The sequence below is a fragment of the Polyodon spathula genome, chromosome 4 (assembly GCF_017654505.1).
Source record: "Polyodon spathula isolate WHYD16114869_AA chromosome 4, ASM1765450v1, whole genome shotgun sequence".
NCBI classification, from domain to species: domain Eukaryota; kingdom Metazoa; phylum Chordata; class Actinopteri; order Acipenseriformes; family Polyodontidae; genus Polyodon; species Polyodon spathula.
In genome coordinates this window covers 55,363,827-55,424,089 of record NC_054537.1, presented here as the reverse complement: position 1 = coordinate 55,424,089, position 60,263 = coordinate 55,363,827, and the positions used below count along the sequence as shown (strand labels likewise).

Below are 60,263 nucleotides of genomic sequence, written 5' to 3'. Positions count from 1 at the left end.
TGAAGATGCAAAATATTTTGTATTGTGAAACAAAAACAAGAAATAAGACAAAAAAACAGAAAACTTGAGCATGCATAAGTATTCACCCCCCCAAAGTCAATACTTTGTAGAGCCACCTTTTGCAGCAATTACAGCTGCAAGTCTCTTGGGGTATGTATATATAAACTTGGCACATCTAGCCACTGGGATTTTTGCCCATTCTTCAAGGCAAAACTGCTCCAGCTCCTTCAAGTTGGATGGGTTCCGCTGGTGTTCAGCAATCTTTAAGTCATACCACAGATTCTCAATTGGATTGAGGTCTGGGCTTTGACTAGGCCATTCCAAGACATTTAAATGTTTCCCCTTAAACCACTGGAGTGTTGCTTTAGCAGTATGCTTAGGGTCATTGTCCTGCTGGAAGGTGAACCTCCGTCCCAGTCTCAAATCTCTGGAAGACTGAAACAGATTTCCCTCAAGAATTTCCATGTATTTAGCGCCATCCATCATTCCTTCAATTTTGACCAGTTTCCCAGTCCCTGCTGATGAAAAACATCCCCACAGCATGATGCTGCCACCACCTTGCTTCACTGTGGGGATGGTGTTCTCGGGGTGATGAGATGTGTTGGATTTGCGCCAGACATAGCGTTTTCCTTGATGGCCAAAAAGCTCAATTTTAGTCTCATCTGACCAGAGTACCTTCTTCCATATGTTTGGGGAGTCTCCCACATGCCTTTTGCCGAACACCAAACGTGTTTGCTTATCTTTTTCTTTAAGCAATGGCTTTTTTTTCTGGCCACTCTTCCGTAAAGCCCAGCTCTGTGGAGTGTACGGCTTAAAGTGGTCCTATGGACTCCCCTGGAGCTCCTTGGTGGTGCCCCTTGCTTAGTGGTGTTGCAGACTCTGGGGCCTTTCAGAACAGGTGTATATATACTGAGATCATGTGACACTTAGATTGCACACAGGTGGACTTTATTTAACTAATTATGTGACTTCGGAAGGTAACTAGTTGCACCAGATCTTATTTAGAGGCTTAATAGCAAAGAGGGTGAATACATATGCACTCACCACTTTTCCGTTATTTATTTTTTAGAATTTTTTGAAACAAGTTAGTTTTTTCATTTCACTTCACCAATTTGGACTATTTTATGTATGTCCATTACATGAAATCCAAATAAAAATCCATTTTAATTCTAGGTTGTAAGGCAACAAAATAGGAAAAATGCCAAGGGGGGTCAGTACTTTTGCAAGCCACTGTAGTTCTAGTGGGTCACTTAATTCTACATTACAGTGCCTATAGGAAGTATTCACCCCCTTGGACGTTTTCACAGTTTGTTGTGTTACAACCTGAAATCTTGATGCATTTAAATGTTTTTTTTTTTTATCCTTTTGATTTGCACAACCTACTCAACACTTTCAATGTGTGATAAAAACCTGAAAAGTCTTCATTAGATAAGTAAAAAAGATTTGACACAAGAATTCAGAAAGGATGGGTGAGAAATTCACGAGCAAAAATTCAGCGATACCTTAACAAGATGAATGTCCATGGGCAAAAACCGAGATGCAAGCCTTTGTTAAAAACAATACGCAACTGGAGTTTTCTACTGAATACTTGAAGAAGCCTAATGATTTATTTAACCAGAATCCAAAATAGAACTTTTAAAGATAGAACAAAGGAAAAGAACAATATGTTTGGAGGAAGAGAGGAGAAGAATTTAAAGAAAAGTTCATGCCCAGTGTTAAACATTGTGGAGGTTGTGTGATGGTATGGGCTTGTTTTTCAATGAATGAATGCTGCATAATATCAATACATTTTGCAACTGGATAATGGCCCTAAGCATTCTGCAAAGTCTACAAAGGAATTTCTGAAATAAAGGAAGATCACATGGATTGACCATCAGTCCCCAGACTTGAATCCCATCGAGATGTTGTGGATTGACTTGAAGGCTGCTGTTGCAAAAAGGAAACCAAAGTCGATCGCAGAACTCAAAGCTGTATGTGTTGAAGAACAGGCAAAAAATATATTTTTTGGAGGGGGGGGGGGGAATGTCAGGAACAAAAGACTGCAAGCTGTAAAGGAAGCAAAGGGTAGGCACATAAAATTTTAATATAAGGGTGCCCAAATACTTTTGTCAAAGTTTGTACACGTTATTTTTCATTTTATGTATTTTATGTAATAGTTATGTAATAGTTTGTTGTTTTATCATAAAGCTGAATCGCTTTCAATAGAACAATTAGAAATTTATAGAAATCTTTATGGTTTTTCTCATTTTTTACTGCCCAAATCCTTTTGTCTGCGACTGTAAGTTTTGTGAAATATACATTGTGTTATATTGTTATATCTGTCCTTATTATTCTTTTTAAATATACCTGAATACATAGTTTAGCAAGGGTGGGTAGCCACACCAAAGGAGGGGTATATCAGGTGTGGCAGGGCAGAAGAAAAGACCTGCACATAATTAGAGGGTGCAGGGCAAGCCCAGCATGTAAATAAATGTGTTATGTTTGTTTAGCACGGGTGAATGCATTGTTTTGGTTATTTAAACAGGTGTTTTAATGTATTGTATGATTTGGATGTATGGTGTGTTGTTTAAAAATACAATGTTTTTTCTTTGTTATTGTTTGGCAGATGCGATGTATCAGCTTGTCTCTCTCAGACAGCTCATGAGAATGGGACTGGTGCCGTTTATTGAATTATTGTTAGATGGGGGTAGGTGTTCAAGAGGTGGAACGTGTGTGAGAGAGAGAGTGAAGTAAAGACAAAGACACTGGAAATCACCAGCACTGTACTTGTTATTTTGTTTTGTGTTGTGCGAGACTATTTTTGCTCTGTGACAGTGTTTTTCTAAAAGTATTTATTTTATTTTTGTTTTATTAAAAACGTGCTACAGCGCACTTTTCACCTACAGTACCTGCCTGTGTGTCTCTGTCAACTTTCTAGTCTGGGAACATCATCACTGCTCAGCTATCCTGTCACATATGGACTGGGGAATTCAGAGAGCTGGAGAGAGAGCCTGCCAGTCAGCTTTTGGCATGGCTATTAGTGGGAGATTGCTGTTGCTTGTTTATTGACGCTAGCAACTTCTTTAATGCATTTAAGCATTTTACTTCTTTTTGTTATTTTTGTTCTGTAAATGTTCCTGCATCTGTCATTTTCTGAAGATCGTATATGATCTGATTTCTTTTTTTTGATTTGCACAACCAAAAATAAATAACTATTTTTTGGACTTTGGTTTTTTGGCTTTCTGCCATTGTCTTTTCCATACCTGCTTATCCTACAAACACTACCATAATCTATCAGAGCAAGCCAAGACAACAATGACGCCATGGGAACCACTGCTTTAAGAGATTTGTCCAGAGGTGGTGATGGAAGTGTTCCAGAGATGATGGCCCTTAAGAATATGTTTCAAGCCTACCTCGAAATACAGGCTAGGGAAGAGCGCCTTGAGAGAGAAGCTAACAGGCAGTTAACCCAGGTTCAGCAGGAGTTGGATGCTGGAAGCAGTCAAGCCTCTGTGACAAAAGGGAGAGGTGCAAAGACTAAAGTTGCAGTACCAAAGCTGGAGGAACAGGACAATGTGGAACAATATCTGACATCCTTTGAAAGGTTAGCAGCCAGATATAAATGGCCAAGAGAAGATTATGCAGTGCACCTCATCCCATATCTTATGAGTAAAGCCAGAAGTGCCTATGTTGCCATGGACATAATTTACTCTCTAAATTATAATATAGTTAAAAATGCAATCCTAACTAAACATGAGATCAAAACTGAAGTCTATTGGCAGAGATTTCAAAGCCCTGATATGAGAGAAGGAAAGATGCCCAAAGAACTGTACAACCAGTTAAATGAGTCATTCCGGAAATGGATCAAGTCTGAAACTAAGACAGTATAGGAAGTCGGGGGGTTAATCATTCTGGAGCAATTTTTTCACCTGCTACCACCAGAGATCAGAGTCTGGGTGAAGAAGCATAAACCAGGCACTGTCCTTAAAGCTGGCGAGTTGATGGATACCTTTGTTGCTGCCAGGAGGACAGGGTCTAGAGCAGGGCTGTTTGAGTAGGCAGGCGAGAAATATTTTACTCTGCACATTTTTAAGCAATATAATAACTATGATATAACGTAATGTTAGTATATTGAACAAGACTTACAATTTTTTCCATATGAATAGTACTTTAATAATAGAACAGTGTGAACATTTAACAGAGTATCATTGCAAACATTTTTAAATGTATGTGACATATTAATAGTATAACTTTTAGTTATAATATATACTATTATATACTATAATATACAGTCTGACAGCAGGAACTGTGCAACAATGTGGTTGTAAGAAAAGTAATGATGTGCACACAAAAAACTTTCATCGCACAATATGTGAGTGAGCCTCTTAAAACAAATAAACTTGAGTCTTTGTTTCTATTCCATCTCTGACACACAAATGACAATTCGAAGTTAAAAACAGACAGATTAGTCTCATGGAAAGACATAACAGTAGCACATGAGAAATCGATGTAATTGTGTTTCTATGGAAAGGCATAACAGTAGCACATGAGAAATCAATGTAATCGTGTTTCTACGTTTTGGTTAAATTTCCAATAATGGCATTTGATGTTTCTGACCAAACTGTTAATCTCCTTTGTATGGTATACTTTTTAATGAATCTCTAAAAACAATCAATGAGTTGCACAAGCACGTTGGTAGGAAGAGATCAGCGCCTCTACTTTCCATCTTCTAACTGCTGAGCCCCCTGGGTATGTATTTCCAAAAGCTCAGTATTTTCCCATTGTATTCCTTAACTACTGACACACATTCATTGCACAAGAAACACACTGGCTCTGCGTTCGGTACAGTTGGTAAAATAAATACCGGTAAGTATTTATTGGTCCACTCGTGAATCTACGATTTTCAACATTGTATTCTCTTCTTGCTAGCTATAGAGACAGTCATGTTTATATCACTTTAAAAAAAAAAGACCGAAAAAATAAACTTAATAGCAACACCAGTAAAAAACTAAAATTGCCCAGAGTACGCAACATGGAGCTCAGTGGAAGTGGCTTGCGTGAGTTGGAGATGGAGATGGAGGTAATAATAATAATAATAATAATAATAATAATAATAATAATAATAATAATAATATTAAAATATCAGCTCACCGTGTTTGTCTGTGTAGTCCGTTTTGTTTGTCTTTTTAATTTGCGAAAGTGCCATGTCCTGTGTTTTTGTTTGTTACAACCTTTTTATTTACTGTTCTGTTCATTCATTACATGCTGAGTGCAAGCAAGCGCTCAGCTTCCCCAAAACTCCACCTCTCTGTTGTTTATTTCCTGGTTCCTGTTTCTGGTCTGACATCATCCACTACAGCCATCTTTGTGACATGTGGTGTCATCGTGGGATTACCAGCGCCTCCTAGATGCAGACTAGAGCAGGAACCGCAGTTTTTTTTTGAAAAAAAAAAAACAAAAAACAACCCAACAAAAAACTTCCGAAGGCCCTACGGGACTCACTCGAGGAGTCACTAGACTCCTGGTCCGACCAGGAACGGACCACCATAGGCTGGTGCCTTGCCTGGGGGGTAGTATAGACGGATGATGGTATCTGCCTCTACTCCTCCTTGACGGGTCCTCTCCTTCCACCCTCTTCCTAGCGTCCTTTCTCTTTACTACGCCTCGAGCGGGCTCCCTAGAAGGTGGTGCACTATGTGCATTACTTATAGGCATGAGGACGAACTGCCCAGAACGAGCCAGAGGATGAGGATCCCAGTTGCCCTACGCCTGAGGGGGAGGAGCCCGAGTATCCAGCGCCAGGAACACAGGTGTCTACAGCCCACAAAGGGGGAGTCGGTGTGTCCACAGCCCCAGAAGAGGAAGGCAGAGCGTCCACAGCCTGTCTCCACCAGCAGAGGGAGAGTGCCTGCTGGTTCCATCTCCAGCGTCGGTGGGGGAAGCCCTGCTTGCTCAAGGGCCACCATCAAGGGAGATCTGGGACTGGCTGATGGACCCTGACTGTGGCCTGGAAGGAGACCTCCCGAAGGTGATCAGCTTGCTGTGGGCTCGAGATGGGGAGCGTTGGGAAACTTGGGAACAGCAACACCACCCAGTGTCCCTCCGAGACATCGCAGCCATGGTGTTCAACTACCTGGCTGCCGATATGGAAGGGATCCCGCCTCTGATCTCAGGAGAAGCCCTGACACTGTCTCCAGGACCAGAGGGAGAGGAGCCAACGCACCAGTCCCCTGCGAGTGAGGGAGAGCCGTACCAGTCCCCTACAAGTGAGGGAAAGCCGCACCAGTCCCTAGCAAGTGAGGGAGAGCCTCCGTCACCAGGAGACTACACTCCGCTCCCAACTCCGTCACCAGGAGACTACACTCCGCTCCTAACTCCGTCGCCAGGAGACTACACGCCGCTCCCACCTCCGTCGCCAGGAGACTACACGCCGCTCCCACCTGCCTCTGCCTCCGCCACCTCCACCAGCAGAGGGTGAATGCCTGCTGGGTCACCGTCTACCAGCAGAGGGTGAATGCCTGCTGGGTCCCCATCCACCAACAGAGGGTGGGGTTGCCAGCCACTCCGCATCAACTGGGATGAGGACTTTGAGCGAGACTTTGGGGATTTTAAAGGGGGATGTGACCATTGAGGCCATGTGTGCTTTACACAAGGTGGGGTATATGTGGCAAAGTGCCCCGCTCCTGTGCGTATTTTGTGTTGTATGTTGTGTGTTAATGTTGGTGTGTAGTCATTGGCACAAGGTATATAAACGGGTCTGTGTAGCATGAGTGTTTAAAATGTGTATTTGTATTTAGGCACAAGGATTGCACAGCGCTCACGTGCAATTAAAATGTAATAATATGTGAGCATGGGGAATTGCACTTTATTAATTCACGTGCAGTTGTACCGCGACTCCAATTGTATGATTGATTAGCAATCTAGTCTCGGTACAGCTGCATAAAAGCAGCATGTTTTCACTCACTCAGGGATGTGTGTTTGGTGAGTGGAGAATGGGATTGGAGACGGAGGTAATAATAATAATAATAATAATAATAATAATAATAATAATAATAATAATAGTTAAAATATCAGCTCACTGTGTTTTTCTGTGTAGTCCGTTTTGTTTGTCTCTTTAATTTGGCAAAAGTGCCGTGTCCTGTGTTTTTGTTTGTTACAACCTTTTTATTTACTGTTCTGTTCATTCATTAAATGCTGAGTGCAAGCAAGCACTCAGCTTCCCCAAAACTCCACCTCTCTGTTGATTATTTCCTGGTTTCTGGTCTGACGTCACCCACTACAGCCGTCTTTGTGACAGGGTGTTAAAGGGAAACCAGAGAAAGGGAAGATAGTGTGTTTTTATTGTGGACAGGAAGGCCAAATAAAAATAGGATGCCCTTTAAGAAAAACAGAAACTGCTAATCTGTGCTATGTGCCAAGACCCAGGGATGTAGGAGGACAGGGTAAAGAGCAGACTCCCATGGTGATTTTAAATAAGAAACCAGAAATTGCTTTGCTTAGATATCGGCAGCTCTCAAGTCCTCGTGCAGTTTGGTCTTGTTCAGAGAGAATGGCATAATAGGAGTGAAAGACTTAAGATTAAGTGCATTCATGGAGACGAGAGGGAATATCCAACTTAGAGGTAAAGTGACATACATTTTTTATTCCGGTGGGTCAGGTGGAAGAGTCGCCTTAGTCTGTTATCGTAGGACAGTATATGCCTATTTTACCTATTCTAGTTCAAAACTGTAAGTCAGTGAATGTAGTAGTCACTAGGGCCCAAGCTAGAGCTCAGTCTGAAGACAATGTGATGGAAGACATGCCTTTTAGTTACTGTGAGTTGGAGATAAACCTGTAAAAAGAAGGACAAGTAAGGGGCAAGAGACAAAGGGAGAAGATACAATGGTCAATACAATGCAATTCACATTTCTATAGCGCCTTACATCCCAAGGATCTCAAAGTGCTTCACAAAAAAAAAAAAAAAAAAAATTAAAACAAACAGTCCAATACTACATTTTATAATATTGAACTAAAAATGTAATTAGAAAATTAGAAAAAAAAAACTATGATAAAAAGCTAGTTTGTAAAAATAGAACAATGAAAAAAGCAAGATTCGTAGAACTAATCAATCAATAGATCAACGGGTGACATCACAGAGATCTTTTAAATAAAGAAAATCATGATGCCGGACTGATTGTTACATTATTAGAAATATATCATCCAGGTAACAAGCTTTGTGATCTATGTAGGAATTAGAAGTCCAGTTCAGTGATCATGTACAATCTTGATTTTTAATACAGTACATAATTACAGAAGCAAATTTTGCTTTTGAGTTTCAAGCTCTGCTTGTGTTTGGGTATTTTGTGCAGTGGTTAAAGCACTTGCTTCGTTGGAGTTTTGTCTCGTATTATTGTTCTGTGATTAACAGAGACCAACAGCCAGACCAAGCCTCCCCTACACAGTTCAGGCTAGATCACTGAAGGCATTGTAACAATATCCCTCACAACACAATTTCTCACCTGGTGTGATGTAATGAGTGACCCTGCTTCTGAGGCCCAGATGGCAAATCATTTTCAACTAGATCAGAAAACTGGTAAAGAAAACAAAAAAACAAGATTACCTTGTTTACCAAGAAGCTTTCATTTAATATGTTCTCAATATATATTTCAAACTTCCATATGGGTTATGGTCTATTAATACAATTCTAAAACATTTGGTAACCCTATAAAACAATACTGTAGCAGTGTAACAAAAAAAACAAACAATTAAGATATCATTGCAAGTGCATTTACAGTCGCAGACAAAAGTATTGGTACCCTACATTTAATATAATAAAATTCAATAAAACACATTAAATAGAAGTATTTAGTTAACATTAGCCAGTAATTAATATGACTAAAATACACAATTTCTGGCAGCTTAAGATCTTGATATAAAAAATTAAAAAGCACTTAAGCAATTCTGTTTATTTCTTCATGACAAAGGTATTGGTGCCTTTACATTAAAAGTCTGTAAATATGTAATAGAACCAATTAGAAATATATATTTAACTGGTTGAAACCCATTAAACACTAACTAAGCTGCATTATAAAGCCAATAGCCAGAAAAAGACTTTCCAACATCTGTTGAAGAATGTTTTGGCAACACTGCAGATGATGGTCAAGACAAAGGAGTTGGAGTCACGTTTGAGAATAGCACGCCTAGAAAACTACAAAAAAGGAAGCACCACAGAACAAATTCAACTGAAACACTTGAAAGAAGTTGCAGTCCTAAGAAAGTTATGGGTACGACAGGTAGGCGAACCGAGCAGCTAAAAGAAATCCAAGATTAACAGGCAAGATTTAGAAGCATCTTTGTAAGAACTGTACTGTACAAAGGCACCTGAACACAGAGGTATGCACGTAGACCTCACTTTTAATGAAAATTCATAAAACAAACTAAAATTTGCCAAGAAATAAGAACAGTATGTTTGGAGAAAAAATGGGAAAGTCTTCAATGAAGAAAACCTTGTACCTACAGTTAAACATAATGGTTCCATCATGCTATGGGGGTGTTTTAGCAGTTCAGGGACTGGAGACATTCATGTGACTGAAGATTGAATGAATGCAGCCATGTACCAAAACATTCTACAAAGTACAATGATATCATCCCAACAACCCAAAGTATACAGCTAAGTAAACTGGAGTTCTTGAAGAAAATGAAGACAAAAAAAGGCCTTCACAATCACCAAATCTCATTCCAATAGAAATGCTTTGGACTGGTCTGAAAAAAGCTGTAGCCAACCATTGTGCATATAATCTGTCTGAGCTGAAGGAAATATGAAAGGCAGAATGGGCCCAGATTTCCCCAACAAATATAAACTTACTGGGTAAGAATTATCATAAAAGCAAACAATGGACACACTAAATACTAAGGCAGGGGTGCTAATAGTTCTGTCCTAAACTAATACTTTAATTGGAATACGCTCTATAAAGGTTATGTGTTAAATTACTAGAAATTGTGTATTTAGATTTTTGTTTGTTAGCAAGTGGTTCAAGTTTACCAAATGCTTGTCTGGTCCTTAAACTGTTATCTTGAATTATGGTATAATTAGTGTAGGGTGCCAACAATTTAGGCATGTGACTGTATCTTTAGTTATCTTATATTACATGTAAACGGCTTAAATGGGAGACGGAGAACTGAAGTTGAATTTATCACAGTAAGTCAGAAATGCCAAAAAGAACAGCATACATCACAGAAGTGAGAACAGTTGTCAAATTAGTGGTTTGTCCAGTTCTACAGATACAAAATGCTCGGATACATTGTGAAAAGTGTTGAATTTAAATCAAGGGAAGTAATATTAAAACTGTACAATGCACTAGTAAGACCTCATCTTGAATATTGTGTGCAGTTCTGGTCACCTCGCTATAAAAAAGATATTGCTGCTCTAGAAAGAGTGCAAAGAAGAGCGACCAGAATTATTCCGGGCTTAAAAGGCATGTCATATGCAGACAGGCTAAAAGAATTGAATCTGTTCAGTCTTGAACAAAGAAGACTACGTGGCGACCTAATTCAAGCATTCAAAATTCTAAAAGGTATTGACAGTGTCGACCCAAGGGACTTTTTCAGCCTGAAAAAAGAAACAAGGACCAGGGGTCACAAATGGAGTTTAGAAAAAGGGGCATTCAGAACAGAAAATAGGAGACACTTTTTTACACAGAGAATTGTGAGGGTCTGGAATCAACTCCCCAGTAATGTTGTTGAAGCTGACACCCTGGGATCCTTCAAGAAGCTGCTTGATGAGATTTTGGGATCAATAAGCTACTAACAACCAAACGAGCAAGATGGGCCGAATGGCCTCCTCTCGTTTGTAAACTTTCTTATGTTCTTATGTTCTAAAATTATACGTGTGACTTGACTTGAATAAAGGCAAATGTTAAAGAACCCTATGTGCACCTTAGTTGTTTCTTACAAGCTCAGTAACATTAGCAGTTTGTTTTATCCTTTTTATAAAACAAGGGTGCAAACTTCCCCATTGGGGTAAATGCTTTATGAATAGGACTGCATTTTATTACATGTAATCCTTTTCAGGATTACATCCAGCATGATATCATCTGTAATGTACAGTAATTCATACAGAAAGTTATGTGACAGCCCTGAAGAGGGAGCTCTATATGCCAGAAACTACTGACACAAACAGACCAGCACAAGTAAAGCTATTTAAGCTTGGAAATAAAAAAAAAGGACTAGGTAGGTTATATATTGTGTAAAGCAGACTGCAGTTGCACATCATGCAACTTTGTGAAAGAAGAAATAAGTAGGAATCATTTGTGTGTGTGTGTGTGGTGGGGGAGACATAGCATAAAGTGCCACACTTCATGACCTAAACAGCAGTGTTTTATTGAGTCCATTCCTTTATAGCATCAATTAAACCTGTCGTGCCCCACAATCATATTCAATTAAAATAAATAAAAATAATAAAAAATTGCTGTATCAATAGTTTATCCTTCAGCGCACTCTGCTTTAAACCAGAAATTGTCAACGTTTGTTTATAAGACCTATGTTACAGCAATTGTGGCTGCACTACACAAGTCCATGAAGCCTTCTGGTTCCTTTGTGAACTTCACCTGTGGGGAGAGGAGGTTATGTACTGTACATTTATAGTTCAACCTCTTCAGTGATACGTTCCGCGTGATTTTAATGTTAAATAAATTGTACATATTTCCTTATACTGTAGCGTTGAACTTACAAAATTGATTCAGAAACGACTTCATCTGTAAAATAGTCGATAGTGAAGCACTGGGTCGTGTGCCTCAGTCTTCCAAAGGGTTACAATTTGAAAAAAATCTCTGTCCTTTCCCTCTTGCCTTGGCAGTACAAAAAACAGAAAAAATACAAAACACCACCCAGATTCCTGCATAACTGCACTCTACATGAGTAGAGTATTAACCTGTCGTCCTTGCCATTTCAGAAGGCCAAGGTAGGTTTTTTTTTTTTTTTTTTTTAATTGAATACATGGAACATCTGTTACGATGTGGTTAAATTTAAACTTCGTTAGGAAAAAAGAACCAAGGGAAAAAAAATGCTCAATGAAAGCAGAAGGGGGCGGGCAAAACGGAAGGCTTGTCTTCATTTCGTTTCTGTCAGCGAAATACGAGGAACGCATTTTTGTAATTCTGTAAATTCTCCAATTGTTACCTACCCGTGTTCTTCCTTTATTCTGCAAATGAAGACAAATTAATTGATTCTTTGTGTATGTGTTTGTTTTGTTTAGTTTTCACGCAATAACGAGCTGGAACAGCGGTTAAAGAGAGGGACAACAACACAACTAGGGGCATTGCTTTGTTCCGATTTTAACAAAAAATAAACCAACAAAAACTTAACCAAAATGGACAATTTAGAAAAAAGATCTACACCAGACGAGGAACATGAATTGCCAGAAGAGGAGGAAGTGGATCCGAGAATACAGGTAACACTTGTACCTGTTATTTAGAAAAATTCACTGCAGTCTCAGTCTGCATTTGGGATGTCTGGTAGATTTTCCGTATTGTTGAATATGTGCCATTTCTGTACAGTAACGAATTCACAGCTAGAATGATACCCTTAAGTGCAGAGACTTTGTAAAGGTTGCGTATTATTGGATGTATTTTGCTGATGTGGCAGTGCAGCTTGCATGAGTGCATGCACTTAATTATGGAGTATTGTGTTTAATGAGTAGATACAGACCCCAACTGTCGTTTGACGCTAATATGTTACACAGTGTTGTGTTGGACTCACTGTGTTGGCATTTAGCCAAATAACATAAAGATGGTAAATTATATGGTTGCTTCGGCTAAAAGTACAGTATTTATAATATGTTTTGCATCTTTATTAAAAAAGAACACACTTTATTAACTTGAAAGCTACTTGTATTTCCCTTACTGAATGAAAATATATTTGAATATGTTGAGAAATGTGATGTAATATATAGATTAATAGATTTCAATATATTGAAGATTACAAAATGTTTTATAGAATATATGCCAATATATTTATTATTATATTGTACGATATATAAATCATACTTTAACATTAGTTTTTTTTTTTTTTGACGTTAACATTTTTAAAGTAGTTAGTAGTTATACAAATTGAAAAAAAAACAACTCAAGAATATTAAAATGTAAATATATTTACAAAATATATTTTCCTTCAATTAGGGTTACTTGCTTTCCTGAGCTTTTCACTAGTCGGAACTGCCTACAGTTAGTTACACTGATGATCCCCAAACAGGGGGAAACATGTATGCAGTTGCTGTACCCTGACTTTTAAAATGCTGTGAATGTAGAAGACTTCTGATGACTTTCACTTGATTTGATTGGCTCATGTAGTGTTGGGTTTGCATGTCCTAATTACCCATAATTCTATTTTTGCTGCTTTCTCCCAACTTAACCCGAAAGCTACGTGTGTGTGTGGCTGTGGCTGTCCTTACAAAGGTACCACCAAATGTTCCTGTCAGCACACTGCACTCTGATTAATAAAACAATGAATAATCCTCTACCAACACCGAAACCCTAAACCTAAGGTCAGTATCATATACTGCAGCCATTACACATCTAAAGTAATCCAAGTTTGTCAGCGAATAAGCGTTTTTGTTACTTAAAAAAAAAAAAAAATCTTTGAAATCCAACCGTCCAATTTACACCAAATTTGATTCTTACAGTTGTTTTAAACAAACACCCCCTCCCACACACACACGCGCACATATTTACATTTTTAGACTGGGGGGTTCTATAATCTTCTCAGCATTCTTTCCCCACTGACTCTTGATGATCCAGGGGTAAAAACTTAAACTGTTTGAGTAGGATGTGGTGGACAGTCTGTACTGGGCATCCAAGTTCTCATTGGACTGTGTGCACTGAGACATCTGAGTTTCTTGGCTATGAGGATATAAAGCTCTTTCTTCCACAAGTCAGCCAGCTCTCTAGTTATTCCCTCAACACCAAAGGTGTCAAACTTCACTGCTGTGAGGTTACGCCCAAACATTAGGAAGTACTATGGAATCATGACGAACAACACTGTGACGTGCGTTAGTCCTTCCAGTTCTTCTTCTGCTCTGGCCGCAGGTTCCACAGCATGTCCAGGAGGTTTGATTTAGAGTTATCAGACATCTGGGTTTGACCAGAATCCTCCCCTTTTCCAATTAACTCTTCCGGTGTCCCGGCATTTTTCCCCAAAATGTAATGTCGTGGTTTCCAGTGGTGCCTTGCACTTATAGCACTCCAAACATTAATTGCGCAACAATCAGCAATCATATTTATGGTTCCAGAATAATATTTTTCATAGAGGTTACCATACAGACAAAATGGTACAAATTAAAGGTATAAATAGTAGTTCATGTGGTTTATACATGTAATAAATTCAAAGAGAAGGTGCTGTGGTGGTGCAGCAGTATGACAGAGAACGAATGAATCTGGGTTATAAATTTCCCTCCCGACCTGTGAATTTGCTGTGTAAAGGAAACAGAGTAACTCGGACTGGATGGTCGGACAATTAATTCCTAGGGGGTTAGGTGGAAGTTGGCTATCTAGAAAGGGGGCGGGGCTACAGTACACCAAGTCATTGCTCTAGAGGGAAAACGATGTGGCAACCGTGGATTGGAGGAGAAACAGTTGCACTTGCTAACCAAGGGGTGACTGATGGTACAAAAGGGGACGTGGCTAGGTGATCTGTTCATTTGGTTATGGCTAAGAATGTACCAAGAAAGGTGAACTGTAAAATAAGTGTTATTTTTGTTTATTGTATCTAATTACACTGTTTGTAATTATTAGACGGCTAACACGATCCAAGCTGTTGCTACAGGCCAGCACTAAACCCAGACAACACTTCAGAACTGTGCTCGAGTAAATTGTATGTCACCACAAGTATGTTAACACTCACTCTGGACTTGTTATTGTGTGTGTGTGTGTCTTTGTGTGTGTTCTACTGTGTTTATTCTTTCAAACAGTGTTTATTATCGTTTGGAACAGTGCAATACTCATTGCTGTGTATTGCCTGGGATTATTCTTTGTGGTCACCAGACCAGGATTATAAAAAATAAAACCTGTTTGGATTGTGAACTTTGTTGTCTGTCTTCTGTGTCGTCATCACATCACCACTACACCTGTGCACTGCAAACCACTTTGCCACAAGTAGTCAGGTTGTTGTTTTTTGTTAGTTTAATGTGAAAAGCAGTAACAGTGGTAAAAGCTCTGTTCAAATAATAAGCATGCTTAAAAGAAAAACATTGCATAGTTTCAAACTTTTTAATCTATGGGTCCCAATTCTGAAGCTACATACTTGAATTCCTTCTTGTACTTCTGCATCTAGCAGAACCTGAGGCACCGAAGGGTTAAGCCGTTCGGAATCTTGATATAGGTGCCCGAGAATACTGTGGTTATTGACAAGTGATTGCTTAACATGCTGTCATAGTCAGAAATCAGAGAAAGTAATTCTACATAATTACCTGTGTTTGAGGAATTGGTGCCTTCATTACTTCAGGCATTTCTGGTTTGTCTCCATTTTCTTCTGAGAAAGTTGTTGAAAATTGATTCTTAACCAAGTCGACTACAATGTCTCCGTTGTCTTATGACATTTTTTTTTTAAATTTGTAAAAAGTAATTCCAAATGTTACTTCATAGTTCTCATTATAATTCTCAATAACTGTCTCTGTAATAAGCAATTTCGTGCGAAATTCAACTATGCTTACACCCTAGCATATTTGTGTCCCGCCTCTGGTTACTAATGATACTAAAACCAGGGCAGATCTTTGACTTTCCCATTGGTTAAACACCCAATTATGTCCCACCTCTGCTCACTCATGATTGGATACCTGTATAACAAGGGGCAACTGTTTATGGACACTTATGATTGTACTACCGCAGAACAAATGCAGATCTTCTATTGATTGATTTCATTTTATATACAAAAATAAAATTGCACAATTAAATTAAAAAAAAATGAATCGGTGATCAAATCTTTAGTTGATTAATCGGTCCTATTTAATCGGAGCAGCCCTAAGTACAGTGCCTTTAGGATCTATTCACCCTCTTGGACGTTTTCTCAGTTTGTTGTGTTACAACCTGAAATCGTGATGCATTTAACCCTTTGCGGTCCTATGTCGGACCAGGTCCGACATTATGATTTTCCCTTTCCGGTCCAATGTCGGACCCTGTCCGACATCATCGAAAAGACGTAAAGCACAGGTCTCTAGTCGTTTTTTCAAGGGAAAAAGCCGAGAGAACCATTCAATGGCTGAGTGAGACCGATAGGAGCCGAATGAAACTGAAAAAAGGGTGTGTGTGAGCAATAGCCCTAGCAGCTGCACCATACAGAGATAAGTAAACATAAACAAAGGAGGTACCTGCTTCCTCTTCCAATGCTCAAAGAATATCACGGACGTTTGCAGAGCTCTTTGAGATGATATAGTAATAAAATAATGACTTTGTTTGCATTATTGAGGAGTTTGGTGATAAAACGAGTGGTCAGGCGAGGATTAATCAGCATGCACGTCTACAAAGAGGTATGTGAAAAATATAGTGAACACGGGGTGGGGCTTGGCTGGAGATGCAGTACTGATGTCACTTAGCATTGCAATGCCCTTTAAACCGGTTTTACTCATAAAAAAATATTTTAAACTGTGTGTGTGAAATAAACAGCTTGTGTGAAAATAAATTGGACCTGACGTGCCTGACAGGTGCTGAATAAATGGACCGCAAAGGGTTAAGTGGGATTTTTTTTCTTTTTTTTCCTTTGATTTACACAACCTACAACACTTTCAATGTGTGAAAAAATAGGGGGGGGGGGGGGGGGGGGTGACTAACAAAATCAGTAAAAAAAAAAAAAAAAAACCTAAAAAGTCTTTATTATTCATCCCCTTTGCTATGACACTGCTAAATAGACTCAGGTGCAACTAATTGCCTTCAGAATTCACACAATAAGTTAAATGGAGTCCATCTGTGTGCAATAAAAGTGGTTCACATGATTTCAGATTAAATACACCTGTCTCTGTAAGGTCCCACAGTTGGGTAATACATTTAAAGCAAAGATACTACCATGAAGACCAAGGAGCTTTCAAAACAAGTCTGGGATAAAGTGGTGAAAAAGCACAGATCAGGGGAGAAGTATAAAAAGATTTCAAAGGCATTGAATATCCCTTGGAGCACAGTCAAGTTGATCATTAAGAAGTGGAAGGTATACGGAACCACCCAGAATCTGCTTAGAGCAGGCCGTCCTCCCAAACTGAGCAGCTGTTAGATGGGCTTTGGTCAGAGAAGCCACCAAGAAGCCAATGACAACTCTGAAAGACCTACAGCGTTCCATGGCTGAGATGGGAGAAACTGTCCATATGTCAACAATAGTGAGGTACTCCACAAATCTGGCCTGTATGGAAGAGTGGCAAGAAGAAAGCTATTTCCCTGTAAAATCCGACTTGGAATTTGCAAAAAGGCACGGTGGAGGCTCTGAAAAGATGTGGCAAAAGATTCTGTGGTCCGATGAAACAAAAATTGAACTATTTGGCCTAAATGCAAAGTGTTATGTTTGGCACAAATCCAGCACAGCACATCACCCAGGTAACAACATCCCTGCTGTGAAGTATGGTGGTGGCAGCATCATGCTATGGGCAAATCCTTGAGGAAAACCTTGCTATATGTATGTGTGTGTGTATGTGTGTATTTGTGAGATTAATATTTATAAAAACAAAACAAAACAAAAAAATCACAGGATCAGCACTGCAGCTCTTGAGCCACTATTTGAAAGTTTTAGACAGCAAAAAGTGAACAAACCAGATTATGCACATGCACGAATAGTGATCTCTATGGGTCAAAAATGCATTATGCTGCTTTAGAGCGAGTCAGAGTCTCATGGGACAGAAAAAAGGCAAGCACGTCATTCTGAAATGCTTCACTTAAACACTGCCCAACTTGCTGGATATGTTGTGCAGTGACTTTATGTAGATTGTATATATTATGTATTTTTTGTTGCAACTTTGTTTTGTAGAATGTAATAAACAAGAACCAAAACTGAGTTTTTTCCCCTTCATTTTACAACACCATTTCCACATTTGTTTTATTTGAAGTGTTTAAAGTTAAATGTCAGCTTTCATTTGCTTGTTCAGTTACAAAAAGGCACAAGTAAACCTTGTGTTATTACTTTATGAAAACGTGTCTATGGCCACTGTTTACTGTGAAGAAATGGGAATGGAAAGGAATGAAAAAAAGTAAAAAATAAATAAAATGCGTGTCAACTTTTATATACTGTTTATTTCAGGAATAAACAGAACGTTTGTTGAACTGTTATTTGGCATCCTTTGTTTTGTAGTTAATTCACTGTGATAAAGTAAGTCCTTCACAACTTATTTTTCTAACTTTTTGCAAACAAACGAATGTCTGAACGAATATTTAAATTATGAGCGAATATTCGAACATGAAAATCCTGTGTTCAGCAAGTCTGTGCTTTATATATATATATCAGTACCTTGCAACGTTATTCATAAGTCTGGGGATTCTGGTTATTACTGAATGATAATGGTACATTGAAATGTTCATTCTGTTTTGACGAACTGCCTCACACACAACACACATGTGTTATATATATATATATATAATATTATATATATATAATATATATATATAAAAAATAGGTCTGACAATGTTAACCGCAGTTAACTTCTGCTAAATACAAAGGTTGAAAAAATGCAATATTGAATCAGCTGGAGCTATATCTAAGACTTTTGGGACGTATATTGAAATAGCACAGTGCTGCTATAATTGTGGGTAGCTCCCTTCATTAGTTGGAAATGAGAACAACTCCATCTTGGTTTTCCTTTCCATGCAACCACTTACATAGCACAGGTGTGTGTTTTTTTATTTTTATTGAATGCAGCGTTAATCATAATAATACATCAAAATACAACATGCTAAGGAAAGATATACAGTGTGATGTCTACTACAGAAAACGAAAGCAGGTACAAATTCCTTCCTTATGGAAGATTAGACAGACCAAGTTTGTCACACAGGCTGGTGTATTTCCACGTGGATGTAATATACCTTACACAATGCTTCATTGGGCATGCGCCAGTACATCTGATAGAACAAGAGGAAGTTAAGTTTTTTGGCTCAGAAGTACTGCTCCAGAAGAATGATTTTGGACATTGGCAGTGTGGCATTATGCAAATGTTTGGACGCATACGGATTATTATACAATGACCAAATACATTCAGAACAGCAAGGGGGATAGTTTTTTTTTTCTTTTTTTTCATGTAGTGCTGCTTTACCCTTTAACCATAACAATTTGCTAATACAAACCAATAGAAACAAATACAGTAACTTGGAATCTGTGGCGAACGGATGACCTTCTTTCAAGTGTACTGGTTTATGCTCTAAAAACTAAAATCATTCTCTAGGGATTACAAATGTTTTTTCTAAACAACATGTTTTGAATATGTTAACTTGTTTAATAAAACTTTTTGTAATGAACAAAAAAATTATATAAATATTACAACAAATACTACAGTACTTGTTATTAACACACTAAAGTGTAACTCCTGTGCATGTTTTCAAACAGGTTTTAAAAGATTCAGTTATGCTAGCATTCCTGATATGAATTGGGAGCAAGTTCCAAAGACAAGGGGCCTTATAACAAAATGCCCTGGCTCTGACAGAGTTCAAACTAATTTCAGGGCTGTCAGCAGATTTTCCGATCTCAGGAAACGATCAGGGGTTAGCAGATCTTGAAGATAAGGTCCAAGACCATGTAAGGCGTTATAGGTAATAAGAAGAACTTTAAAATAAGATAAATAGTAATAACATCAGTAATAAAACAAACAAATGAGATGGATGCAGTAACTGTATCAATTAAATATGCAATTAAAACCAAGATTAAACAAGATTAATTTTTTTAATCTCTTGACAGCCCTAATACAGTCAAACCTGTATTAAGAGACCACTCAAGGGACAGTCTAATAGTGGCCTCTTAACACAGGTGATTTCTTAAGAGGGCCCATAATTTATGAATTTTCTATTTGTTTCTGACATGCTTTCCTGTAATTGTGTGTGTGTGTGTGTGTGTGTGTGTGTGTATACACATACACACACACACACACACACACATACACACAGGCCTATCAGGTGTTATCTTGGGATTACCCTTAAACATAGTTAGTTGATGCAATCTAGATGGGATTCCAGAGGCCCGTTTCACAAAAGTCCTGCGATTTGCGATGAGGTTGTGATGAGATTGCGAGGACGCAGGTCGGAGCTGTGTGTGTTTAATAAAGCACTTTGCAAGTTTCGTTGCTTGCACTCTTTTGCGATCTGCGATGAGTGAAGTCACTAACTCGGTAATCCATTTTAAGGCACAGTGACCGATAAGGTAATATAATAGTAGGGTTGCAAAGGAAAGCTATTTTTTTAAGAAGAAATAACTATCTAAAAGATAGTTTTCTGGAAGTTTGACTCACGAAGAAAACAAAGTTGCAGATGATCACTGATGCAGTAAACACTGTTGGGTAGGAGCTGAAATAAGGATGATAGATCTAGCGAGCAGAATGAAATTAAAAGAAGGAAAAAGAAGGGAGATGAAAAAGCTTTAAAGCTGATTGAGGAAAACCATACCTTGCTGTTGACAAGAGATTTGGAACTGTGTAGAAGTGACAGGCTGTATATACATACACAAGGAAAGCCCTTCAGCCCTTTAGAATAACAAAATCAATGGTGTGCAGCAAACGTATTTAAAGAAAGTGTACTGATCAGTGTTTACTTTTCTGAAAGTGAAACCGCTGAAAATATGCTTTTGGCCGAAACATATATAGCCAGCTAAGCGCACTTGCTACCTTGACACTTTTATTAGTGTTTAGGGCCATGCCTGATAATCAAGCTGCATTTAGTCTCATTATTTAAACATGGGGCAGGTAATAACATGGAAGTGGCTGCTACAACAAAGCTTTGTTACTTGGTGGATGTTGGTGGGGTGGGGGTTATAAGATATAGACAACTTAATATTGTCATCAGAATGTTTTACCTGAGAAATCTGTTCAATAAAGTGTAGTTTCACAGCAAGCTAGCAGTATGAGCGCCATGGTATGTCCTAAAACGGGATCTGCGATGAAAATTGCTACTTGCAGTTGCTGTCTGGCAGTCACAGGTTTCTGGTGAAAATCTGCAAAGTCACAGCACTGCAAAAGTTTTATGAAACCCAATTTTTTATTTGCGAGGTGCTTGCGATTGCGAATCGTTGCAAATCGCTTTTGTGAAATGGGCCCCTGGGTGCTGTAAAATGCTCAAGACATGTAGCAGTGGTTATCCTAGCGGTGAATACCACCATACACTGTGTTGCCAGAGCAGTAAATGAAACTTGATCCAAAGGACGACAGATGATCACTAGATGTTGCTAATATAAGTAATAAAAAAATGGAAGACACCCAGTACATTTAAAACAAAAAAGGTCACATGTTCTGGTATTTGTGCATATTTCTCTTTCCTTTGTCAAATATTTGAAATTTATCTTTTGTGATGTTTACAACTCCTTTTCGGAAAATTTCATGCTCCCTAAGAATTAGGCTTCAAGGTAACTGTTTTGTCTTGAATTTTAACTTGTACTCAGCAGAGCTAATTTTGTTTTTCTGTAACCTCCAGCCTAGAGGTTGTTTGATTGGTTTGAGTTGGTAGTAGCTACTTGTTTAATTGCGTCAGATATTTCTCAGATACAGCATTTCACCACCTTAAAGAAAAAAATAGCCTAATTCAGTTTTTCTTGCCTGTTAAATTGTAGCCAGCTTTCAGAGATAAATAAGAGAATCACAGTTATAATTCACATTAACTTCCAAATAATACAATATATAAAACATATCTAATTATTGCAACAGATGTCAATACATGTTATATACTTCATATACAAATTGTGTAGTCAAGCTTCCTTTTTTTTGTCATCCCAGTATTTTTGTTTTTTGAAAAACTTTTTAAGCCTCTAATATATATATTTTTCCTCAACAAGATGCCAGATGATTTTGCAGGTTTAACCTAATACAGATTCCTTCAGTCTTATTATTTTTTTTATTTTTCTCTTTCTCTTTAATTCAGGGGGAACTTGAAAAACTGAATCAGTCGACAGATGACATCAATAGATGGGAAACAGAACTGGAGGTATGTTGGAGTTACGGTAAATTAGGACTCCTGCATGCATTAGTACTGTGGGGCTGGTGTTTGGCCTCGCTTCAGTGAGAGAATAACTTACCTGCAAGTTATTCTCCATTCAGCTGTTGTATCTTGAACTTTTGCCTCTGAAGCTGTATACTGTAATTATGAAACGATTGAGATTTAACATGCTAGGTCAGGGGTTTTCCAAGTCCCCACCCAATGAATCAATGGAAATGTGATATTTTATTTACCTTACAAGCACACTTTTTAACTCTAGAATGGCACACTCTATTAGTCAAGCATTGGAAATATAAGATTATAAATGTATGGTAGATCTGACATTGGGGTATTAATTGAAATATTGGAAATTCGGTAATTCAAAGCACCACACAGCAGAAGTCATGTAAACAAACTGGTCCCCCGCCCTGGGGGTTACTGACAGACACTGAAACATAGCTGTTCTCAAAAATGTAGGAAATAGCTTTCTCTTCCCCATCTTTCATTTGAAATTCCTGTATATGAAACAGAGGAAGTAACAGTTCATCCCAACTTCTTTCTTTTGAAACACGTATTTCTCGCAATATTAATTAACCCCGTTATGTTCTCTGTTTGAAGAAACCTAGGGGCACATGGTAGCTGTTTAGATGGTTTATACATGCTAAAACATCATGTGTTTTAACATGGTGTGAAACTAGGAAGAAACTAGTCCTTCCTAAAACGCTGTTGGTTTAACTCCACCAGTACCTCCAAGTATGCCCCCCCCCCACCCCAGTGACCAGCCGTTGTTTATTCTAAGAATTCCTTGTTCTGAAGACGTTGGTTTTATTCCTCAGCCTGGATTCATCATTACTGGTTATCATTAAATTACTTCTTGTACTTTGTTCTGTGACATGAGCTTTATTAAATAGATGTTGTTGACTTTGAAGAGAGCCCTGGGGCCTGGCTAACTGGTTTCCAAGATGTCCCAGATTATTCCAAGATAATTTTCACAGCCTTTTGCTTTTAACAGTTCAGATACATGAATTGAGTTTAATAGAAGTGTAGATGAAGGCTACAACAGGGACACTATACAATTATACCATGTTCACTACAGATACACACACACACAAAAACTAATGTGATGCATTAATCAAGAAAGTATTGCCTGTTTTGCATCACAGATATTGTCTAGACTAACCTATTTTATTTTTTTTTGGGGGGGGGGGGGGGGGGGGGGGGGGGGGGGGGGGACTGATTGTCTGGTGTTGCAAACTAATTTCCTCCTAGTTATTTGCAGAAATGATCAAGGCAGCTTGTGGAATGTGTTTTGTATTTTTATTTTTTAATTTGTTTTAATGTGTAGAAATATAATGATTACTGTTGGATTTATGTGTTTTGTTAGCTAGTCCTTTTGTTTTTTTCATGACAAATATATAGTACTGCATTAGTAGTTTATCTTGCTTGATATTTGGTTAGTTTTATACATATTTCTTACCCACCTGTTAGGTTAAGCTGAACATTATGGGACATAAACAGTCATATCAAATGCTGAAACCTATATTCCAATTGAATGCCATGTTCAAAACAAAAACAAGTGCACTTGGGACTCTTGCTGTCCGTTCCAAACAGGTCCTTAATTACATAATTGAACTCCTAAGGTTCAAATTAAACAACCGAAGAGCTGTTTGGTGCAAAACTCTAGAGACTGCTCAATTCAGCAATTAAGTACATGATAGGAACAAGGTCCTGGACTGGAATTGATTGGAAGAGTTCCTCTGATTTCTAGATAAACACAACAGATGAACTTTATATTCTCCAAAAACAATGCATTTGGTGGCCACGGTACATTTGATTCTCTTTTCTATGTAGACAAAGAATTTTGTACAGTAATTTACTGGAGTAATTGTATTTTTCTGTTGCTTTTTGTAAATATCAGTCCTAGGCACATGCTTGTGTGCTTGTTTGTACAGTAAACATCAGGGGCGACAAACTCTTTTCCTGGAGGGCCGCAGTGTCTTCTGGCATATGTTCCACCCGAGCTCTCAATTACTTAATTGGTCTAATTGTTTGATTGACTGGACACATTTAACATTTCTCTTCAGGCCTCAAAATGTTTCATAGGTAGTGTACCATGAATCAAGTGCATTTTTAAAACCATCAACTGTAAAAGACCTTGAAAAATATGAAATATGTCAAATTCAACAAATAATTAGATCAGTTATGTTAATTGAGAGCTTAAGCTGGAATGAAAACCAGAAGACCCTGTGGCCCTTGAGGACTGGAGTTTGACACCCCTGGTATACAATAATGAAGAGTATGACCATCTAAGGAGGAATGCATGTGGAAATTTACTTTGCAGAGGAAACACTTCCCTTTTAATTGCATCTGTGATCCACTCTGATTATATTCCAACAACAACTGAAAGCAAGGGAATGGTTAATAAAAAAATACCTGCCTAAAGGCTTTGCATTTTTGATGTCTAATTAATATGTATTTACTTTTATTTTTTTATTTTGCTACAGGAGGATTTTGTGACTCTTAAACCAGTGATTAGATTGATGTGAGCATAAAAATCATTTGTGATTGCAAGTATAATAGAGTGACTGGTGGCAGTTGACATTTAAAATAGCAATCAAATAGACTGCACGTGTCTGTTTTTTATTATGTATGCTGCATTCTCGGATTGGAATAACTCTGTGATTCTTCATGGACTGATCTGGTTGCCTTCTTGTTTAGTAATGTTCAGGATTTATAAAAAATATGATTGTAGGAATTTGAGATGTGTTTAATGTGAAGTTAGGAGTTTAGAATCAAAGTAGACTGTAGTTTCCTTATATTTTTCATGCTTTCACTCATAGCCAAAAGGTTTTTATACTTGACTTCTAGGAAACCTAAGTCAAGCAAAAAAACATTTAGGCTTGTGCCTCACTAGTGCTGCCAGTCAAGCTATTTGAAGCATTAAGTATCCTTTCCAATGAGGTCTTCCATTAAATGGGTCAAAAAGAAAACTAGCCCTCTGTGATTCTTGTTTTTCAGTTCTCAAAGGATTCTAGGTCTTTGAAATGTGCTAATGTTGAGCCAAGGTCACAGTTAAAATCAACTTTTGACCTTTTGTGAAGTTTTTGTAGTTTGACCTTTACCTTGAAAAATAGCAGGGACCTGACCTATTTCATTTGCAACAACAACAGTAAAATCACACAAAACAGAGAGTACTTCTAATCAATAACTATTTACCAGGTGCAGTTAAGAATGGATTGTTCATGTTTTTGGCATTTTAACACAAAAATCAATAACTATTATACATTCTTGGCATACAGCTTTGGGGAAAGCAGGTAGTGAGATGTACTGCATCATGGTATTGTAGAGTTGTGAAGGATCATTTTGAAAGCTGTGGATTGTGTGCTGCTAAGTAATCTAATGTAAACAGTCTTGATATTCTAATGTATTAGCTTTTGTTTAATTTTCATATGTGTGAAACAATATTTTGATTGCAATGTTTACTTGTTATCGTTAAGTTGGACCTGTGAAGGGAACCTTATTAAATCAACTAGGTTGTTGTTAATGACTTTTATATCTGAAGGGCCTGCCTGTCTGATTGTCAAGATGACCATCCTAATGTTTCAGGAGAAGTTGACTTTGCAGGCTCATGGATTTTCTGTTGTATCAGTACTTGGTTAGTTATACAGTCAAACTATGTTGCATGTACATGGAGGAGGGGCTTCCCCTGTAAAGGTACTACTGTGTAAGTGTGAGGCTAGCATGAGCAAGAGAATTATTGTTGCCAAGCTTGTTAATCAGAGTTAGGTCCTTGGAAGATTAAATATGATTCATATATTAGATATTTATTTATTAAGATATTAATGAGTAGTGCCTGGCTCGTGTTTTTTTTTTTTTTTTCATGCTCGAAGATGTGTGTCAAAGACATCCTCTGAGTGCGCACCAGTTGCTGTGTTTTCCTTTTGATGGATTTTAACAGGAAATCCTTAACTCTGGAGTTCATTCACATGGTTTGTTAGCAGTTATTGTGTCCTGTTTTCCCAATCCAGGGCAATATTAAGCAAATGATGACACTATTGCATGGTTGCTGGTTTTATTTTTAGGCTACTAGCAGACACTACACCACTCATTTCAACTCCATGATTTGTACTCTGCAGAGATCTAGGGTGGAGATGCAATCCAGGCATTTTTTACATTTGTATTAGGACTATACGGTATTGTGGCAGGAAATGGCTTTGCGGTGACTCAGACCAGAAAGAGGAACAACAGACGGGTACGATGCAGTGGCGCGTGTGCCATTTTATTTAAAGAATACAAAAATAACTAAAATATTTAAACAAAAATAAACTCTTACTCACAGAGCACAAAAATAAAATAATAAACAAAACAAACCACGAACACAAAATACGATCAGGCTGGACAATAGCCTTCACTGGTCTTTACTTTTAAATTGTTTTCTCTTCTGGCTCCACTCTCGTTCCGCCTCTGGAACACCCCGCCACCTCGAACGTGGAGACCAGCAAGCTTTTTATACAGGTGACCGGGTTTTCTGCACGCTGCACAAACAAAATACGGCCCCATCGTCATTTATAATAAATACATTTTTAAAACAATCCACTGCGTTCGCCGACATCTATAAACAAAATAAAACACAATAAACAAATACAATAAATAACACAGGGATGGAGGGGGAGACCCCGTTCTAAAAATAAACATATTTAAGCAGGGCTTTCCTACCGCCCTGCTACAGGTATACATTCAATAACCATGTGATACAATTTAGAATGTTCAAATACAAAGAACTGGTAAGTAGACCTGTAGTTCAGTGGCACTTAGTAACCTCAGAAAGATTAATATATTTTTATTTGCAATTAATTAATTTATTTTTAATTTAGTCATCTCCAATTTTTTACCCTGGTTTTCTCCCCAATTTAGTGTGCCCAATTATTATCTGTATCCTTGGCTCACCGCTCGCAACCTCCCCACCAACTCAGGGAAAGGAGGCTAGGGCACGTGTCCTCTGAAACGTGCTCCTTGCAATCCGTCAATTTTCGCACTGCGGCCACAGCGAGGCCACCAGATCTATAGTGCCGGAAGACAACACAAAACTGGAGGCTCCACTGCAGAAACCACAGAGGTCGCTGGTGCGCAGTGAGCCGTGGATTCCCCTGCCGACCTAAGCCCTCCCTACCCGGGCAGTGCTCGGCCAATTGTGCGCCGCCCCCTAGGAACTCCCGGTCACGGTTGGCTGTGACATAGCCTGGACTCGAACCTGCGAGTATACATCCACGTGCAGTGCCTTTGCTGGATGCCCGCATTTGCAATTCATTATTAAACATGAAGAGGCTGTAAGGGTTAATTATTTGCATAGTCAGATTACAGTTTAGCAAAGGAATGTTCTGGTTTGTAACTGTGATAGGGCACGGACTGAAATCAGCTAACTACCTCCAGAACACCCAGAGACAATTACCTGTCAGCCCAGCATCTACAGCTATGCCTGTTAACAAGCATATCACTTGTTTATGAACTTGCTCTGCCTAGGCTTTATTTTAAATAGCTGTGAGATATTTAAAGATGCAGTACCCTTTACTTGATGAACAGTTTTAGTAGTTAAACTGCCTCCGTTCACCTCTGTCTGATATTTTTACAGCTGCACCAATAACAGTGACAGAGAGAAATCCTAGACCTCTGAAAACTATGTAATTGAGGTACAGCTGGTAAGCTCTTGTCACAACAATAGCAATTTACCTGCTTCACGTTAGTTGTTATACTAAGTGCATATGCAGAAAGCAGAAGGATTGTATTGTGAGGTGTAAACACTTTTTTTTCCCCTCATAAATGTACACCATTCAAAATAAAACAAAAAAAACCCAAAATGGCCCATTACAGTTCATTCTGATGAAGTGGTTTTGGCCAAGGAATTTGCTTAATTTCTATAATTATGGTATTAATTTATGAAAAGGTGATGCTACATAATAATAAAAAAAATACTTTACTTCACTCTTTTTTTTATGAGTTCAACTTTCAGAACAGTATACTGTTGTAATTCTTAAATCCGAAGATGTGTGTTTCCTTAACTTTGTTCTGTGAAATGGACTTTATTCAATCAAATAATTTGTTGTTGTTGATTTTTAAGAGTGTCCTGTTGTTGGCTTTTAAGAGGAGACAGGGTTGCAGACTGTGGATTTTCTTATAGATTTTCTGGTGGGACGGGCTTTTTTTTTTTTTTAATGTGAAGTATAGGTTAATATTGCATATTTAAAAGTCTGTTACATATACACAAGATATGGGGCCATATTCACAAAACCATAACATTTTCTAGGTTAACACTTTGTTTCTAAAAAGAACCCAAATTTCATGTTACAAAATGTGTTTCAGCATTAAGGAAAATAAACTGAATCTAACAACCATAATAGCCATATGATTGAGGTACAATCCTGGTTGTAATTAAGGCTGCCACCTTTAAACTTGTAAACACCTCGCTTTAATTTACTAGTAATAGACATTTAGAAAATCCATACCTTTTATAAACTAACATTAAGCAGCAGACATTTGTCTATAATTTTATTCCTGATGTAGTTTTGTATTACGTTGCAATCGCAATCTGATTGAATGGCATTCGGGTTCATTATTAAAAAACCTAGCAACAAGACTGGTTGTAGATCTGTTTTTCTTTACATACTTGTGTGCCAGCGCTGATATACAAGCGCTTGTTAGGAAACATTTCCAACATACGTTTTTATTTCCATTGTGCTATTTTGTATTCACCACCCTTTTAAGATGCTGCCCATTTTTAGATTGTCCTGCACTTTAAGATGACACTGACTTGCATTTTTGGACCACCGTAAAATTGCCTTGCATGTTCATCATGAAGCAGTGTCAACATTTTAAATAATTTGAATTATTACCCCATCTATGTGGAACAGAAGATGGTATAGGAAAAGGATATGCAATGTTTAAGATTCGTTCAAATGAAGATGTATGATGTAGCGGATAGTTACTACATAGGTTAATATGATTACAGCATCTCAAAAGAAAATATTATCTAAGCCAGTCAATGTAGATACCAAGATTAATATATATCTTCAATATATCCTTTTTCTGTTTGTAGTATATAGCTAATTTAATATTTTAAACACTGTTCCACTTTAACAGTGCTTTTAACATCCAGTTAACTCAGTTTTAAAGTAAAATTACTTTTGTTTATTTCAATGTTACAGAAGTTCTGTGCACCAAGACATTCAATAAATCATCACATAATAGTTACCAAACTTTCATTTAGAAGTAGGTTTAAGTCTCATAATAAAGTTGTTTGTGGTTCCAAAGATTTTGCAAAGCTCAAAGAATGATTTAGTTTTCAATGGTTTTAAAACATGTTTTTCTATTTTCCTTGTGATTTCCTCAAATAAATTCATTCTTGGTTTTGGCCTTGTTAGATTGTTGGTAAAAATGTCCAGCAGGATACAAGCATAAAGCTTTCTTTTTGTAAGAAGTTGGACACAAGCATGAAGATGTCAGGCTGGAAGTTTGCAGTGGTAGTTACAGATGGTAGGCTGTAGCTTTCAAAGGTCTCTCATCCTTGTGGCTGGTTGAGGTGCAGAATAGCCAGCGGAGATGAGTTTGTTACAAGCCGAAGTTAAAGGCAAGAGCGGGCCAGAGTATGGAGAAAGTTGAAGAGAATTGAGAGCGCACACACATGTCTGTCTGTCTGTTTTTCGAAGGTTTGAAATTGATATTAATGTTAACAGATATTTGAAGTATCCTCCAGACTAACTGTTGTAAGCAGACCATTTTTGTTTATTCAGAACAATAAAACTTGCTTGGGGTCACATCTTGAAGTCTTTTAAGCCAAGACCACAGTGGGGGCCTTTTTGTTTAGGAAGAGACGGTCACATTTAGGTTTGGTAAATATTATAACCAATATAATACACTGAAACCTTAGTAAATTTTATCATTTATCCAACACAATAAACAACCTTGAATACATAAGCCAATTTTTTGATAAATCTGAAATGTTTGTTTATTTTTATTTTGAGTTTGCTTGTATAAGTTACCTGTATATTTACTTAAAGATTGTTTGAAACCTACAAAATCTCTAGTGCAATACATAACCCGTAGTCTATAATTATTACTTTGCTGGTCTGCTGTTTTGAATGAGTTGTCCACTTGGAAAGTACCCTTTAGGCAAGTCTTGGAGTTTGTTTATTTTTCTTGGAAGTAAAATTGTTTGCTTATGCTACAAGGAGTTTTCGCTATGTTTCTCAAAACAAGTCAATGCCTGTTGGGTTTTCCAGAAAGGCTTGTGGTCTGATATGACATCCTCATGTTTTAAACCTTAAAGCTGTGGGCTGTTTAATTTTAAACCAGATTCTAATCTTTGTTGCAATACTGTGCATAATACCTTTGTAGCCGTCCGGTTCATGTTGTAGTTTGTTATAGTAGTTTTCCTTAAATTATAAAGTATTGAAATATACTGGCTTTTGATTGCTGTTGTTGTCTGCAGGAAGCCCGTCAGAAGTTCCGCTCCGTATTGGTAGAAGCTACAGTCAAGCTTGATGAGCTGGTGAAGAAGATTGGAAAAACTGTGGAAGAGTCCAAACCTTACTGGGAGGCCCGCAGAGTAGCCCGGCAGGTGAGTGCCACTTGAATACTAACTTTAGAAAGACTTCTATTTGAAATGTTTGTCAAATAAGTTTTGGCCAGTATTACACCCCATCCCACCCCCGTTAAGCAACCATCATCATAGGTTGACCCCCCCTCCTTTTATTACATCATCAGTCCAATCCCGAGGAACAACAAATAAATTAAACCATAATGGCGTGCGTGCGGTTGATGGTTATCACCCACAAGGAGTTTTTCTCTTTTCTCTGAGCAAATATATGGCCATTTAAAAAAAAAATAATAATAATTTGAATAATAATAATAAGTGATGTCAGGAAATGGTGAAATCACCATCGCATCCTTTTGTGATAAAGTAAGACTGGAATGTCCCCAATAATTTCAATATTGTACAGTTTGATTTTACAGGTTTCTTAAAAACATTTTCTCACACACTGTGTATCTGTCTCTGTGGAGAGGCCCAGCCTGTCATTAGCAGGAGCGACTGGAATACTCTGATCTCTCTGGCCCAGGGGTGTGGTCTAGGCCAGTAAGAGAGTGTGTTTGTGCTGTTGTGGGGTTGGACTCAGTGCATTGCCCATGCCGCCTTCTTTCATATTATAGGTTACCTGCTCTCCAGGCCCTTTGCCAGTCTGCTTTAGAGTACACTTGTGTCTAGACTTGGTCAACTGTGGGCAGCAGTCAAACCTACAGACTTTTAATCCTCAAACCTAACTGTTTATTTAGTTCAGACGTTTTGTGCGTACTTTTACAATAACTTGAAGATATATATATATATATATATATATATATACACACACACACACACACACACACACACACACACACACACACACACACACAGAGTTGTGCTTTGAGGATCCAGAGACACCTGTAATATTTCAGAAACTTGACAAGATTTCACTTTCACTATTATTTTTTGTTACAGCATTGGAGACTATAACAATAAATGAAACATACTGTATCCTCTGTATGTTAATGTTGACGCAAGTCATAAGGAACAGCTCGTCCCCAGAGCTTGATCATCTGTTGGCAAAGCTGTTTACTACTCATTCAGCTCTGGGAACAGTAACTACCATAAAAGGAATATCGGACACAGTTTGGAGGTCCTTAGGAAGGACCTTATGAAAGTATTATTTATGTAATTACTGTATGACTGTATGAAATTATTTCAAAATCCTAAATCAGCTCTTCAGTTGTTTTGTCTGCCTTTCCAAAATGTGAAGCGGTTTGAGTTTGTGTCACACATCTGTCAGAACAAGAATGCAGACAATGTTTTGATCACAAATATGATGAGTTTCAATTATCATGCATTCCACAGGTTTATATTTAGAGCCACAGTTGTTGCAAATTACTGCTCTGACCCACCACACTATTTGACCCAGTATTGCTGTTTCTGCTTGTGAGAGGCTCACGGCTGAATTGCAGCAGGTGGTGGTTAAGGGTTCAGGTGCGCTTCCAGTTTGTACAATAATGACATTCTGTACTATATATTAAAGAGTAAGTAGCGGGGTTCTAATGTTACACGTCCCCACGTGTTGCTAAAACTGTTTAAATAATGTACCTCTAGTTTTTTTTAATAATGTACCTCTAATTTTTCTGACAACATGTTACACTTACAACTTCAAAGCTCTTTTTAAATCACTCTTCCTGCAGTGATTTAGTGGACTTATATCAAACCCCAATGCACTAGAGTGGACATTATGAAAAGAGCTTTGGAACAGACTTTGAATTTAGCAGTGCAAAAAGTTGTCAGGATGTTAACAATGAAAAGAAAAATTACAGGTACGTTGTCTAAACAGTTGTAGCAACACATGGGGATGTATAATGCTATATTATATTACTCTTTGACCACATGAACGAAACTTATCATGTGGTACATTATATGCATCATATATATAGATATTTACTCTTCAGTGATGTCAACAGTGTTCAGAACATCTGATATCTCAGCTGTGTGTTTAAAAATAGGAACAGCTAAATGGCAAGCCCCCTGAGAGTAAGAAAGTTCCCGAGTGTTTTAAAATATGAACTGAAACAATTAACGGAACTGGTGTATCTAACAACCTGTGACTGTATTTCAGTTCAATTTCTGATTCTTCTCTTGCTTGTTAACACCACAGCCACTCTAAGACTTTCCTGCTTAAGAAAGCTAATTGCTGCTTTAGTTTGAATTGATTGTAAGCTGGCAATTATTAGTGTTGAGCCAAATAACAATGATGAACTGAGTCACTGAGTCTGAACTATTTCCAAGAAGAGACCTTTGCGGTCTTGAAAGCTAGGTAATTTTATGTTATGCATATTTCAGCTGATCCGATTAAAAATAAATAAATAAATAAATAAAAAATGTGTACGTTCCATAAAAACTTCAAGATCTATAAAATGTATTAATGTTTTAGAAAAAAAGGTTAGTAAGGTAATCTACAACAAGCTCTCAACACTACCTGAGGTGGTTAGTTGATCTACTGCATTCTAAGTTAAATTCACTTTAGTTTTAATTCTCCTGTATGACAAAACATTATTATCTTTCTACATGTTTTCTCTATGTTCCACAATAGAACAGGTAAAGACAAAAAATCTATTTAAAGCAACTTTCAGACACATTGTGGGAATGTAAATAATCTGATGCAGTGAAGACAATTAATACAGCTTTTGTTTGGAGCATTTAAAAGCCCATTTAGTTGTAGACATTATCTATTTCGGTGTGGGTGACTGTGCTGTAGTTTTTGAAGCCACCTAATGCCACTAATCACCAGCCAATGTGTCGGCAGAAAACAAGACAAAAAGACTTTGTTTCTAATACTGCATTCTTTTGTTGATGACATATGCAGAATTCTGTAAGTAGCCTCTGTATGAACATAGATCTAACATACCACAGATTGAATTTCAATTTGGTGTATTTTGCTAAATGTATTGCTGCATTATTTTGTGCTCTTCAGAGATCTGAAACTGATTCATAGTTGGCAAACAAAGACATCACATTTTTGATAATTTAAAAAGTGGTGGGTTTGAAAACTTGAAAAACAGGACTTCCATTGTAATGGGATAACCAAACAGAGTTTGAACTTCATTTGATGTCTTTCAGCACAATTCATTGTTGGAATGAGGCGCAATGTATAACGTAAGTAAAATTAGAAAAGCCCCTGTACATGTGTCGTGTGACCCACTAGACCTATTCAAGCTTTGTGGAAATACAGAAAAATCTCAGTTTATTTCAAGAGTCATCATAGTGGGTGTCTGTGAAACCGGCTTGTCCCTCAATGCATTGACGTGTCCATAAAGCCCAACAGTAGACAAAGCTCTTGATTGCAAGTGAGTCATGACAGATCGAACCCACAGATGTGTTACAGTGGACCAAATCAGCAAGACATTTGTTGGTTGGTCGGTATATATCTGTGCTGCACTGGGATTTGAGAGTGGCACAGTTTCTCCAGGCTTATGATTTATGAAAGCATGTCAAGAGGCTAATGTTACTCCTGACTGAAAATGAACATCCCCTGAAAGAAGGAATAATGGAGATGACTCTTGTATGTGCATATGTATGTATGTACAGTGTGTGCCGCTCTTGACTAGTTCTTCATTTTCTTCATTCAATAGTGATGCAGCTTGGCACAGATAATTCCTCCGTCATGTTGGTGGTTTCTGTTATTACATGAATTCTGACCTCAGAATGGTTAGGCTGATCAATATTAAGATGTTATTCCACACCGTGTGGTTTTAGGACACGTACTGTAGACCTTTCACAGACTAACTCTTGTATAGCTGAGTTATTGAAGTCTAGGAAGATACTGAACCTGTGCATGGGCAGTTTGTATATATAATGCATTTCATGGTAAATTTGCTTTTTCATGGTACATCTATAATGTTATTAATATTCTAATGGGGCGCATGTGTGCTGCTGGTTTGATCGGTTTTTGATGTTGTTGTTGTTGTTATTGATATGCTCAATAGTGGGATAAAATGCATCATGAGATTGTGTAATTTGATCAGGAATCATTTTGTTTATTTATTGAAAATGTCTCCCTTATCTCTATTACAAGCTGTATCATATACACTATGCAGCTTGGTGTACTGTACTCTTATATAATGTGACAGCATTGCAATCCTATTAGTTCACTTTAAATGTCTGATTAGTGATGCAAGGTCTTCCTTCAAAACAATCTGTCAGTAAAATCACATTGCAGCAGCACAACTGTCTCTCCTGTGTGTTCACTATGGATTCTTTTCCTTACAAGCAGCTTTTTCAGATTTTTAATAACCAGAGGTTGTACAGCTGTAATCTCCTGCAAACAGCACAGTGATGTTCTGATAGTTCTACAGTCTTGATTCTCTTCACTTCATGATTAGCTTCATGGCTGATGGGTCTACAAGGTCATTTTCTATCCTTTTTGATAAGCAGCTGTATTCTGTTTCTCTATGTAGGACTGTTCACACAAAAAACAAAAGGGGAAGTCATGTGTAACAATGGGGGTGACGTAATGCCAGCTCAATTTCGAGAAGTTTAAAAAAATTAAATGAGCAGCTTTATTTTAATGCTCTACTGTGCAGCCAGAAAAATTGCAGGTAGCCTAAACAAAAGTCAGAAAACACTACTTGGAATAAGTTTACACACCAAGTGGCATCATAATTGATTCACATCAGCTAAAAAAGGCAATCGGACTGGATACATTGCAGTCTATGATAATGTGCCCTAAGTGATTCAAATCCATGAATCAAACTGCAGTATACAAGTGATGCCTGCTGAGGTTTTATCCTGTGCACACGAGTCCAACTGAGCACATGAATTGTAAATGTTAATGTTTAATGCCTAGCTGTCTTGTTCTGATGCTATATTTTTAAACTCTAGAACCAAAATGGGTAACCGTACTGTCAAATCTGTTTTTAAAACCACCTGCCAATTGTTACTGCTGAGACAGTCCCCTGGGTGGTCGTTTTAAGCAAGTTTGACAGTATTAAATCTGCAGTATCACATCTACAGTATAATCTGCAGTATCCATTAGGGATGGAATAGTATACAATACTCTGTATTATAAGTCAAAAATACCACGGTAATCTTAATATCACAACATACACAGTACTTTATGCAAGTTATACAATGAAGGGAAAAAAAAAATGGAGAAATACTACTGCAAATTGCTCACAAAAATAACAACACTTTCACTGAATGCTTTAAACTTTGGATATTTTATATTGTAGTATGACAAAAAGCTGACCCACCTAACTAGGGGCAGTAGCCTGGCTAGGTGAAACTACAACTCTCCGTAACGTATTTGCTCGCATTAGGCTCTCTCAGGTTTACATTTCTTACTCAGCAGGAGCTGTATTTAAAGACTGCTGCTGAATCGCTCTGGTGGCTGATGTCATAGACAATGCCAAAGAGAGAGAGAAGATGGGGAAAAACAACAATTAGCCATTGCAACATAGTTATAGTTTGCAGCTTTAAGAATATTTACTTCAACGTGTTTACTTACGTTTGTTATTTGTTCAAGTAATTGTAGTGCAGGTCTGGTTTAAATATTTTTTGTAACAGTTTTAGGTTAGTGTTGTTGCTGTTGTTGTCTGGTGTTAATAATGGATGCTGAGACCTATTTTGTTTCTTGATTTCTATCTTTGTTCTGTATTTCTTTAGTTGAATCTTTTCTCTGACAAGACCAGCTTCCCTTATTTATTTTGAGGCCGTTTGAAAATACAGTATTCTGTATGATGTGTTTTACTCCAGTCATTTGAAGGTTGAATACATACTTTTCCATTTTATAGAAACCACACTTTACGCCAGCTAAACAAGTCTTTGGCAGCAATATGGGTGTTTTGCAGCTGCAAATCACTTTGCATGTATCCTTACATCCAGTGGCCCAGATAAGCTGCGTACCTGCCATTTTTATGCATTAAAACTGTACATAAGAAAAACAAAGAAGATAACTGCTTCCGCACCCAGCGCTCAAAGAATATTACGGACATTTGCAGAGCTTTTTGAGATGTTATAGTAATAAAATAATGACTTGGATTGGAGGGGTTTGGTGATAAAACGAGTGATCAGGAGAGGATTTATCAGTATTCATGACTATGAAGAGCTATGAGAAAAATACAGCGAACAAGGGGTGGGGCTTGGCTGAAGAGGCACTACTGAGTGTCCTGTTGATATGCAGAACCTGTTTTACTGTGGAAAAAAAAAAAACATTTAAGCAGCACATGTAAAATAAACAGCGTGTGCAAAAAGAAGTTGGACCTGATGCACCTGACAGGTGCTGAATAAATGGACCGCTAAGGTTTAAGTAATGTTGCAGTTAAAATGGAAGGCTCTTTTTTTAATGCCTACCTGTGATAAAGTGGCTGAGTGGATGCAGATCCCCTGGCAATATGCAACAATGTGTACTGCACGGGTTAAATAACAATAGGATTGCCGTCCCAAATAATAAACAATAATATCCGCCCCACAAAAATACAAACACGGTCACCAGTCCTGGGTGGGTGCAGTAGTGCTCGTGGTGGGTGATAAAAGTTTTAACATGGCAGTGGTGAAGTGTTGTTCCAGGTTTGTTCTGGCCCAAGGCGACAGCTCCGGAAATGTGTTAGCCATCTGGCAATTTACAAACAAGACAAATTACTAACAGGCAAAATAAACAAAACACTCACGATATAGTTACGTTCACTGGGGTCTCTCACAGTCCTTTTCTAGGTTCTAACACAAACCAAAGTGAAGGAACAGATTACAATTCTTCGTCCCCTTTTATGCTGTCACACATGACCCCTTGGTAAACGAGTGCAACCGCCTCTCCAATCTGCTGCTGCCATGTCATTTCCCTTCTGGGTCAATGCGTTATTGCAACGGAGTCTCACCCCCTTCCAGGCTGGCCGACTTCCCTTGAACCCTGGGAAAGAACTGTCAGACCAGCCTGTCCAAGGAACTGTTCTCGCTGCTTAGCGTCATCACAGGTCGGGAGGGACATTTACAACCAAGAATCATTGTATTTCTGTAACACTACCCCATTGGCATTAAAGATTGTACAGTATTTATCGAGATTACTCATGACTTCAAGGTAACGTTGCACTTTACCCACTGAAAATATATTTTACTCTCTGGGTTAAAATTAAACTCCCAGACCCAAAACCTTATCTGGAGTGCAGCTTGTATCGGCCCCTAAATCTCTAACCAGTTTTGGTAATCTTATTACAACTGAAAATTGTGTTTATTTAAGAAATCTACAATACATTTATGTAAGTAGTGTCTTACAATGATTTGAAGTCTAGCACTTGTCTCTTTATATATTTAATTTCCCCTCAGGAGGCCAAGCTGAGATGCTTAGTCTGCATTACTGTACAGTGAAAAAGTCCTGACAAAAAGCACATATCAGCAGCTGGGATTTGAATCCAGGATCTCCTGCTGTCCAATCCAGTCCACTCGACTGTGTAATTACTGAATGTTTGTTGAAAAGTGCACTGAGCACTGTTCAGCAAGAAAACGCACCAATGCATTAAACCCCTTTTTCCATTTCCAAGCTAAGTGGTTCATAGCGTTTTTAGCAAATTAATGAGTGCTAACACTTTTCAATAGAAGAAAACGCAGCATATATATTAATATATAAAGGTGCGATTATATATAAAAATCGTATCCGATATTATATAAGTATATATATATATATATATATAGTATATTATATATATATATATATATATATATATATATATTATATATATAACATATTTTTTTTTTCTTTTTAGGTATTTGTTTACATGTCTGAGTCAGGGACATTTTGTAATTAGTTTGAATAGGAATGTTGCTTTAAGTGTGCCTGTTGTGCTTTTGTCAAAGCCTCCGTTCAGTTTGTTGTCTTGTAGTTCCAGATTGCCTTTGTCACCGTCCCATTTTTCCATAAAAAAAAAAACTGATATCACAAAAAAACATTTTATTTGTTGGTTCCACCACCCAAGATGCACCCACAGTTGTGGAGGTAAAGTCATTGGAGACTGCTTCACCTTACCGCACTACAGCAGCCCTGCTGGCTAGCGGACACCTGCAGTACAGGCCATTGTCTAGTCAATATTGTAAAATATTCAGAACCTTAACATTTTAAACTTATACTGGCACCATTAAGAGAAAGTCACTCCATTCTAGATTGTTGCATTGTGAATGTAAACTTGTTTTTATCACAGTTATTACTTTGAACTTTTAGCTGTAGGGATTAATTTTGCATTTATTGGGCTTGCCGTGGTATGGATTAACAACACTGGAAATGATAATCCCGTTAGATCTCTGAACAGATGTGGAAGGCATTAGCAGCAGCAGTAAAACCTACTTTTCAATGTCCTTCAGGCATGCCAGTTTTTCAGATATTGCCTCCTACTAGTACCATGTAATTCTTTTAGAACCAGAACTGAAAAAGATCAGTTATCTGTTGGTCTACAGCTCTGTACACACTGCATTATGCACTTGATTCAACTTCTCTGACCTTTTTCTAATTCGGTTTGTGACCACAGTAGCAGTTGTATGAAAATTAATTTTGCTATAATGTTTCCAGCATCTCTAGAGGTTCAAATCTTGTTTGGTTGGCACTCATATGTAATACAAGCGTGAACATATGTTACTGATCTGTGTCAACTTTACTGTTCTATTTTCTAGTCCCAATGAAATCACTACAAATTAAATTGGTCTGAAATAAATCTAAATTACTATAAAGCACTTTCTATAGCTTTGGTGGTGCCATAAACTTTGATTTAATTCAAGAATATGAAAGTGTTTTGGATGCAGCGTGCCATCCAATTTGCATGTTTTGGTCTACCGATTTGATTTGATTCAAGCACTAAGGATTCCAGTCCTTGTTAAGTCCTTGGCTCATTTGGTTTATCAAAACAGCTGTCTTTCTCAGGACCCCAACACTTGCAGTCTATGTGTAATAGTTGTTTTTATAAAATGGCTTGTATAAATTAAGTACTGTGATTGACTGAACAAGATCACATGACTGTGCGGTAATAATTGTCTTACTGCATGGCTATGACATCATAGACCAACTTACCTGATCTAGTAATATTACTACGCCTTAATATTAACAATTATCTAAACAGTGTTTCTGTAGGTAAAAATATCAACATACAACTGAAACAGCATTTAAATCACTTGTTTTGTCATCTGTCACTAACAATTACAGAACAATTGGCAAACATATTGTGGTATTTATTTTGTCAGAGAACAGAACAAAGAAAACTCTGAGTTAAACAGTAGAGAAAGACACTTCAAAAGCCATCTGAGAAATCACCACGCAAGTTTCACTTAGCATGTAATGTATACGGTATATGCAGCATCAGCATCTACTTAAACTAAATATCGCCTTATAAAACTGACTAGTGAGTATGCAATATTTAAACTCGACACAACACATACATCTCACTACTAACCTCCGATTTCAGAAACATATTTCAAATTAAATTAAAATCTCTCCTGCTCTCTGCTGACACAACCGTTGGGCTTTTGAACAAGTCAGATTCGGCATAGAATTCTATTGTGCTCACGACGGACGGGAAGGACTGCAGCACTGTGCAAACTGACCCGGAAGTTGTTTAGTCCACATATCATCTAATGCTGGTTTACAATCTAGGGAAATTATGCCGGTTACCAGCCATTGGTGTGAAAACAGCCTCAGAAATTATTGTGCAGCTTCTCTTGAAGACAGAAAAACCTTTTGTAGGATAATTTTCTACAAAATAAAAGAAATAAAAAAAAAAAAAAAAAAAAAAAAAAAAACGCTCGGAATCCCTCGATGTCAAGTGCAGTGTTTGGCTGTTACATGAATCCTCCCTCAGATGTGGGAAACAAGTCTGCTTTCAATTACTACAAATGGCAATGTTCAATGTAATTTTTATGGCAAATAAAAAAGTACAAAATATATGTTACAGTCGAACAAGCATCAGGGACTGTTTTCTCAGTGGAAAGCTACATAATATATTTATTTTTTTCCTTAAAAAAAAAAAACTCATTTTATAAGCAAAATTGTCGGTTTTAACATGAAGCCTATTGTGCATATGTATTGACTTTGTATTGGCTATCACTTTAGGACAGCGGTTTTTAAATTGGGGTACCCGTACACTGGGGGTACTCGTGCGCTCCTCAGGGGGAACACAACAAAAATTTTGTAATGTTGGACAACGGATTGTTATTTATTTATTTATTTATTAATTTTTTAACCACAATGTAGTACTTTGCGACTTAGCAATAGAATTATCATTGTTGAATCTCCTTTCAAATAAAACCACAACCGTACTGGTGTACGTTTCCTTTCTATTGGGCGATGTTAATTATAAACACCCAACCGGCTGCTGACAGTGTGTGAGCGTTGAGCGCACACGTGGCTAAATGACATTTTTAAATAGCATGGCGGTGGTCTGCAGCCTGTAGGCTAAAAAGAAGAAGAAGAAAAAAAAATCATGTATGATGTTGCTGCTTTTAAAAATATGTAGTATTTACTAGGCATGTTTGCTTTCTGGAGTTTAAATGTTCAGTGTTTGTAGTTTAGTGTAATCATTTCAGTGTGTTTTATCTAAGTTTGTTTTTAAATAACAGTATTATTGAGTTTAGCAGGCAGCTGTGCCGCCCTACTTAGACAGTGAAATCACTGCGCTGGAGCGTGCACGACTGTGTAATCTTTGTGTTTTTTGACAAATTTGCTTGTAAGCTGCTAATTAGGATAATAAAAGCAGAAGCACAGTATTATTATTACAAAAATTGAATCATAGGATTAATTATATATATATATGTATATATAAAATCAGTACTGTGCAAAAGTTTTAGGCAGGTGTGAAAAAATGCTGTAAAGTAAGAATGCTTTCAAAAATAGACATGTTAATAGGTTATATTTATCAATTAACTAAATGCAAAGTGAGTGAACATAAGAAAAATCTAGATCAAATCCATATTTGGTGTGACCACCCTTTGCCTTCAAAACAGCGTCAATTCTTCTAGGTACACTTACACAGTCAGGGCTTTTGTAGACGTATAGTCAGGTGTATGATTAAACAATTATACCAAACAGGTGCTAATGATCATCAGTTCAATATGTAGGTTGAAACACAACCATGAACTGAAACAGAAACAGCTGTGTAGGAGGAATAAAACTGGGTGAGGAACAGCCAAACTCAGCTAACAAGGTGAGGTTGCTGAAGACAGTTTACTGTCAAAAGTCCTACACCATGGCAAGACTAAGCACAGCAACAAGACACAAGGTAGTTATACTGCATCAGCAAGGTCTCTCCCAGGCAGAAATTTCAAGGCAGACAGGGGTTTCCAGATGTGCTGTCCAAGCTCTTTTGAAGAAGCACAAAGAAATGGTCAACGTTGAGGACCGTAGACGCAGTGGTCGGCCAAAGAAACTTACTGCAGCAGATGGAAGACACATCATGCTTACTTCCCTTCGCAATTGGAAGATGTCCATCAATGCAATCAGCTCAGAATTGGCAGAAAACAGTGGGACCCTGGTACACCCATCTACTGTCCGGAGAAGTCTGGTCAGAGGTGGCCTTCATGGAAGACTTGCGGCCAAAAAGCTATACCTCCGACGTGGAAACAAGGCCAAGCGACTCAACTATGCACGAAAACACAGGAACTGGGGTGCAGAAAAATGGCAGCAGGTGCTCTTGACCGATGAGTCAAAATTTGAAATATTTGGCTGTAACAGAAGGCAGTTTGTTCGCCGAAGAGCTGGAGAGCGGTACACGAATGAGTGTCTGCAGGCAACAGTGAAGTATGGTGGAGGTTCCTTGCAAGTTTGGGGCTGCATTTCTGCAAATGGAGTTGGGGATTTGGTCAGAATTAATGGTCTCCTCAGTGCTGAGAAGTACAGGCAGATAGTTATCCATCATGCAATACAATCAGGGAGGCATCTGATTGGCCCCAAATTTATTCTGCAGCATGACAACGACCCCAAACATACAGCGAAAGTCATTAAGAACTATCTTCAGCGTAAAGAAGAACAAGGAGTCCTGGAAGTGATGGTATGGCCCCCACAGAGCCCTGATCTCAACATCATCGGGTCTGTCTGGGATTACATGAAGAGAGAGAAGCAACTGAGGCTGGGCAATCCTGCAAGGGCACTTTCAAAGTTACAGAACTATTTTTTATTCATAACATCAGCAAAATATTGATTCAGTGTAGTTTATTACATAAATGCACGTAACGTGTTGATAAATATAGGTGCTTTTCCCCTTTTAAATCCTTGGTAATGGTTCAGTCTGGGAGAGAAAAACACATTCAGTAACACAAGGGGTATTAGGTAGTTAACCAGAAAGACAAGATTCTAACCGGGTCTTTCTTTAGGTACAATGGCTCGTCGTGCCAAGATTGAGAGCACCAAAGGCTGTGATATGGATTTGTTTGCAGGTCCTGGGGCCATATCTTGATGGATGGGTCTGACTATAAAACTGGGGTTCTTCAGTTTATTTGAAAATAATGAGGAATTGTTATTTTCCCCTCCAGCTCTCAGGGAAAACCATCCCAGCTTCAAATATCAAGCAGCGGAGGGCGATAATGCAATTACAGTTTGTGGCACTGACATTGTACTCTGCCTTTATAATGAGGGCTTCCAGGCACTATGCCACAGCTGTACTGGCTGTGTTAGCTGCTCCTCTGTTACTAGTAAACATGCAAATGAAAGATCTTTGCAAACCCCTTTTATGGAGATTGTCTTTCAGATTAATAGATTTTCAGAAGCTTTGTTTTTTTCTTAACAACTAGGCATTTGCTAAATGTTTTGGTTTGCAAATTGGACCTTTTGGCTGCTCCAGACCTTAAAAATCCTTACGTTACAACACCTCATTTAATGGATCAGAATACATTAGATGTGCTATTCGCAAAGTTTTTTTCACTCTTGAGTCATTAAGACTTCTCATGAAGATATTTGTGATTATTGTTGGGTTGCCTTGAAACAGCCTGGGTCTCTAAACATCTTAAGGGTACAAACTTTATGAGTCCGGCCGACATGCTTCATATTTGCAAGCTCCCCTTTCTTATCTCTAATGAAGTATACCAATTCAGTCTACAGACACAGATAACTATTTCAAACAATGCCCTTTTCTGGTTGGTGTAGAATTCAAACAGCTGTGTTTTAGAAGTGAAGATAAAGTGTTAATGCTAACGATAAGAAACGATAAGACATGCAGGGTAATACAATGGCTTTTCGTTAATGGTGTTTTATAGCTGTGCAACAGGGGAGTCATTTTTACCTATCATTTGTTTAGTGCAGTGAATGGAATGACTGCAGCTCACTGGTGTATATTCTGAAATAACTGCTGGCAATGTCAGCTGTTGTAAGGTGTGATGTTTCTCTAATATCCTGTTATATTAATATATCCTAATATAACAGTAACCCAATTGTGCAGTCTGTTTGTTAAAATGTCCCAGTGGAAATCAAGTTGGCAGATTTGACTTATGTAATGTGTTGTGCACCATGTGTTTCTGCTTTATTTGGTTAGAACAGTTGGTACTCTTTGTATTTACATGGACATCTCTATCAAACGGTGTTGTTATTGACAATGTCTGTGAAATATGTTAACCCTTAACACATTGCCCTTTGGCATTGGCTGAAACATTTGTCTACTTGACTTACAAGTTATACATTACAACCGTTAACCTAATACTATGTTTTGATTATCTGTTATTTAATTACCAAAGCACCAGAAAGTAACAAAGATTTGTAAAACTTTACAGCCATTATGATGCAAAACTCAGTTAGTCAGTATGTGTGTCAAGTGCTTATTGCCATGCATTATAGTTAACCAAACACTCCATGTCAGCCATATAGTTGAGGCACAGTTGTAAAACCCATGTTTTTTATTATGTTTTGTTTCTTCTTAAAGTGTTAAAAAAAAAAAAACCTTGCTGTGTTTGCAAGAAGCACATTACTTGGCTTTTATTAAAAACAAATTTTCCCATATTGCTGATTTGGGATTTTTTAAAAAAATAAATTCTGACTTTTACTTAGGGAAAGCACATCAGGAGAGATACATTTTCTTCTAACAATTGCAGTGTATGCTCCCGCTTGCAGCAGTGCTAGTGCTCTGATTAAAATGAACAGAAAATTCACACTGTTGCAGGAGGGAGTGTGATCTGGACACACTGCGATCCTGAGAAATGTATTTTAATGTATTTTTTACTATATTTGATTTGGACCCATGATGCGTGATTACACATTTTTAAAGAGTCACTGATATGTTTCAAAATATATTGCCATGATATATTTAACAGCACAGGCAGGTCATAATTACAGATAATCTAATTGTAAGTTTCTTGTAAACTTTGTCGGGGTCTCTACGTTCTTACTGTGATGCATGGGACTTTTGGTAGTAAAAATGTAAAAATGTAAGCAGTAAAAATATCAGTACAGGAAATAACAAACTTTAGGTTTGCCCTTTCTGGATTGCAGATCTCTTGCCAACAAGCTCAGGGTTTTCTAATTTATACCTGCAAGAAGGCAACATGAATCTTATTTCCATCCCTGTATTCTTAATGCTTTGTTGTGAATATGAGCTGGCAATAAATATATAATAAATAAATATATCTTGAATGAAAACACTTGGGTGCTTTACTATAGTTTCTGGAGCGATTCAATGAATTGCATGATGTCATCTTGTTTGTATAAGTAAATGGTTTAAATAAATATTTAACGTTTTTTTTTTTTTTTTTTTTTTCTTTTGAAATCCATGCCAGAAGCAGTTCCAGCCATGCTGTAACCCAAGCACTGCTGGCAGGCTTGGCACACTCTTCATCAGCTGCCTCCGTGTGTTCCCTTCTTCGTCGATGCTGGGTGTCAGAGGGCAGGCTCTCTGTGAATGTTTGATAGCGGAGTGCTTGGCTGACTGCGGTTCTTTTCTATCTTCCTGGTTAGGCTCAGCTGGAAGCTCAGAAAGCCACTCAAGATTTCCAGAGGGCCACCGAGGTGCTGCGAGCCGCCAAGGAGACCATTGCACTGGCAGAGCAGAGGCTGCTGGAGGATGACCAGAGGCAGTTTGACTCTGCCTGGCAAGAAATGCTCAATCACGCCACCCAGCGGGTAACTGAGTATTAAATAAATAACCTTACAATATACAGTCAGTTCTGTGAAAACACTGCAGGCTACATCTGTGCAAGGTGTGTGTGTGTGTGTGTGTGTGTGTGTGTGTGTGTGTGTGTGTGTGTGTGTGTGTGTGTGTGTGTGTGTGTGTGTGTGTGTGTGTGTGTGTGTGTGTGTGTGTGTGTGTGTGTGTGTGTGTGTGTGTGTGTGTGTGTGTGTGTGTGTGTGTGTGTGTGTGTGTGTGTGTGTGTGTGTGTGTGGCTAGTCTGTACTCATCCCCTCTCTCTCTGTCTTCCAGGTAATGGAAGCTGAGCAGACGAAGACCCGGAGTGAGCTGGTGCACAAGGAGACTGCAGCCAAGTACAACGCTGCCATGAGCCGCATGAAGCAACTGGAGAAGAAGCTCAAGAGAGCCATCAATAAGTCAAAGTGAGTACAGAGAGAAGAAACTGTGAGGCATAAAATGGCCAATTCTTCAAGGGCACTTCTAAAGTATGCCAAGGATCCCGGTTAAGCACGTGATGGTCCTTGGTCTTGATTCACTCACCCTGGTTAAACACACAGTTGTAAGGCTATTATCTTGTAAACACAACACAGAACAAAGGACTGGCTTTTCAGCCGATTTTTAAAGGCAGGTGACCATGGTTAATTGATAGTCAATTAACACCTGGCCACCTGTTGCTCATTACGCTTCTATAAGGCAAGGAGAGAAGTCTGACCTCCCAGCCCTGCCATATCTAGTACACTCTTTTGTTTTTGTAACATTTAAAAAAATGTTATTTTTAAACCACGAATACAATGTTGATAGGGTAATGCCCAGCCCTGCCACAGTCTATCTTTTGAAGACATTCTATTTTCACCATCATTGTCCCCGTTTTGTTCTGGACAGCAATTTTTAGCAAAAATATTTATGGTCTTTGATGCAGCTGGTGTCTTTTTCGTTAAAAAACATTTTAAAGAAATTGTGCAGATGGAATTTATTCAATCATTTACCGGAAGCAAACTAAACATTCTGCCAGGTTCCTAAATGAAGTGTAACAGGTAGTGCATCAATCAGGCAAACTGTATTTATTTTAAAGTGATACAAAATATGTATGTTTACACTATTCTTTCAGAAGTGGGAATTTTCACAGTAAACTACATATTACACGGCTCTGTGCAAATAGAGTAAACCCATCCTAAGGATGTTTTCCACTTACTTAGTGTTTTTTAAAGACATCAGTGTGTAATACCGAACCAGACCATGCCTAGTAGGGGGATACACTAGTCCGGAGGAATTATATAAATAAGCAGTTGAAGAGAGTGAGTAAAATAAAACAAATAAATAATGTTAAAACTGAATCTCCTTGTACAGCTACATTCTTTGAATACTTTGAATGATTTAAAAAAAAAAAAAAAGTTTGAATTCCCCCCCCCAATAAATGAGGAAACACAGTAAATGCCTTCCAGCACCTCACCTACAGAACCGACAAGGAGGCCAACGTTGAGGGTATTGAAATTCAGTAACAGCGTTTATTTTTTGGCAGGTCAGCTAGTCTTGGACTAATTCTTACCAGGTGTGGCCTGCCCTGTAGCTGTGGTTTATTTTGCAATGTTAAATGCCAGTCCAGACTTTGCTTCCCTTGTAAAACTAAAAGAATGTAACTGCTCATCAAAATATTATTCAACAAGCTATTTTCTTCTTGCTGCAGAATTCAGTTACAGTACTATAAATACCATAATATCATGCTGTGCCAAGTTACTGGTTTACAATTTTCTCCAATGTTTCCCTTACAGACCATATTTTGAACTGAAGGCAAAGTACTACCTGCAGCTTGAGGTTTGTGGATTTTCTCTCGTCTTTCTTCATGGTTTATAGCTTAGTTTCCACAGCGACTTCCCACAACAGTTTGGGCATGCTGCTAGTAGTAGTAGGTACTCCTCTCTGTGCTTTGACGGTGTCGGTAGACATCTCCGAAGTGCTTGTATTTTTTTCCAGGAAGTCCTGACTTACCCATTCTTCAATTAACATGGTATTAAAAAGTTTGAAATTTACTTTAAATGACATTTTGTTTCAAATAAAACAGGTGGTGTGATATTGTTTGATTTGTTTTTGTGATGCCGTTACAAACAGTCTTCTAAGGGCATATACTAGGGATTTTATCCCTCTAGCTCAGCCAATCAGAGTGCAGGGAATCTTTCCATTGAAATGTGTATAATAGATAGATAGATAGATAAGGCTGTAAGAAAATCATGGGCCGTGAATTTGTTGCAGAAACCGCGACAGTGACAGTGACGTGAACCAGTCACATGACAAGGAGACGATTGCCTGATGGTGTAAGGATGTTAGGGCAATCATTCAATCTATTTTTGCTCCTGTAATGAGGTTTTAACCAATCACAGTCTTGAATTTCCAACCACTGATTTTTTATATATATATATATATATATATATATATATATATATATATATATATAGATATATATATAGATAGATAGATAGATAGATAGATAGATAGATAGATAGATATAGATACACACACACACACACAGTACCAGTCAAAAGTTTGAGTACACTTGCTGGAAACTAGTTTTTTTTCATAATTGACAATGTTTTACGTCGAATATGTTTCTGTAAATACTTGAAAATGAAAACACATGATATAATATACAAAACAAAATATAAGGAGTATCAAAGCAATGTTCAAGAACATTGAAAATTGTCTCTAAATCTTGGATTCCTCAAAACAGCCACCCTTTGCCTTAATAACAGCCTCACAAACACGAGGCATTCAGTTAACAAGTTTCAGCAGGAAATCGCCCAACATGTCTTCCCAGCTCTTCTGCAGCAATTCCCAGAGATGTAGGGCACTTGTGGGTAGCTTTGCTTTGACTCTTCTGTCCACTTCGTCCCATACAAGTTCTATGGGATTGAGGTCTGGAGACTGGGCAGGCCAGGTCATTAGACTGAGTTGTCCTTCACTTTCCTTCTTCGCCAGATAATTCTTGCACAACTTTGAGGTGTGTTTCGGGTCATTATCTTGCTGAAGAATGAAGGACTGCCCAACTAGCCGTAATCCTGATGGAATGGCATGCCTCTGAAGTATGCTATGATAGCCATGCTGGTTGAGCTTGCCATGGACTTGGTAAAGATCACCAACACTGTCACCAGCAAAGCAACCCCAGACCATGACACTGCCTCCTCCAAGCTTGACAGTGGGGACCACACATGCAGAACTCATGCGCTCACCCTCTCTGCATCTTACAAATACTCAGCGGTTGGACCCAGATATTTCAAATTTTGACTCATCAGTCCATAAGTCCGACTTCCACTTCTCAAACGTTCAGTTTCTGTGTTTTTTGGCCCAGGCAAGTCTCTTCCTCTTATTCTGCACTCTTAACAATGGTTTCTTTGCAACAATTCTTCCAGTTAGGCCAGCTTCACGCAATCTCCTCTGAACAGTTGATGTTGAAACATCTGTACTTCTGTAGCATTTAGCTGAGCTTGTATTTCAGGGGCTGTTAATCGCCGGTTTCACAGACTTGTGACTCGAATGAACTTGTTCTCTGATTCTGAGGTCACCCTTGGCCTGCCTGACCTTGTTCGGTCCTCATGAGTGCCAGTTTCTTCAAATCGTTTGATGGTCTTGGCCACAGCAGTTACAGACACTTGCGGAGTTCTTGCGATTTGTCTTAAAGATTGACCTTCATTTCTTAAAGTAATTTTCTTTGCTTAACTGAGCGTATTTGCAATTTTCTGCTCCCTTACATTCAGGAATGACAAACTTGTGCCTGTGCTACCTATATTTATAGTAATCATGGACCCTCACCTGTTAACAATAAGTGGTGACAAAAGGTTAATTAGGTAACATGCTAGTTAACTCAGAGAACATCTAACAAAGACACTTTTATAGTTAGGTCAGTGTTCTAACACTCTGTTATACACATTTTAGACTTTTAACTGACTTGGGCTTCAGACTGAAATCCCCTTGCTTTGGGTGACTATTTCATTGAAATTGACAAGATTTACATTTTCATGTAAAAATTACATTTTTTAGTGCAATTCACTTTTGATTATCAGCTTATATAAGTGCACGTATCATATAATGAAATATTAAGTATTTATAGACAAGTTTATACAGTTAAAAGCATAGAAAAACCTGATTTCAAGCAGGTGTACTCAAACTTTTGACTGGTACTATATATATATATATATATATATATATATATATATATATATATATATATATATATATATATATATATATATATATATATATATGCCCACAGCCGGTGGGACCGAAGACCCTGACTTCTGATGGTGAAGAAAGACTTTAGTGTGCCCTGTTGTAACAAATGAAAGGCTAATGGAAAGTAACACAGCAGTGTTTATCCTCTGGGTATCTACTGCAGTTCTCAAAAGTACTTTGTCAGTCGAATAACTTTATTTAATCATTAGACCGACTGAATTGTTTATATTTATTTTTATTTATTTTAATGAAATGCTGAGGAAAATGTCTAATTGTCTGATATTTGATGTCAACTAATGTTAGACATGAAATAATATTGTTTGAATGTGTAAAAAATTTTCTACAGAACGAAAACTAAACTTTTTATAAGAAAATGTTTTCATCTGAGTCAAATCATTCATATTTACAAACTTTATGCTGTTGATTAGTTATTAATTAAATACCGATACTATATATATTATATATAATATATATCTAGTATATATATATATATATATATATATATATATATATATATATATATATATATATATATTTTAAAACCGTTCAATACAGCAAAGGAAAAGATGTAAACAACAGGATTTCAAATAAACCGCTCATTCACCGGAAATTGAGATACCAGTATCCTCAAATGTGACGTCACTTGGTGCAAGTAGCATATGGAATGGTTAATAATACTTTAGTGTGTTGTTTTTGCGAACGAGACTGACAGTTATTGGTATATATATAATATGATGTTGTGATATGGAAATTATCGATATTGAACTGGGTTCTAATATGAATAAGGGTGGACAGTCAAGACTCAGTGCTATTTCGAGCATTTACATTCATTTTAGTCTCAAAGAGGAGGCAAAGGTCATATTTAAAGGTCCTTAATAGTTATACTATGTTTGTGAGAAGGCCCAGTGATGGAATGCACTAGAACAATGGCTGCTTCATGGTTCCATTCCATTTTCTACAATTGTGAACATAATGCAGCCTAATCCAGCCCTTAGACATTTTGTTAACAGGAACCATTTTAAATATAAGAGCATAAGGGCATAGTATGATCGATACCTACTCATTTTAGAAACAATGTACAGTATGTGAATTAAGGTAGATGCATATATCTACTTGCAGTCAGAGTAACCTCACATTCTAATACTGCCTTTTCCTCTCTGTGCATCAGCAACTGAAGAAGAATGTGGACAAGTTGCAGGCCAAGCTGTCCCTGGCAAAAGGCACATACAAGACAGCCCTGAAGAACCTGGAAATGATCTCAGACGAGATCCACGAGAGGAGGCGGTCCTCAGCCATGGGCCCACGGGGCAGAGGGGTGGGGGCTGAGGGAGACAGTAACTCTGGGGAGGACATCTCTAACTTCAAGCTGGAGTCCGATGACATCTCCAGTGAGTACAAACTGCCTAAAATCTTAACCAAGGCTGCCGCATTATTAAATGTATTGGTCGTTACACTAAATTAAAAACATATACTAATGTTATTTGTTTAGGACTTTCCAAGGTTTTTGGTCACTTGGTTCTTTCAAAACCACACATAGTGTGTAAGAAGCATTACAACACCTTTGTGACAACTTTGACACAAAAACAACTACTAATCAAACTCTCCCTGAATGCACTCTGCTTTGTAGGGAAATGGCTATATTGCTGCATTAAAGTCTTGGAATAAGCCTGAAAAAACAATAGTTGAGACCAATACACATCATGCTTTTTTTTTAGCTCTGCACTGAATCATGTTTATATTGTAATCGGTCTAATTGGTTTGTTATAGAAATCAAATGAAAGGCAGAACTGCTGAATTATTCAGATTGTACATTGGATGTCTTTTTTTAAAACAAGGATCTTATTTCCCTCCCGAGTCCTCTGCCCTCTGTACATAGTTTGAGGCATGTAACTAGCTATAGAGTTATTTGCACGGCCCCTCCCAGTTATAGTGTCGGACTGCTGTCCATTTCTTTCTACACGTTGCTTTTTAATTGTGCATTATGGTGCAGAGCACAGGCTGAAGTATAATAACATCTGCTGTGGGATTACGCTGGGGGACGATAAATCCGCTAAATGAATAAGGGAAACAAACATTTAACCTTTCCCTTCTGCAGCTATGACAAAATCTCAGACTCCAAGCAGAGTTCAGCCTAGTGAATGCTTCAATGAGCTACACTAGGGTAACACATTTTGTTTTGCTCTTCAGGCTAAACTTGCAAGACTGGGGGCTGACAGTGAAATTCTATTAAAAGTCCTCAGACCAGCCATAAGCCAAATAGAGTAATCAATTTCTGCACCTTCGATAACTTTATGATAATGAAGGAAGAGATTTTGTATGCATTACAGGTATTCCAGCATTCCAATTCACATCACAGACCTTCACTATATGTAAGGTTATTTTTTGCATTGCCCTCATATAACTACCATACATTCTGTATCATACTAAAAACAGTTTTATGTCCGTGGTTACCCAACACCAGTGATGCATATGTGAAGTGTTGCACTGCTAACAATATGTTGATAACGGAGCACACTCAGTCATGTTCCTTCCCCTTTCGCAGTGACCTCGGAGGTGTTTGAGGATGATAACTGCAGCAGTGTTGTATCGGAAGAGGATTCTGAGACCCAGTCCATATGCAGCCTGAGTTCAGGCCTGACCAGCCCCGTGGAGTTACCTTGCTCTTTCCCTCATTCCTCCCGGCCCAGCAGCCTGGACCTGACCAGCCCGGTGTCACTCTCTGATTTCGGGCTGCTCTCCCCAGTCCTGGGGCCTCGTAGTGAGTGCAGTGGAGCTTCGTCTCCAGAGTGTGACCTTGAACGAGGTGAGTGTGTGTCTGCTGCAGAAACTTAACTGAAAGTGTGTCTGCTGCAGTAACTTAACTGTGGTATTGAATATAAAGGGGTTTTCTGCAGTCCCTGTTTAGCATGACAGACTAATCCTGAATGAGCATTCATTTATTTACCACACCCTTTCTAGTGCTAACTTGTAGCAAGTAGCTTCTTGAATTTTCAATCTGGTGTTTCTGAAAAAAAAGCATAATATTACTGTTATTAACTCTTGCCACCAAAATATGGTTAAACCGTTAAAAAAAATAATCATTGTCCAAAAATGTTCCAAAAAGTTTTTCAATAAGTAACTGTCCAGTACTTTGTCTCCACATGGGGTCAATATTTATGGATCTTCTCCAAACTCATTGTCTCAGATTCTTTTGATATAGCATATGGAAGTACCTGTCTATTAGCTCTGTGGTAGGAGGGGTGTCCGTAATGGATGAAAATGAGCACTGAAAAGGGGCCATGTTTGAGTGACCAGGGGCATGTTTCACAAAGTGCTTCTGAGAGCATAAAGGAGCTTCGCACACTAGCAATGATGCCAGTTTCCTTTTCATCTGAGCCTGAATACTTGAGAGAGCGTTGATATAAAATCATTGTCTTTTTAATTACCTTTCTGTCACATTTTTTAACTTTGCTTTTAAATGCTGAGTTAATAATATTTAAGGATACGATTTTGTCATGGAGGTAACGGAAATCATTAAAATCATGAATTTGAACAAAAGTCTGTGAAAATATATTTGGTTAGGCACTGCCTTTATTTCCTTTAGAAATGCAGTATGTCATGCACTAAAAATGAAAATATGCGAGTATCTGTAAATTGTTTGGCTGTTTCACACTACATTTACACGTAGTTATATAGGCAAGTGAATGAGATTTGTATTTTGTAGCTGAGCGAGCATGTAAATGAACAGATCATGTGTTACTGAAAACACTTGGTTGTGATCTTCACCTACATACAGTGCTTGTTATTTTATTTTTTAAAAATAAAAAGTGGGCTTGCATCTTCAAAAGCAATTAACTTGTATTTTATTTCTTGTTGTTTTTTTTTTCCCCATACAGTGTAGTGTACCCAAATAGTCTGTTAAAAATACTCACTTTCTCTAAAACTAAACATTGCTAAACAAAATGCTTCAGACTGCCGTTGGACATCTTTTTTTAAATTTATTTCCTGCAAACTGTAGATAAAATGATAAATCTATTTTGTAGTCTTTTTTCTGATCTCTGCTTCTTGGACACGTGACTTTTCAGCTCTGTTTTTTTTGTTTGTTTTTATTTTTAAAGTGGCAGTGCTCTGCAAGCTACTCAGAAACAACCAATTTAAACATCTAGTTCTTATTATTGAAGAAGCAATGCTCCTCGGCTCGCCGTTCACGTTTGGCAGACAGGGGACAGATAGATAAGATATGGGAAGCCATGTCACGCCATCAGGCTATCCTTGCTGAATTGCTGCAAGAGCGTTCAGCCCCACCAATACCACCGGTTCTCATTCCTCCCACCCCACCTGCATCTTTGCAGGCAGAGGCTTTTGATCTGGAGGGCGATATGTTGTCTGTCGTTGCCTCAGAGGAGGCTGAAGATCAAGATGCAGGGTTCTCATCTGATGATGCAGAATCAGACAGCATTCCATAGGCACACCTCTCCTTATCGTCAGAGCTTATCCCTCTAATGCAGCACGCTTCTGCAGTCCTGCAGGTACCCTAGCCTGTGGCAAAAGAAGAGAGGCGCTCTATTTATAATGAGCAGCATACTGATGCCTCTGCTGCCCCTCCGGTCCACCCGGATTTTCTAATTGAGCTGTCGTCCACATGGGAACACCCAGCTACAGCTGCGGCTGTTTCCCATTCAGTCCACTCTCTTTACAAGGTGTTCGATACCCATTTTCTGCCAGTAGGGGCACCCATTGTGGCTCTTGTTCAGCCTACCAACCTGTCCTTGCTATCCAAGGATGCGGTGTGCCCGAACAAGCAGTGCAGGGTGAGAGGTCATACTTAAGAAGGCATGTGCTGCTGGTGCGTTTAACACACGCCTGGGAAGCTACAACTGCATCCTTGTGGCTTACCAGGTGCACCTTCTTGGGTCCATTGCCGAGACCCACAAGCTCTCGTCTCAACAGCTGGATGAGCTGTGCTTGGTCTCTGGGAACCTGCTCGGACTGTCCAAGCTCAGTGGACAGGCAATTGGCAGGAATCTGGCAGCATTGGTGGCTGCCTGCTTGATGGAGACAAAACAGCACTGTTGGACGCTTTGGTCACGCGATGGTGGACAAGATGCTGCAGCGGTCGAATGGAGACTCCATCCCAAGGTCGTGAACCTCATTTGGGAGAGATTTGGGAGAGCAGAGGTAGACCTCTTTGCCTGTCAGGAGTCGGCACACTGTTCTCTGTGGTTCTCCATAAAAGGAGACAGGAGACCCCTAGAAGTAGATGCACTGGCACACTTATGGCCAGCACATCTACTCTATGCGTTTCCACCGCTCTCGCTGCTCCCGATATCCCGCTATAGAAAGTCAGACAGGACCGAGCCAGGGTGCTTCTAATAGCCCCATACTGGCCCAGGAGAATTTGGTTCTCCTCCCTGATGTAGCTCCTGAGTGGACAGCTGTGGGAACTGTCAGTGCACCGCGACAGGGCACTTTGTGGCAGGACTAAAAGCTGGAGGAAGTCAGAACAATTATTTTTCTGTTATGGGGCTAAGTCCTAGGGACAGGCTCTGTCTAAGTAGCATCTGTCTAAACGGTTGTCAGGCACAGTTAAGACTGCTTATGAACTGGCCAATGTGCATCTGCCAGAGAAGCTCACCGGCTATTCCACCAGGAGTCAGGTGACTTCATGGGCTTTGTTCCAGGGTGCATCTGTCCAGAACATATGCAATGCAGCGGTGTGGTGTTCCCCCCCATACTTTTACTAGGTGCTACCGACTGAATGTCGTAGATCCGCGTAACCCTGGTTTCGGCACGACAGTGCTGAGGGCAGCTTTCCAGTCCACCCTCACAACAGAACATTAAGTGAGTTTTCATAATATCTCTTCCAGCTTTGCTGGATACTGATTACAAGCACAAGGAATATTAACCATTAACTTCGAGGTTGCTGCATTCATGGTCACAGTCCTCGAAGGAAAGTGACATCGTTGTCAGTGTGCATAGCTCCTATATTGCTCTCAGTGGGGTAGAGCAGCAGCCACATCACACTGCTCTTTGGTGTAAGTTTTCAGGTTCAGGTGTCTTAAAGGGAAACACCCAATTTGTAATGGTTAATATTCCTATTTCAGGGAACCAGGGTTATGATAATAACCTGTCTCTTGCCAAGGCTGCGGGAAACACAAGCAATCATTTATGGAGCCATTGCCTTACTAAGACCACGTAAATCACCAACATTTGTTTGAAATTGACAGATGCATGAAATACTAAAGCTACAGATACTTGTAGTTTGGTTTGTATAGTGTGGCTTCTCTGTTTGCTATTCAAGATCTGGTCTCAAAATATTGCTCAATTGCATTCAATTTTGAGTCAATCTGTAACATTGTTTGAATTCATGATCGCTATATTTATCTAGCGGATTTGTTCTGTCCTCTGATTAAAGGTTTGCAGTCAATGTAATATGTATCTGTTCAGGTTCGTCAACTCTCCTGTTTGAGGTAAAGGTAGCCACTAGGTTTAAAATATACGTAACATTTAACACAGTACTTTGTGAGACTCTCTGGGAATCATTAGTTTTCTAGCAGCAGCGTTCTAAATAATTTAGCAAGTCCTTCTATGGTTACTGATGCATGGGATTTTGTAAAACAAGTAGAAGGATGCTAACTAGTTAGAATCCTGCTTAATGCTTAGAAGTGCTTTGTGAAACAGGCTCCTGATCTGTAGTATTTAGTATTTAAGATATCTTCTTGATACTCACTGCACACATAGAACTGCTAATACAGTATTTTGTTATTCTTCCTAAAACGCATCCAGGTAGATTCAAATTTGATATCAAAACAATCTGAAGTGTTGAGGTGGGGCTATTTTCCATGGAATGATCCAATGTCTTGTTAATATTTGTTGACGTGCAGAATGAGAATGAAAAGTGCTGAGAGTAAACCTGTGACTCTTGTTTAGGGGACCGAGCAGAGGGTGCTGAAGATGAGCTTCAGAACGTGGTTAACAACAAGAAGAAAAGCAGCAGCCTGATGAGCCGAATGAGCCGTCTCGCTCTGAAACGCAACAAGACTGACAACCAGAAGAGAGATCACTTCAGCCTGGCCCAGCACCCATCTGCCTCTGCAGTATTAGTGAACGGAATCTGACCTGGAATTCTCCACTTCACAAAGCCCCAAATGTGCCAAGGAACATTGTGCTAACAATCTTTATTCTTGATGATCTCTCATCTTTAAGCTTTCTTGTTATTAAGAACTCCACTGAAAGGTTTTCTTTCATACACACACACACTTACCATAGCAATGTAATTTGTCAGTTTTACTACCATAATGCTTACATACATTGTAAGTAGGACTTGCGTACGATCTTTTGCAATGTGTATTCTCTTGTATAATGATAGTATTAAGCCTTATCAGCTCTGTCTCATACTCTAGCCTGTTTGTTTGTCCTTCTGATGACCTGCACTGATGTTTACATCTTGCTCTAGAGAAAGCAAGTCCTCAGTTGGGTTGCTATGTATTGCCACCTACAGCAGAGAACTACTGATCACATGACACATCCTTCACAGACAGCATGACTGAAACAAGTACTTTTTAACCATATAATGGTACACTGAATTGGTATTGTGAATGAAAGCCTTTCGCCCTTGTTATTTCCCAGATGTAGATTTCCGATGGTGTTCATTCATACCTAGCATTGGAGATGAAGACTCACATAGACAAGGCGTTCAGTGAAAAATATGGACATGTTTTGCTGATGTACCAGATGCATTCTCTTATGCTATAGTGGCCAATGTCTCTCTCATGTTTTCAAAAGGTTGTTGTCCAAGCACCACCAGAAATGCACACCAAATTAGACTGTTAGTTATTTGTGTTAAATGTCTGAAAAGAAAGGAAAACGCTGAAACATAGTTTCATCTGAAAGAGCCTAGCCAGTTAAATTTTTCTTTGTTGCCAGACCAAGAGCTGTTAACCACCAAGTAGGAAACCAACAAGCAAAAATGACTGGAAGGTAGTGCACATGACATTGGGCTATAGGCAGACCATCCATTTATTGACTAGTTTATAAACCTCTGTGACCCACTCTAGACATCAGTGCTCCACTTAATTTGCAATTGTCACTTCAGAGCAGGGATTCCTCTGTCTCTTCCAATTTAAGGAGCCTGCTGCCTGCTGCCAGCGCGCCAAATCTCCCAGGGGGCTGAGCTGTGTTCAGCAATACATAGTAAAACCTTGAGCATGAACGGCAATTACAAAAATAGTGATAGTAGACATCATTGGTAACTTTTGAATGCAATGATGTGCAGTGACCTAGCAGACAGATTTTTTTGGCTAAGGACTGAATTATTTATAAAACTTTTGCACAGCTTTGTTTTTTTTATTATTTTTTTTTCTTTTCTTTTTTTAGTTTATGTATGTATGTATTATTGTATTTTGAAGTATATACTGTAAATCTATATTTCCATTGTGTTACTTATATTGTGCATATTGCCATAACATGGAAGGTTGTCTTGCTGACCCCTGTCCAATTCTCTCATATTACAGAATTGCAAATGATACATTGAAATTTCGTTCTGTTCGATATTTTATTTTAAAACACTGAAACTCCGAATCAGGTTATTGCAAGGTGACATTGGTTTTATGTTGGGACATATTTTTAAGAAAAATAAAAAACTGAAATATCTTGCTTGCGTAAGTATTCAACCCCCACACATTAATATTTGGTAAAGCCACCTTTCGCTGCAATAACAGCTTTAAGTCTTTTGGGGTAAGTATGTACCAGCTTTACACACAGTGTTGGAGTGATTTTGGCCCATTCTTCTTGGCAGATTTGCTCCAGGTTGTTCAGGTTGGTTGGACAATGCTTGTGGACTGCAATTTTCAAATAGTGCCACAGATTCTCAGTGGGATTGAGATCAGGACTTTGACTGGGACAATGTAGGACATTCACCTTTTTGTTCTTGAGCCACTCCAGTGTTGCTTTGGCCTTGTGCTTGGGATCATTGTCCTGCTGAAAGGTGAATTTCCTCCCAAGCTTCAGTTTTTTAGCGGACTGAAGCAGATTCTTTTGCAGTATTTTCCTGTATTTTGCTCATTCCATTCTTCCTTCAGTTGTAACAAGATTCCCAGTCCCTGCTGATGAGAAGCATCCCCACAGCATGATGCTGCCACGACCATACTTCACTGTAGGGATGGTGTGTCTTGAGGCATGGGCAGTGTTAGGTTTGCACCACACATAGTGCTTTAAGTTTTGGCCAAAAAGCTCTATCTTAGTCTCATCTGACCACAAAACCTTTTCCCACATCGCAGCTGGGTCACTCTCATGCTTTCTGGCAAACTCCAGACGTGCTTTCAGATGTTACTTTTTGAGTAACGGCTTCTTTCTTGCCACCCTCCCATACAGGCCAGTGTTATGCAGAGCTCTAGATATGGTTGACTGGTGCACCATTACTCCACTCCCAGCCACTGAACTCTAGCTGCTTCAAAGTGGTTGTTGGCCTCTCTGTGGCTTCTCTCACAAGTCTCCTTCTTGTTTGAGCGCTGAGTTTTGACGGACGGCCTTTTCTTGGCAGTGCCTGGGTGGTGTGATGCAGCTTCCACTTCCTGATTATTGATCCAACTGTGCTCACTGGGATATCCAAACACTTAGATATTATTTTGTACCCCTTCCCTAATCTATGCATTTGTATTACTTTATCTCTAACTTCTGTAGAATGCTCTTTGGTCTTCATTTTCCTTCAGATTTACAGCCTTACCAATAATCCTTCAACAGTGTGGTTTTTATCCAGAAAATGTGACAGCAACTTTAATGGTTCATTGGTGGAGGCCAATGGTAAGGTAATTGTGTCCTCGTTACGGCAATTTCCTTCATCGGTGTAAACTGGGAGCTTCCACGGCACAGCGGTTGAATACTTATGCAAGCAAGATATTTCAGTTTTTTATTTTTCTTAAATATTTCCCAACATAAAACCAATGTCACCTTGCAATAATTGATTCTGAGTTTCAGTGTACCTTTTGTAATTTGGTAATATGAGAGAATTGGTCAGGGGTCTGAATACTTTTGCAAGGCACTGTGTGTGTGTGTGTGTATATATATATATATATATATATATATATATATATATATATATATATATATATATATATATATATATATATATAGTAATTGTTTTAACAATTTTTTTTTTTTTTTCCCTGGGTAGTAAGTGTTATTTCCTAATTGCTTATGCCTCAAAAGTATAGAAAATGGCTATTATTCCCCACAAACTTTGCTTTTGTGACCAGGACAGTGTTATTTCAAAATATCACTATTTCCAATGGGAAAATGGGCAAATGTGTGTCTTTTCATTCACATAAAGTCAGAAAAAAACAA

The 60,263-nt window shown here is 38.4% G+C and overlaps 1 protein-coding gene across 1 annotated transcript; it reads left to right on the top strand.

Annotated features, from left to right (window-relative positions):
* The first annotated feature begins 12,054 nt into the window (after positions 1-12,054).
* On the top strand, positions 12,055-58,492 carry LOC121314646 (SH3 domain-binding protein 5-like). Its single transcript, XM_041248101.1, has 9 exons — positions 12,055-12,406; positions 22,032-22,094; positions 30,568-30,696; positions 45,551-45,715; positions 46,014-46,144; positions 47,492-47,534; positions 51,112-51,331; positions 52,486-52,746; positions 56,853-58,492. The coding sequence occupies exons 1-9, from the start codon at positions 12,326-12,328 to the stop codon at positions 57,038-57,040; spliced, it is 1,281 nt and encodes a 426-aa protein (XP_041104035.1). The 5' UTR covers positions 12,055-12,325; the 3' UTR covers positions 57,041-58,492.
* The last annotated feature ends 1,771 nt before the right edge of the window (positions 58,493-60,263 follow it).

Excerpts from the sequence above, each read along its gene's own strand:
- LOC121314646 (XM_041248101.1), top strand. The coding sequence starts at position 12,326 with ATGGACAATTTAGAAAAAAGATCTACACCAGACGAGGAACATGAATTG. Across the intron at positions 12,407-22,031 it reads AAGTGGATCCGAGAATACAG|GGGGAACTTGAAAAACTGAA; the intron begins GTAACACTTGTA and ends TCTTTAATTCAG. Across the intron at positions 30,697-45,550 it reads CCCGCAGAGTAGCCCGGCAG|GCTCAGCTGGAAGCTCAGAA; the intron begins GTGAGTGCCACT and ends CTTCCTGGTTAG.